The 72,089-nt window shown below is 39.1% G+C and overlaps 1 protein-coding gene and 1 pseudogene across 2 annotated transcripts; one reads left to right on the top strand and one right to left on the bottom strand.

The window, feature by feature from the left end:
* Positions 1 to 36,702: 36,702 nt before the first annotated feature.
* Positions 36,703 to 54,839, top strand: LOC306902456 (annotated as a pseudogene). The gene is made up of 12 exons: positions 36,703 to 36,740; positions 48,270 to 48,289; positions 48,445 to 48,575; positions 48,725 to 48,851; positions 49,911 to 50,077; positions 52,117 to 52,269; positions 52,340 to 52,426; positions 52,689 to 52,859; positions 53,112 to 53,174; positions 53,367 to 53,429; positions 53,826 to 53,897; positions 54,658 to 54,839. The product of its transcript is annotated as an uncharacterized misc_RNA (transcript).
* A 2,592-nt stretch (positions 54,840 to 57,431) lies between these two features.
* On the bottom strand, positions 57,432 to 63,101 carry LOC306903140 (uncharacterized protein). The gene is made up of 14 exons (XM_079472090.1): positions 63,073 to 63,101; positions 62,542 to 62,759; positions 62,158 to 62,281; positions 61,801 to 61,968; positions 61,602 to 61,738; positions 61,146 to 61,257; positions 60,981 to 61,056; positions 59,851 to 60,031; positions 59,633 to 59,722; positions 59,407 to 59,484; positions 59,139 to 59,199; positions 58,799 to 58,837; positions 58,529 to 58,716; positions 57,432 to 58,417 (listed from the first exon to the last, which is right to left on the bottom strand). The coding sequence occupies exons 8-14, from the start codon at positions 59,924 to 59,926 to the stop codon at positions 58,215 to 58,217; spliced, it is 735 nt and encodes a 244-aa protein (XP_079328216.1). The 5' UTR covers positions 59,927 to 60,031; positions 60,981 to 61,056; positions 61,146 to 61,257; positions 61,602 to 61,738; positions 61,801 to 61,968; positions 62,158 to 62,281; positions 62,542 to 62,759; positions 63,073 to 63,101; the 3' UTR covers positions 57,432 to 58,214.
* Between the last annotated feature and the right edge of the window lie 8,988 nt (positions 63,102 to 72,089).

Raw genomic sequence — 72,089 nt, 5'->3', positions numbered from 1 at the left:
ATTTTCGTTTTTTAATTTTAGATGATTAATGAACATAGTATACCATAAGCATGGCTCTAAAGTGGCTGCCCTGTGCTTAGACGCAGAAAAAGCTTTTGATCAGGTGGAATGGCCTTATATGGTGAGAGTTATGGAAGAGTGTGGATTTGGTAGTAGTTTTGTATCATGGATCACAACATTATACGCTCACCCAACTTCTTCTGTACTCACAAATCAGGAAAAATCTAATTCATTTTTATTACATCGAGGGACACGTCAAGGATGCCCCCTCAGCCCCCTGCTTTTTGCAATTGCAATTGAACCCCTTATGATCAGTATTAGAACCCCTCCATCTAAAGAGCCTGTAAAACAGGGAAATGTTGATCATGACATGCAGATGATGTAGTTCTCTTTTGTCGAATCCTGAGCGGTCGGTCTAAAATCTTTTGGCACAGTCTCTGGATACGCGATTAATTGGCAGAAGTGTGAATTCATGTCTTTAAGTGCTGATCTTGGTGCTGAATTCCTGCATAATCTCCCTTTCAAAATCACGGACAGATTTAAGTATCTTGGAGTCGTTCTGCCCAAAAACCCTAAATTATTTTTTAAGTTGAATTTTCTTCACAAATTGGAGGATCTTAAGAGGGACATTAGCAAATGGAGGACTCTTCCTCTTTCTATGATAGGACGTATAAACGCTGTTAAAATGGTTTCTCTACCTAGATTCTTGTATCTCTTTCAGAATCTACCTTTTTTCTTGACAAAGGCATTTTTCAAAACATTAGACTCAATAATCCTACCCTTTATCTGGGGCTTTAAAGCCCACAGAATATCTAAAATACATTTGCAGAAGCGGAGGGAGGGGGTGGGTTGGGACTACCCTGCTTCTTGCATTACTACTGGGCAGCGAATGCGAGGTCCCTTGTTTATTGGCAGGAAGATTATAAAACAGAAATCTCGATTCAGACTCCCCCCTGGGTTGCTATTGAAAAACATGCTGTTGGTGGCAGCTCTCTCCCAGCACTTCTCTTCTCGGCTTCTGTATTATCTACATCTATTAAGGTGGATAATTTAGTTGTTTCAAACTGCTTGAAAATATGGTGTCAAATTAAGAAGGGATGCAGATTACCTGACACTGCTATTTTTGCCCCAGTATGTCGCAATCACACATTTCCCCCATCTCTCTCAGATGCAACATTCAACACTTGAAGGATTGTTGATATTGATCTAGATATTGTTACTTTGGAAGACCTGTACATTAACAAACATTTTGCTTCTTTTTCTCAATTAAAAGAAAAAATCTCTCTCCCCACAACACACTTTTTTCCACATTTACAGATTCGAAATTATGTGCGTCATGCGGTACCTAATTTTGAGTCACTGCTGGAGCGAAGAGGGATTTATAGGCTATTGTTGGGCTCGCCTGATTCCAAACATTTGATTTCAGATTTTGTAACTCTGTTTTCTGAGGAAATGAGTTATTCCACGCATTCATTAAAAGCGGCTTGGGAGGAAGAATTAGATATAAGGATAGGAAATGAAGTGTGGGAGGAGAGTCTTAGCAGGATTCGGTCTTGTTCTATTAATTCTAGGCATCAGTTAATTCAATATAAAGTGATGCATAGATTGCACTATTCAAAGTCTAAATTACACAGAATTTTTCCCACCATTTCTTCTACATGTGACAGGTGTAAATCTGCAGAGGGCTCTCTTACCCATCTCTTTTGGACATGCCCTAAACTTTATGATTTTTGCCGTCTGCTCTACCCCTAGAAAATGCTTGTTAGTTAGTGGTTTATCATTGTAACTGCATATACGCCCCTTGTTGTGCTTGGTTCCCTTTTTTTTATTATTATTATTTTTATTTTATATTTATATATATATATATTTTTTTTTTTTTACTACAATTATGTCATCATTAGTTGATTTGTGTCTTATACTATGTCTTTTCTTTATTTTTCTACTTTGTTTTTATTGTTTATAGTATTTTTATTAGGATTTTAACATTTTACAAAAATAAAATTACTTTTAGTACTATTATATAATTAATTCAGGCAATCATACATTAACAATTTTATATTTATAAAAAAGTTTAGATAGCCTACTACACTACACACAAATAATATACACTTAAATTATGCTTATTTTAAATGTATTGTGCAGCTTTTCAATGGGGCAACCAGATATGATAGATTTATAATATAGGCTTTTAATAATCTAATAATATATCATATTGGAGAGTTTTTCAGTGCCTCCTGCTGTAACCAGACGAGGCGCGCTCGCTGTTTGAATACTGAATGGAGAATGATTGACAGCCGCAGAGGGAAAACAAGTTTCCATAAGCTTTTATTTTACCATGTAAATATACTTCTGTCCCTCACATTAAGGTATGGAATGGCTTCAGATGACTTTGTGAAATTATAATCAGGAGCTTTAGCTAGCTGGCTAACGTTGCGTTCTCTCCTTCTGTGTTCAATGACTCAATTCATCAAGCTGTAGCTAAGCCTATGTCAACAGAGCTCCTGCTGGTAACTTAGATATACCAAAAAACATTACAATTATTAAAACCATCACTAATCAAATTCAGTCATGTTTATCCAGGCGTGCTTTCAGCTCCTGATGGTGGTCTGAGCCCCTTGGTGTGCACGCTCTGGTCAGCACGAGCGCAAAGTGCTTGTAAACCAATCAGGCAGGGCCGTGCACAGGGGGTGGCCCGGTGGCTAGAGCCACTGCCCCTCTGCCCTCATCGACTGAGGTGCCCCTTCTCCCGAGACAGCCTTGAGCAATGGGCGTGCCGAAAGGTAGGGGCGTGTCAAAAGGTTTCTGATTGGTGAAAGGAGTTTTACTGTATTGGCCAATCAGCGGCAAACTGGTTCCACTCTCCAGTCCAGCAGGCGGCGGTAAAGCACTTATCAGTTGGTTTGCAAACCGTGCCAAACTTTAAGAGGAAAAAAGCCAAATGGTAAGTAATTTCCTTTAGGCAAAGAAGATGGCGGCGGTAAGATATGGTTTAATTCATCATATGTTTATCTATGATTTATATAACGTAATTATGTAAATACGATAGCTTGTTCTAATGCAAATTACTTTGCGTTTTACCTTGCAACTTTTAGTAATCAGTTTAACGTTACTGTTGATGACAGACACATGTTACAGTGAGAAAAAACGATGACCGTATGTGTATCGAAGGCGAAGAATTCAGAGTTGGTAGTTCGTATCGGTGTCCTTTTTGTCCAACTTGTGTTTTTAAGCCACGGGAGAGACACAAAGTGTTTACTCATTTGCAAAGCCACAGACTTAGAACAATTCATCATGAACGTAAGTACAAGTTTCGTTTTCCTATGCATGTTACATGAAGGATAATTTGGGTAATTTCGTGTCAAATCAACAAAACTTTTTTCGGCTAAATATAATTGTTGCATATTTACAGTGAAATTCAGTATTTGTAGATGGGGTAAAAATAAAAATTTTAGCCATAAAGAGGGTAAATGACTTTAGAAAGATGACCGATTAATTTCGTTTTTTGGGGCAAAAAACGAAGAACTGCCACCATGGCATAAAATGCAACAAAGTTTGCTAAAGTAAATGGATTTAACTAATAGACCTACAAATCTGTGTTAAAATAAAATAATGATGCTGTCATCTTTCTAAAATAAGCCCACCCCTTTGTAATTTGGCTCAGAATCTCTGTTGAAAATCTACAAAACAGTGTATTACTGTGCATTGTAATATTTTGGCTTTCTTCATTTATTTATTTCTTTAACTAGAAAAAACCTATATATTACTGTTTGAATTTATGTCTGTTTCTTTCAGATTTTCTAATCTTTGACTGTCACTTGGAGTGCAGAAAATATAAGCATTATCACTGCTGCCACTGCCCCAAAACAATAATAAATAAGACAGATTTTATCAAGCACATAAATGTGTGTAAACATTCAGCTCCACAGGCCAGCCATACAGTGCCTTCTGCTGCTCAGGGCGTTCAGATGTCTAAAAACAGCTTAAAAAGTGTTCGTAGAAAGCAAGAACAAAGGATAAATTGTCCCCACTGTCATCAGTGTGTTTTAAAGAAAAATCTGAAAAAACATATACAAAGAGCACATACAGATATTGAGCATGACATCACTGCACAGTCCCACTTTCAAAGTCAATGCATTGGCCCAAAGAATGGAGTTTTTGCTGTTGCAAAGTCTTCTAAAGGCCCTTGTATTCCCATTCATGTTATCAAAAAAACATGGGGCAGTTCACATAACGTGACTTGTGAACTAGATGTCTGTAGTGCTATTGTGAATTTTAAAAGAAGAAGCGGCATGAGATCTTGTCAGTGTGCTCACTTAAAATCTGTAGATTATTGCAGATTGGATGCAGAAAATGTTGTCCTGGATGAAGAAGTTTTAAAAGAAATTGTACAGCACAAATGATTTTCAGAGGAACGCAAAAGACAGTGTTCAAATTTTCAGAAGAAAGCTGAAGGACAAGATGTGTGTTTTGCATCCTATGTGAGTCTTGGAGATCCATCCTATATGCACTATGTGTCCGTTTTTGAGCCAAATGTTTCGTTTTATAACCGATTGGGTAGGATCATGGTGGTTTATAATGCCAAACACAACACATGGCATTGCCCTTGTACGCCTGGTAAGCGTTCCTGCATACACAAGACAGTATGCAAATGGTACCTATTTCAAACAAACAGAAATCTATTCCAAAGAGTGAAGAGCACTGAGGAGGATTTGACCTGCAAGACTTCGTTGCCAGTGGACACTGGTCTTTCTTTAGAAAAAGATGATGCTGAGAACACTGTGTACCCTCCAACAAATGAGGATCTAAAGAAAATGGTGAAATATATCTTTATGAATAAAACATTATCATCTTCGCTACCGCTCTCAACAACTGATTTAAATGAAAGGGAACTACCAAAAGTTCCTGTTCCAAATGAGATGCACTGCTCTTCATGCTTGGAACATGCACCCCTTAGTGATCCTCTCCTTATCTCTAATAAAGCTAAAATTGTCACAACAGTTGGAATAATTGAAGGTTTGTATTTGTTTGATCTCATTTAAATTCTTATTTTAGAGTATTTACTTTAGAGTACAGATTAGAGTACTTTTGAAATTTTTGGTCCCACTTTACATTAGGTGGCCTATGTACTTGCATTTAAATTAATCATTTGGTACGATTTGTTTTTACATTGTACTTGTATATATATATTTTTTAATCTATATGTATTTACATTTTTATTAATTTCTGTAATTACCACTATTGACCCAGCCTTTACACCCTAACCCACCCTTACACCTACCCATACTGCCAAACCTTACCAATATCCCACCTTAATAGAAGCAAAAGTGTTGGCAATAGAATATGACCACATTAAGTACATTGTACTTTTTTTATGTTAGTACATAATAAAGGCCACTTATAGTGTGACCAAGTATTTAATTTAGTATTTACTTAGAGGATTAACTGCCTATTTTTGTTGCTTGTTTTAAGGTGTTGAAACCTATTGCAAAGACATGTCCAGTGTGTGGACTTGCATACCGCTATCAAGAATGGAGCACTGGTGTGCATAACTATGATGATCATGTTATACTCAGTTTGAAATGTTGTCTTCTGCATCGAAGTTTCCTGCAGGTACTGTGGATTGCTTTCTTCATTTTAGAGACATCCAAACTTAGTCTGGGAGGGCCACTGTCCTGTAGACTTTTGTTCCAATCTGCCTCAACACACTTTTCTACTAGAAGTTTCTACTAGTATGCCCAGTAAGACATTGATTATTGGGTTCAGATGTGTTTCTGTTTGGAATGAAGCTCTGCAGGACAACGGCCCTACAGGAGCGGGATTTGACAGCCTTGCTTTATCATGTTTAGTGACATTGTCACAATGTCTAATACCTCACTTTGTCTCTTTAGTTGCATACTGCTGTTGAAAGAGTCTGTAAAGCTCTTTCAGTATCCACTGGAATGGTTTACCCAAGGAGTAAAACAGTACTTTCTGCTTATCTGCACTTTGAAGCATTAACTGATCACGATTATCACTTCTCCTGCTTAAAGTGTGGACTCCATCCATCTGTTGTTGTCTTGGATGCTCATCGAAAGGGAGTTTTTAATATGCAAGGTGTGATACAGATCTAATCACTTTGAAAATCCTTGACCTGCATATATTTTATTAGAATTCAAGATCAATTGAAGTTTTCAGTTCAGAAACTCTAATCTATTCTTGAATGTATTTCAAACTGAGGTGCCGCAGCAAATTAGTCATAAGGTAATCTATGTTCAGTGTATATATTTGTAACTTTATTGTTTAGTAAGTGAAATTGAAGAACCCCCAGAAAACTTTGATGGACAGGTGGATGTAGAGGCTTTTTGGAATTCCCTGAGATTGGAAATCATTGCTAGAGGTCTTGTGCAGAGTACGTTTGTATTCATTCACTGAGCTCACTCATTCATTCACCTTATTTACCCAGAGAATTGCACAGAAAATAAATAATACATATCCCCAGAAACAACTGCTGTGACTGTCTCTCTTTTCTTCTCACCTTAGGACATCATCTATTATTGCTTTTTAATTCAATTCAGTTCTATGTCGTTCTTATTGCTGTTGGGTTTTTGTTATTGTTTTTTTGTAGCTGGAAACCATAACCCTTTTGCTGTCAAACCAAGTTACCATCTTTGGGCACCCTGGATTGGACAAAATACTAGGAAATCTGGCTCTGTCCTAAACACAGAATGGGAAAAAGTACATTCATCAAATCCAAATTCTGCATATGAAATTCCAGTAACCGAGGAAAGACTTATTGATGAGCTGATGACACTGAAGGTGTAGTGTTGTCTTGTTTACTTTCTTCTCACAGTATTTTTATTGTCAATATATTTTTCTAATGTATTCTAAGTGATTTATTTTTCCTTTTTTTTAAATGTAGGTGTCTGCTGTCCGTCGGTTATGTGGATCTTGCGGATTAAATACCAAGGGATCAAAGATGGACCTCATAATGAGACTGAGGAGTGAGATGATGAACAGGTCATCATATGACAACATTTTTCGGAAGGTTTGGGGTGCATCAGGTTTGTGTGGATTGATATATGTAATTTATGATTCACAATGTGCAGTAGATTTCCCATTTAATCTAAAAAAAACTGAAATCATTAATGTTAACATTTTGTTATTTGGCTTACTAGGTGGCTGGGCAGTTGTTATGTGTCCCTGCGGTGTTGTCTATAGCATAAAAGTCCTGGTGAGAGCGGAAAGTCCAAGAGACTTCACTGACCTATTGCTGTCCTGGAAACACCTACCGAATATAACTGTTTACGACTTTGCGAGAGGACTGGCGTCTCATGCCAATCTCCGTTTTCAGGAAGTAATTCCCTTCACCCCACATGAGGGTCGGCTTTTAGAGCCAAATGAAGACAATATTGCAGCAGCAGTAGAGGGAAGACTTGCAGTTTCCTTGGAATGGCTTAAAGAGAAAAAAATGTCTGCTGATGTTAATGGGTTAGGCATTCTATTCAGAGAAAGAGTTTGCTGGGTTCTGTTCAATGGACTGCTACTACAAAATGAGTGACTGAATGTTTCTGTTTACTTGAATTGGAAACAAAGCTGAATTTCTTTTGTAAATAAAGCTGTGTCTGTTTCCTAAATTGGTTGTCATTTAGCAGAAAGATATACTAAACACTTGACTAATTTTTCAATTCTGTGGTTTTTATTAACTAGTTTTCTCTATAAAGCAAAACATTGTTTTCAGGGTAAGGTATAACAATAGGTTTTGTTTGTTAAAATTAATGTATTAACGTTAACTATGAGCAATGGATTTGTTACAGTATTTGTTTTAAGCTTTGTTAGTATTAGTTATAAAAAATACAGCTGCTCATAGTTTGTTCACTTCAAAGTGCTTTAATGTTAACGAATACAACTTTTAAATAACTCCTATCTAAAAACAGATAGTGCGACTGTGTTAAGAGGCTTTTGTACCCTAAAAATAGTTGCTATTTGTTTTTGATTGCTATATTTAGTATTAAGTTTTGTAAACTTTTTTTTAATCGTAAAAGACTACAATATGTAAAAATGAGAATATACTATGAAATGTTGAAACAAAATAATAGTAATTAAAAAGCGAGAAAAAAAGATGAAAGGAAGTATATATAATTTATATTTACTGCTTACAGTTTTTGCAAACTTTAACCTAAACTTGCCGTGGTGATGACGTCAGTTACCCGCGCCATGCAGGTAGTTTTCGCAAAACCTTTTGGCACGCCCATACTGTTCGGCGAGACTAATGAGAAACCTTTTGGCACGCCCCATGCCGTTTGCCACACCCTCACCTTTCGGCACGCCCATTGCTCCAGGCTGCAGTTACCCCTACTTGCTTTTCCCATCCCGCTCCGTTCAAAGTATTCCGCTGATTCCACTACTCCGCTCCAGGTTTTCCCGCTCGCTCAGCAGCATCACTCACAGTGTCTGCGGCGCGCGCTCTGTCTCTTGAAACTGAGAGTGAACACGACAGTTAACGAAAGCTGTCGCATTAACAGGTAGATTAAGACAGTGGTTTAATCTGCAAAATTTTTAATTTGGTATTATTTTTTTTGTATGTCGGTAATGTTTTGCTCTTGGTCTTCTACTCGTGCTAACAACTTGTACAACATATCCACGTTTTTAGAATTAAAGTTAGCTGCTTGTCTAATCAAATGATTGTACTCAACGATCAGATTTAAATAATGTCCTGTTGTTGGCACACTTTGTACACAATCCCCCCCAAATGTACAACAATGCCCTCACAAAAAAGAAGACCGAGAGAGAATGAGCGAAGGGAGGCTGTTAAAGGCAGTTCAACACTGCAAACATGGATTCAAAGCTCCACTTTAATTCTTGTAAATATATTTCCCATTGTAATCACTGTAAACATCTTAGGCTCTAAATGAGTTGTATATTAGCATAGTAGGCTATATAGATTAATGCTGTATGCTAATATGAAATTAAATGTCTATTACTTATTACTCCATTGAAGATGAGACAGAGGCAGGCTCAGAGAGTGAGGGAGAGCTCATTGAGCATCAGTCAAATCAATTCAATTCAATTGAGTTCAATTTTATTTACATAGCGCTTTTCACAATCTGCACTGTTCCAAAGCTGCTTTACAGGGGGAAATAAGAAAAACACAAAAAAAGGTAAAACACACTACATGAATAGTTTAACTTGTTATATAAACACCTAGTAAATAATATCTAATGTCAGCATCTCCTGGTGGTTTATTTTGCATATTTGCTTTAATCGAATGCTTGGCTGAAAAGATGCGTTTTTAATCTAGATTTAAATTGGGCGAGTGTGTCTGATCCTGGAATAATATCAGGAAGGTTATTCCAGAGTTTAGGTGCTACGTATGAGAAAGCTCGACCCCCTTTGGTGGATTTAGTTATTCTAGGTATTATCAAAAGTCCTGAGTTGTGAGATCTTAGAGAGCGTGATGGGTTGTAGTGTGATAGAAGCTCTGTTAGGTAGGTAGGGGCTAAACCCTTTAAGGCTTTATAAGTGATTAAAAGAACTTTAAAGTCAATACGATACTTAATGGGTAGCCAGTGAAGGGTTGATAACATTGGGGTTATGTGATGGTATTTTCTGGACCTGGTTAGAACTCTGGCAGCTGCGTTCTGAACTAACTGTAGTTTGTTTATTGATGATGCAGGACAACCACTAAGTAGCACATTACAGTAGTCAAGTCTTGAGGTCATAAATGCATGAATAAGCTTCTCTGCGTCAGCAACACACAAAATATTTCGTAACTTGGCAACATTTCTTAGGTGGAAAAAGGCTGTTTTTATCCGAGCTGTCATTTCGAAATGACAGGTTGCTGTCTAATATAACGCCTAGATCTTTTACTGTATTTGTTGAAGTAACAGTACATCCTTCAACATGCAGTTTTTAATCAGAAATATTGATTTTTTGCGTGTCTTTGGTCCGATAAGTAATATTTCTGTTTTATTAGAATTTGGAAGACAGGAAGAAATGGAGAGTGAGGCAGCCACAGCCATGTACACAAGGGAGAAAAAGCCAGAAGACTGAGTTTTTGCTTCAGTTACAAAATCCATCAGATCCTGCGCATTTAAAAAAAAGACAATATAATGTACAATGAACAAGTACGTTCTTTTCAGGGACAGTGGTATGAAGAACACCCCTGGTTAGAGTATGTTCTATCAAAACATCTACAATAAAGTCTAAAATGTATTTGAACGTGTGCTGAGTTATTTTTTAATTGTATATTTTCTAATAACTGGATAATTTGTGTTAACAAGCAACCACCCCCTTGGTGCCCCTTTTTTTGGTTTAGGCCACTGCCCCTCAAAATGTCTGTGCACGGCCCTGCAATCAGGTAATGGTGTTCCCCTCCAGAGAAAGAAATTTGTGACGCAAGGCCCTTCGCGCTAATATTTCCATGCACTCATGCTCGCTTCTGGCACGCGCCCCCATCAAATTTTGATCTACACGATTCACGTAGATCACCATTTTTGTTTTCAAAATGGCGAATTTTGCCGAAAGGTGAGTGATTTTCATGCCTGACTGTTGTCAAAACCATGGTTTTATATTTGACCAATGCTATGGCTTTTACAAAGCACAATTTACACACAATAAATCCTTGAACAAATGTACCATTTATTTCATTAAAACAAATAAAATCGTTGTGTAATATTCATGTAATGTAATTCTGTAATGTAGTCCATAATAGAGATTCTTCTGAGGACGGCAGGATTATGAATTTGTCTGGCAAGCAATGTTCCCTCTAAACTGCATAATAATGTAATTATATATTTGACATATTTTGTTGTATGTCTTATTTATTATATCAGGAGCTTGCCTTCCAACATAGAAACATGCAAAGATGCCCGAGGTTCAGGGAGAAGTAGCAGAGTTTGTGAAGCATGACCCACAGAAACCAGGAAGAACCTCATGGTATTTATCATTGGGACAGTATGTGTGCGTCTTTGTGCATGTCACATTAAAAGCTCTGATTCAATACATTATAAAGTCATCATGAAATGTACTTTTGCACAATGACTTATGTTCCTTTATCAGACTCATGTGTCAGCTGATGATGAAGATGAGCTCATATATGATTTAATAGTGTTAGACCGGATCAGAAACATATTGCTTGTGAGCCAGAAACTTAAAAACAATCACCATTTTGTATTTTTACTGTTTGTTTGACATGTTTAATACTTATTCACAATGTATTTGTTTTATTAACTAACATTTCCATAAAGTTACACTTTGGATCATTTCTCAGCAAACAACAGAAACAAGATTAGGTCATATTTTAACTTTTCACTTTGTTTCATGAGAGATCAGAACATGAACACAAGTTTGCAGTAAACAGCGTCCTCTGCTGTTCAAAACATATATTGCGATTCTTCACATTTTATAATCGATTTTCAAGCGGCTCGCAGTGAATCATTCAATCCCTCCAAATACATTAAGCTTTTTACAATTTACCAAATGACGTTTTTAATCATTAAATTTAAAGAAAATAAGTTCTTACTACAGTTACTGGAGACTAAACAGAAATCAATTTGTTCATTATCAGTTGTTTTCAATGTTTTATGAATTTACCTCAAAGTATGTTGTGATATCAAGGGGATTCATAAGAAGGATGATTTTTGCCATAATGTTGAATGATCTAAATATAGCAAGCTATTCATTCATGAACCACTGAAATGAAATGCAGATATTTCCCTACATTCTTCAGATAGCGGTCTGGTGGGTCCTGGATTTAAAGTTCTTACAGGTGCTTTCACAGATGGGATGTGTTTTATGTTTGTTTTCTTATGACACCCCGGCATCACCCACAGATCTTCACCTGGAACGGTTTGGGGGGTGTCGACCTACGACCCATTAATGAACCTAATGAGAATCAGTAGACCTATAGGCCTGATGTGTTATGATGTACATGGCATAAACAATAGATAAAGCAAGAAACAACAGAATAAACTTTAACAAGACGCTTTGAGAAATGTCAGTGTGATCTGAGAAATGCGCCACAGCGACGGAGAAAAATGATAAATGTTGTGGATCTGCCGTCTACTGGCTCACTAGACAAAGTGTTTGCTCCTCAGTTTCTGAACACAAGTTCATCATTGAACAATGTGAACTATCCCACCCAGCACCAGACGTCATTTTGACGTCTTTTTTTTGGGCTAAATCAAGTCGGCCCGTCCAGGCCGTCTTTTAGCCCAAAAATCGACGTCAAAATGTGGTCTTTTTTGGTCCGTCTAAATTTGTTCTGGATTTAGACCAAATTTAGACCAAAAATAGACGCAGAATTGTTTTATCTTTTTAAAAGGTCGATTTGTTGCTTACAATGTTTTTACACATATTGTAACAGATAATGTTAAATAAATATTAAGATATATTTAAACAAAGCGTGCATTAATGATGGCAAGTTAATGTGCACTATATTACCAGCTAACTTATTTGCGTATCGTTGGATTGGTTTAATATTGGCTATAAGTACCGCAAATGTTATTTATCTTTAATATGTTCTCTGTATGGAACTTTACATCTGATCTTTGTAAGTCTCTTTGTTATTCTTATTGTGTACTACTATCTACGTAGAATTCATGGCGGAATCTTCCCAAAATGCAATGCGCAATGACGTAGTTTCCTGAACTCACGGAGCTGCAGCGCAGATAATTTTTTTTAATGCGCTTACTTTTTTGGTCATTTGGTAGTATATCACAATGAATAATCGTATAAATGTACAATAAAATATTCAAAAATAAAAAATATATAATATTAGAAACTTCTGTCAGAAGTTCTTGCTCGTAGACGGCGAAGCTGACCTGGGGTCTGTGACTGACCATCGCGCGCACACAGCCCTGACTGACTTCTGTTGACACCACGTACTGCCGTTTTTCTGAGGTAAAAATATTTTTACTTTAATTAAATTCATTCTAAAACATGAGCCCACAACTAAACAAATAACATATTATGTACAAAAGTAATAATAATAGTACAAATTCATTGATAAAAAAAGAGAATAGTTTTTTTCTTAGTGACGATTTTCATCCGATTTTTGTAAGTGGTGACTATCCTGCATTATTCTGTTTCGCAGAATGTTATATATATATGTGTGTGTGTACCCAGAGTTTGTATGTATGTGCGAGTGTTTTATAGATGTGTGTGTGTACCCAGAGTTTGTATGTATGTGCGAGTGTTTTATAGATGTGTGTGTGTACCCAGAGTTTGTATATATGTGCGAGTGTTTTATATATGTGTGTGTGTACCCAGAGTTTGTATGTATGTGCGAGTGTTTTATAGATGTGTGTGTGTGTACCCAGAGTTTGTATGTATGTGTGAGTGTTTTATAGATGTGTGTGTGTACCCAGAGTTTGTATGTATGTGCGAGTGTTTTATAGATGTGTGTGTGTACCCAGAGTTTGTATGTATGTGTGAGTGTTTTATAGATGTGTGTGTACCCAGAGTTTGTATGTATGTGCGAGTGTTTTATAGATGTGTGTGTGTACCCAGAGTTTGTATGTATGTGCGAGTGTTTTATAGATGTGTGTGTGTACCCAGAGTTTGTATATATGTGCGAGTGTTTTATATATGTGTGTGTGTACCCAGAGTTTGTATGTATGTGCGAGTGTTTTATAGATGTGTGTGTGTGCAGAGTTTGTATGTATGTGCGAGTGTTTTATAGATATGTGTGTCTGTGCAGAGTTTGTATGTATGTGCGAGTGTTTTATAGATGTGTGTGTGTACCCAGAGTTTGTATGTATGTGCGAGTGTTTTATAGATGTGTGTGTGTGCAGAGTTTGTATGTATGTGCGAGTGTTTTATAGATGTGTGTGTGTGTGCAGAGTTTGTATGTATGTGCGAGTGTTTTATAGATGTGTGTGTGTGTACCCAGAGTTTGTATGTATGTGCGAGTGTTTTATAGATGTGTGTGTGTACCCAGAGTTTGTATGTATGTGCGAGTGTTTTATAGATGTGTGTGTGTACCCAGAGTTTGTATGTATGTGTGAGTGTTTTATAGATGTGTGTGTACGCAGAGTTTGTATGTATGTGTGAGTGTTTTATAGATGTGTGTGTGTACCCAGAGTTTGTATGTATGTGCGAGTGTTTTATAGATGTGTGTGTGTGCAGAGTTTGTATGTATGTGCGAGTGTTTTATAGATGTGTGTGTGTGTGCAGAGTTTGTATGTATGTGCGAGTGTTTTATAGATGTGTGTGTGTGTACCCAGAGTTTGTATGTATGTGCGAGTGTTTTATAGATGTGTGTGTGTGCAGAGTTTGTATGTATGTGCGAGTGTTTTATAGATGTGTGTGTGTACCCAGAGTTTGTATGTATGTGCGAGTGTTTTATAGATGTGTGTGTGCAGAGTTTGTATGTATGTGCGAGTGTTTTATAGATGTGTGTGTGTGTACCCAGAGTTTGTATGTATGTGTGAGTGTTTTATAGATGTGTGTGTGTGCAGAGTTTGTATGTATGTGCGAGTGTTTTATAGATGTGTGTGTGTGTACCCAGAGTTTGTATGTATGTGCGAGTGTTTTATAGATGTGTGTGTGTGCAGAGTTTGTATATATGTGCGAGTGTTTTATAGATGTGTGTGTGTGTGCAGAGTTTGTATGTATGTGCGAGTGTTTTATAGATGTGTGTGTGTGTACCCAGAGTTTGTATGTATGTGCGAGTGTTTTATAGATGTGTGTGTGTACCCAGAGTTTGTATGTATGTGCGAGTGTTTTATAGATGTGTGTGTGTGCAGAGTTTGTATGTATGTGCGAGTGTTTTATAGATGTGTGTGTGTGTACCCAGAGTTTGTATGTATGTGTGAGTGTTTTATAGATGTGTGTGTGTACCCAGAGTTTGTATATATGTGCGAGTGTTTTATAGATGTGTGTGTGTGCAGAGTTTGTATGTATGTGCGAGTGTTTTATAGATGTGTGTGTGTGTACCCAGAGTTTGTATGTATGTGCGAGTGTTTTATAGATGTGTGTGTGTGCAGAGTTTGTATGTATGTGCGAGTGTTTTATAGATGTGTGTGTGTGTACCCAGAGTTTGTATGTATGTGCGAGTGTTTTATAGATGTGTGTGTGTGCAGAGTTTGTATGTATGTGCGAGTGTTTTATAGATGTGTGTGTGTGTACCCAGAGTTTGTATGTATGTGCGAGTGTTTTATAGATGTGTGTGTGTACCCAGAGTTTGTATGTATGTGCGAGTGTTTTATAGATGTGTGTGTGTGTACCCAGAGTTTGTATGTATGTGCGAGTGTTTTATAGATGTGTGTGTACCCAGAGTTTGTATGTATGTGCGAGTGTTTTATAGATGTGTGTGTGTACCCAGAGTTTGTATGTATGTGCGAGTGTTTTATAGATGTGTGTGTGTGTACCCAGAGTTTGTATGTATGTGCAAGTGTTTTATAGATGTGTGTGTGTACCCAGAGTTTGTATGTATGTGCGAGTGTTTTATAGATGTGTGTGTGTACCCAGAGTTTGTATGTATGTGCGAGTGTTTTATAGATGTGTGTGTGTACCCAGAGTTTGTATGTATGTGCGAGTGTTTTATAGATGTGTGTGTGTGCAGAGTTTGTATGTATGTGCGAGTGTTTTATAGATGTGTGTGTGTACCCAGAGTTTGTATGTATGTGCGAGTGTTTTATAGATGTGTGTGTGTACCCAGAGTTTGTATGTATGTGCGAGTGTTTTATAGATGTGTGTGTGTGTACCCAGAGTTTGTATGTATGTGCGAGTGTTTTATAGATGTGTGTGTGTGCAGAGTTTGTATGTATGTGCGAGTGTTTTATAGATGTGTGTGTGTGTACCCAGAGTTTGTATGTATGTGCGAGTGTTTTATAGATGTGTGTGTTTGCAGAGTTTGTATGTATGTGCGAGTGTTTTATAGATGTGTGTGTGTGTACCCAGAGTTTGTATGTATGTGCGAGTGTTTTATAGATGTGTGTGTGTGCAGAGTTTGTATGTATGTGCGAGTGTTTTATAGATGTGTGTGTGTGTACCCAGAGTTTGTATGTATGTGCGAGTGTTTTATAGATGTGTGTGTGTGCAGAGTTTGTATGTATGTGCGAGTGTTTTATAGATGTGTGTGTGTGTACCCAGAGTTTGTATGTATGTGCGAGTGTTTTATAGATGTGTGTGTGTACCCAGAGTTTGTATGTATGTGCAAGTGTTTTATAGATGTGTGTGTGTACCCAGAGTTTGTATGTATGTGCGAGTGTTTTATAGATGTGTGTGTGTACCCAGAGTTTGTATGTATGTGCGAGTGTTTTATAGATGTGTGTGTGTACCCAGAGTTTGTATGTATGTGCGAGTGTTTTATAGATGTGTGTGTGTGCAGAGTTTGTATGTATGTGCGAGTGTTTTATAGATGTGTGTGTGTACCCAGAGTTTGTATGTATGTGCGAGTGTTTTATAGATGTGTGTGTGTACCCAGAGTTTGTATGTATGTGCGAGTGTTTTATAGATGTGTGTGTGTGTACCCAGAGTTTGTATGTATGTGCGAGTGTTTTATAGATGTGTGTGTGTACCCAGAGTTTGTATGTATGTGCGAGTGTTTTATAGATGTGTGTGTGTACCCAGAGTTTGTATGTATGTGCGAGTGTTTTATAGATGTGTGTGTGTGTACCCAGAGTTTGTATGTATGTGCGAGTGTTTTATAGATGTGTGTGTGTACCCAGAGTTTGTATGTATGTGCGAGTGTTTTATAGATGTGTGTGTGTACCCAGAGTTTGTATGTATGTGCGAGTGTTTTATAGATGTGTGTGTGTACCCAGAGTTTGTATGTATGTGTGAGTGTTTTATAGATGTGTGTGTGTACGCAGAGTTTGTATGTATGTGCGAGTGTTTTATAGATGTGTGTGTGTGTACCCAGAGTTTGTATGTATGTGCGAGTGTTTTATAGATGTGTGTGTGTGCAGAGTTTGTATGTATGTGCGAGTGTTTTATAGATGTGTGTGTGTACCCAGAGTTTGTATGTATGTGCGAGTGTTTTATAGATGTGTGTGTACCCAGAGTTTGTATGTATGTGCGAGTGTTTTATAGATGTGTGTGTGTGCAGAGTTTGTATGTATGTGCGTGTGTTTTATAGATGTGTGTGTGTGCAGAGTTTGTATGTATGTGTGAGTGTTTTATAGATGTGTGTGTGTACCCAGAGTTTGTATGTATGTGCGAGTGTTTTATAGATGTGTGTGTGTGTACCCAGAGTTTGTATGTATGTGCGAGTGTTTTATAGATGTGTGTGTGTGTACCCAGAGTTTGTATGTATGTGCGAGTGTTTTATAGATGTGTGTGTACGCAGAGTTTGTATGTATGTGCGAGTGTTTTATAGATGTGTGTGTGTGTGCAGAGTTTGTATGTATGTGTGAGTGTTTTATAGATGTGTGTGTGTGCAGAGTTTGTATGTATGTGTGAGTGTTTTATAGATGTGTGTGTGTACCCAGAGTTTGTATGTATGCGCGAGTGTTTTATAGATGTGTGTGTGTACCCAGAGTTTGTATGTATGTGCGAGTGTTTTATAGATGTGTGTGTGTGCAGAGTTTGTATGTATGTGTGAGTGTTTTATAGATGTGTGTGTGTGTACCCAGAGTTTGTATGTATGTGCGAGTGTTTTATAGATGTGTGTGTGTACCCAGAGTTTGTATGTATGTGCGAGTGTTTTATAGATGTGTGTGTACGCAGAGTTTGTATGTATGTGCGAGTGTTTTATAGATGTGTGTGTGTGTACCCAGAGTTTGTATATATGTGCGAGTGTTTTATAGATGTGTGTGTGTACCCAGAGTTTGTATGTATGTGCGAGTGTTTTATAGATGTGTGTGTGTACCCAGAGTTTGTATGTATGTGCGAGTGTTTTATAGATGTGTGTGTGTACCCAGAGTTTGTATGTATGTGCGAGTGTTTTATAGATGTGTGTGTGTACCCAGAGTTTGTATGTATGTGCGAGTGTTTTATAGATGTGTGTGTGTACCCAGAGTTTGTATGTATGTGCGAGTGTTTTATAGATGTGTGTGTACGCAGAGTTTGTATGTATGTGCGAGTGTTTTATAGATGTGTGTGTGTGTGCAGAGTTTGTATGTATGTGCGAGTGTTTTATAGATGTGTGTGTGTACCCAGAGTTTGTATGTATGTGCGAGTGTTTTATAGATGTGTGTGTGCAGAGTTTGTATGTATGTGCGAGTGTTTTATAGATGTGTGTGTGTGTACCCAGAGTTTGTATGTATGTGCGAGTGTTTTATAGATGTGTGTGTGTACCCAGAGTTTGTATGTATGTGCGAGTGTTTTATAGATGTGTGTGTGTGCAGAGTTTGTATGTATGTGCGAGTGTTTTATAGATGTGTGTGTGTACCCAGAGTTTGTATGTATGTGCGAGTGTTTTATAGATGTGTGTGTGTGCAGAGTTTGTATGTATGTGCGAGTGTTTTATAGATGTGTGTGTGTACCCAGAGTTTGTATGTATGTGCGAGTGTTTTATAGATGTGTGTGTGTACCCAGAGTTTGTATGTATGTGCGAGTGTTTTATAGATGTGTGTGTGTGTACCCAGAGTTTGTATGTATGTGCGAGTGTTTTATAGATGTGTGTGTGTGCAGAGTTTGTATGTATGTGTGAGTGTTTTATAGATGTGTGTGTGTACCCAGAGTTTGTATGTATGTGTGAGTGTTTTATAGATGTGTGTGTACGCAGAGTTTGTATGTATGTGTGAGTGTTTTATAGATGTGTGTGTGTACCCAGAGTTTGTATGTATGTGCGAGTGTTTTATAGATGTGTGTGTGTGTACCCAGAGTTTGTATGTATGTGTGAGTGTTTTATAGATGTGTGTGTGTACCCAGAGTTTGTATGTATGTGCGAGTGTTTTATAGATGTGTGTGTGTGTACCCAGAGTTTGTATGTATGTGCGAGTGTTTTATAGATGTGTGTGTACGCAGAGTTTGTATGTATGTGCGAGTGTTTTATAGATGTGTGTGTGTGTACCCAGAGTTTGTATATATGTGCGAGTGTTTTATAGATGTGTGTGTGTGCAGAGTTTGTATGTATGTGCGAGTGTTTTATAGATGTGTGTGTGTGCAGAGTTTGTATGTATGCGCGAGTGTTTTATAGATGTGTGTGTGTGTGTACCCAGAGTTTGTATGTATGTGCGAGTGTTTTATAGATGTGTGTGTACCCAGAGTTTGTATGTATGTGCGAGTGTTTTATAGATGTGTGTGTGTACCCAGAGTTTGTATGTATGTGCGAGTGTTTTATAGATGTGTGTGTGTGCAGAGTTTGTATGTATGCGCGAGTGTTTTATAGATGTGTGTGTGTGTGTACCCAGAGTTTGTATGTATGTGCGAGTGTTTTATAGATGTGTGTGTACCCAGAGTTTGTATGTATGTGCGAGTGTTTTATAGATGTGTGTGTGTACCCAGAGTTTGTATGTATGTGCGAGTGTTTTATAGATGTGTGTGTGTACCCAGAGTTTGTATGTATGTGCGAGTGTTTTATAGATGTGTGTGTGTACCCAGAGTTTGTATGTATGTGCGAGTGTTTTATAGATGTGTGTGTGTACCCAGAGTTTGTATGTATGTGCGAGTGTTTTATAGATGTGTGTGTGTACCCAGAGTTTGTATGTATGTGCGAGTGTTTTATAGATGTGTGTGTGTACCCAGAGTTTGTATGTATGTGCGAGTGTTTTATAGATGTGTGTGTACGCAGAGTTTGTATGTATGTGCGAGTGTTTTATAGATGTGTGTGTGTGTGCAGAGTTTGTATGTATGTGCGAGTGTTTTATAGATGTGTGTGTGTACCCAGAGTTTGTATGTATGTGCGAGTGTTTTATAGATGTGTGTGTGCAGAGTTTGTATGTATGTGCGAGTGTTTTATAGATGTGTGTGTGTACCCAGAGTTTGTATGTATGTGCGAGTGTTTTATAGATGTGTGTGTGCAGAGTTTGTATGTATGTGCGAGTGTTTTATAGATGTGTGTGTGTGTACCCAGAGTTTGTATGTATGTGCGAGTGTTTTATAGATGTGTGTGTGTACCCAGAGTTTGTATGTATGTGCGAGTGTTTTATAGATGTGTGTGTGTGCAGAGTTTGTATGAATGTGCGAGTGTTTTATAGATGTGTGTGTGTACCCAGAGTTTGTATGTATGTGCGAGTGTTTTATAGATGTGTGTGTGTGCAGAGTTTGTATGTATGTGCGAGTGTTTTATAGATGTGTGTGTGTACCCAGAGTTTGTATGTATGTGCGAGTGTTTTATAGATGTGTGTGTGTACCCAGAGTTTGTATGTATGTGCGAGTGTTTTATAGATGTGTGTGTGTGTACCCAGAGTTTGTATGTATGTGCGAGTGTTTTATAGATGTGTGTGTGTGCAGAGTTTGTATGTATGTGTGAGTGTTTTATAGATGTGTGTGTGTACCCAGAGTTTGTATGTATGTGTGAGTGTTTTATAGATGTGTGTGTACGCAGAGTTTGTATGTATGTGTGAGTGTTTTATAGATGTGTGTGTGTACCCAGAGTTTGTATGTATGTGCGAGTGTTTTATAGATGTGTGTGTGTGCAGAGTTTGTATGTATGTGCGAGTGTTTTATAGATGTGTGTGTACCCAGAGTTTGTATGTATGTGCGAGTGTTTTATAGATGTGTGTGTGTACCCAGAGTTTGTATGTATGTGCGAGTGTTTTATAGATGTGTGTGTGTACCCAGAGTTTGTATGTATGTGCGAGTGTTTTATAGATGTGTGTGTACCCAGAGTTTGTATGTATGTGCGAGTGTTTTATAGATGTGTGTGTGTGCAGAGTTTGTATGTATGTGCAAGTGTTTTATAGATGTGTGTGTGTGTACCCAGAGTTTGTATGTATGTGCAAGTGTTTTATAGATGTGTGTGTGTACCCAGAGTTTGTATGTATGTGCGAGTGTTTTATAGATGTGTGTGTGTGTACCCAGAGTTTGTATGTATGTGTGAGTGTTTTATAGATGTGTGTGTGTGCAGAGTTTGTATGTATGTGCGAGTGTTTTATAGATGTGTGTGTGTGTACCCAGAGTTTGTATGTATGTGCGAGTGTTTTATAGATGTGTGTGTACGCAGAGTTTGTATGTATGTGCGAGTGTTTTATAGATGTGTGTGTGTGTACCCAGAGTTTGTATGTATGTGCGAGTGTTTTATAGATGTGTGTGTACCCAGAGTTTGTATGTATGTGCGAGTGTTTTATAGATGTGTGTGTGTGCAGAGTTTGTATGTATGTGCGAGTGTTTTATAGATGTGTGTGTGTGTGCAGAGTTTGTATGTATGTGCGAGTGTTTTATAGATGTGTGTGTGTGCAGAGTTTGTATGTATGTGCGAGTGTTTTATAGATGTGTGTGTGTGTACCCAGAGTTTGTATATATGTGCGAGTGTTTTATAGATGTGTGTGTGTACCCAGAGTTTGTATGTATGTGCGAGTGTTTTATAGATGTGTGTGTGTGTACCCAGAGTTTGTATGTATGTGCGAGTGTTTTATAGATGTGTGTGTACCCAGAGTTTGTATGTATGTGCGAGTGTTTTATAGATGTGTGTGTGCAGAGTTTGTATGTATGTGTGAGTGTTTTATAGATGTGTGTGTGTACCCAGAGTTTGTATGTATGTGCGAGTGTTTTATAGATGTGTGTGTGTACCCAGAGTTTGTATGTATGTGCGAGTGTTTTATAGATGTGTGTGTGTGCAGAGTTTGTATGTATGTGCGAGTGTTTTATAGATGTGTGTGTGTACCCAGAGTTTGTATGTATGTGCGAGTGTTTTATAGATGTGTGTGTGTGCAGAGTTTGTATGTATGTGCAAGTGTTTTATAGATGTGTGTGTGTGTACCCAGAGTTTGTATGTATGTGCGAGTGTTTTATAGATGTGTGTGTGTGCAGAGTTTGTATGTATCTGCAAGTGTTTTATAGATGTGTGTGTGTGTACCCAGAGTTTGTATGTATGTGCGAGTGTTTTATAGATGTGTGTGTGTGCAGAGTTTGTATGTATGTGCGAGTGTTTTATAGATGTGTGTGTACGCAGAGTTTGTATGTATGTGCGAGTGTTTTATAGATGTGTGTGTGTGTACCCAGAGTTTGTATATATGTGCGAGTGTTTTATAGATGTGTGTGTGTACCCAGAGTTTGTATGTATGTGCGAGTGTTTTATAGATGTGTGTGTGTACCCAGAGTTTGTATGTATGTGCGAGTGTTTTATAGATGTGTGTGTGTGCAGAGTTTGTATGTATGTGCGAGTGTTTTATAGATGTGTGTGTACCCAGAGTTTGTATGTATGTGCGAGTGTTTTATAGATGTGTGTGTGTGCAGAGTTTGTATATATGTGCGAGTGTTTTATAGATGTGTGTGTGTACCCAGAGTTTGTATGTATGTGCGAGTGTTTTATAGATGTGTGTGTGTGCAGAGTTTGTATGTATGTGCGAGTGTTTTATAGATGTGTGTGTACCCAGAGTTTGTATGTATGTGCGAGTGTTTTATAGATTTGTGTGTGTACCCAGAGTTTGTATGTATGTGCGAGTGTTTTATAGATGTGTGTGTGTACCCAGAGTTTGTATGTATGTGCGAGTGTTTTATAGATGTGTGTGTGTGTACCCAGAGTTTGTATGTATGTGCGAGTGTTTTATAGATGTGTGTGTGTGTACCCAGAGTTTGTATGTATGTGCGAGTGTTTTATAGATGTGTGTGTGTGCAGAGTTTGTATGTATGTGCAAGTGTTTTATAGATTTGTGTGTGTACCCAGAGTTTGTATGTATGTGCGAGTGTTTTATAGATGTGTGTGTGTACCCAGAGTTTGTATGTATGTGCGAGTGTTTTATAGATGTGTGTGTACCCAGAGTCTGTATGTATGTGCGAGTGTTTTATAGATGTGTGTGTGTGCAGAGTTTGTATATATGTGCGAGTGTTTTATAGATGTGTGTGTGTACCCAGAGTTTGTATGTATGTGCGAGTGTTTTATAGATGTGTGTGTGTGCAGAGTTTGTATGTATTTGCGAGTGTTTTATAGATGTGTGTGTGTACCCAGAGTTTGTATGTATGTGCGAGTGTTTTATAGATGTGTGTGTGTACCCAGAGTTTGTATGTGTGCGAGTGTTTTATAGATGTGTGTGTGTGCGGAGTTTGTATGTATGTGCGAGTGTTTTATAGATGTGTGTGTGTACCCAGAGTTTGTATGTATGTGCGAGTGTTTTATAGATGTGTGTGTGTGTACCCAGAGTTTGTATGTATGTGCGAGTGTTTTATAGATGTGTGTGTGTGTACCCAGAGTTTGTATGTATGTGCGAGTGTTTTATAGATGTGTGTGTGTGCAGAGTTTGTATGTATGTGCGAGTGTTTTATAGATGTGTGTGTGTGCAGAGTTTGTATGTATGTGCGAGTGTTTTATAGATGTGTGTGTGTGCAGAGTTTGTATGTATGTGCGAGTGTTTTATAGATGTGTGTGTGTGTTAGGAGAGTTTGTATGTGTGCGAGTGTTTTATAGATGTGTGTGTGTGCGGAGTTTGTATGTGTGCGAGTGTTTTATAGATGTGTGTGTGTGCGGTGTTTGTATGTATGTGCGAGTGTTTTATAGATGTGTTTACACGCATCGAGTTTATATGTATGCGTGAAAAAGTGTACATGCATGCTTTACTAACATAATATGTATTGGTATGGATTTTACATTAGTGCGCATATGTTTTTCATATGTGTTTGCTTGAACATCCAATACTATACATGTATATGTGAGCAATGTATATGTGTGTATGCGCGCTTTTATATATGTATTCATAAGCGCAGTTTGATTTACACCCTATACGGCGCCTCATATACCTATGTATAAATGTATAGGATAATGCAATGAAATCTATTGTAAGTCGCTTTGGATAGAAGCGTCTGCCAAATGCGTATATGTAAATATAAACAGGACCTGATACTGTGACTAGTGGTTTTTCAAAATGATAATTGCTCCGAGCCGATCTCAAACCAGAATCTGTCCGGAATGGAGATACAGTAAGTGCTGTTACGAAATGGTTATGCGTGTGTCGATAGAAAAATACTTGAAATTGGGGAGACAAGACTTGTACAGCTCTTCTGGTCTCTGTTAAACTGGCCACTCGAGATTTTCACTGTCCACATTTTGGGGGGAAATGATTTTATATGACAAAAGTTGACAATGGCATGCTGTGAGATCATGCGTCGCAAAACATGCTCAAAATAAAAACGTTAATGCCTGTACTATATGATATCTGAAAATGTAACAGTTAGTTTGACGAAAGGTGGATTCTAACCTAATTGATAGTGTCAAGACTAACATGTCAAACGTCTTACTGCGCCACTGAAGTAGTATCGTTTTTCCATTCATATTTTTGTGCTTTACGACCATGATCCTAATTATAGGCAGATATTTAAAAGGACAAATTTTCGGTACAAACATTCACCAAAAACTGACAGGACATTTGACAGTGAGGGGTATGTCGTTCGAACCCGAACCCCCACTGGCCTGATGTTTAAGTTTTGTTTTCGGCTCGGGCAATACGTACTTTACGTAATACCTTGTGGGATCTCACTTAAAGGCGTTAGAATTTCACGTAAGGCAAAAGCATTTCACGTACGATGCTACATGAAACATTAGCTGGGAAGATGTCGAAGAAAGTTGAAGGGTGAGTATGTCTTCATCTTTTGTACAATTTACCAGGTCGTTTGATTAAGAAAACGTTTTTTTCTTTACTTATTTGTGAATAACTCAAATGAAAGCATTACATTATGTTTTCTTGTCATTATTGTAACAATGTCTTGCATAAAGCGTCAACCTGGCCAAATTTATGACGCATTAAAAACGCAGAAAAGTTTTACTGAGGTTTTATCTGAGCAATTTAAAACAGACGTCCTGCTGTTTTATAATAATTTTGCAATGTTTTGTTCATCTTTGCTTCGATTACTTGTTTTTTTGTAAATGTGACTTTTTTGCGCAGTTACGTTACCTCTGTGCATTGTGTGTGTTTGATTCACAGAGAACAGACATAATATTAAAGATATTTATAGTTGGAATATTTTTAAGTAGATTTCGGTAAAGGCACGCTTAACGTCAAATGCGTATTTGTTATTTATTAAATTTGATGTAAACCACGGTCCTTCAAATTTTACCACCGAGGGCCAATGCCATGCAGAGTTTAACTACAACCCTGTCAAACAATAGTAAACGTTTATTTAGGTTTTAAATGTTCTGTGATATGGTATGAAAAGTGTGTTTTGGTAATATCTTCCCATTTATGATTTTGTACAGAATACTTTCAGAATACTTTTTTGTACTTTCAGGCTATTTGGGGTGAGTAAATCAATAGTTAATTATCCCTCAATTATATTTTACTTATTTGTAATATGGTGGTAACTTGATTGTTTCTTATGATTTTTTAATAGAACAAAACCAAAAAAAATTCAATTGTTGAGATTGTGGAGAAGGTAATATTGTGTAATTTCTGGGTTGTTTTGAGATGATTTGATGATGCTTTCACATGCAAAGCGCAGTATTATATACCACAGTTATAATCTACCTGTTTTAGTATTAAGAAGTATTCATAGGAATAATAGAAGGAATAATAGAAGTATTAGTTATTAGTGATATAATCAGAAACCACATTTAACCACATTTAATTCAAGATGATTGTGAGCAAATGACTAAATGTTACAATCAGTATACCTGTTTAATGATTATTTACATAAAAATACTTATATAGCATGTTTAAGAATACTTTTCAACGTTTTACAGCAATATAAAGTCCAGTGATGTCTGTGAGGCCTAGAGGCCTAAAGTTCAAATAAAGTTCAGAGGATGAGATACAGAAAACGTAGGTGCTTTCCTCTAACCAAGGCATTGACTACTTTTACATAGAACACCTGCACGGCCAAGGACGCCTTGTGAGTTCAATAAGTTGCTTCACCGGAAGAGAACCGGAAAAGTGTCCAAATATGGGCACATGAATTATTTGTCTATGCGCCAACCACGATTAAAAACGTATCCTGTTGCCTGGGATCTATTGGTGGCAGAAGCAGAGTTATTGGTCATTAAAAATAAGAGATAACAGGAATTTACCCGATTGGTGTAATGGAAGACATCAGTTGCATCATTTTCACTATAAATATGGGCTTGAAAACACTGTAACTTTGGATGCTTTGGGAAGATCTCACTTTGTTTGGCATGCGCAAATAAAGTTTACTCTTTGACACCTGGACCTTCTTTGTTTGAGCAATTTTTTGAAACTACAAGATCAATTTTCCACAACAGTAACAGACCTACAAAATGGAGGGGTCGAATTTGATGATAATCATTCAAACAAAGAAGGCTTCTGGGGTCAAGTGTGTACTGCTTTTGAGATTCCCAATCATATAAAAAACCGATGTAGACTACAAGATGCTTTCAATAAGGTGAGCAAGTTTGATTGAATGCTTGATCTTACATTTTAATACAATTAGTATTGCTATTTTATTACTATTTTCCTAACAAATTTCTATTAGTTTTCTTTAAACAGAAAGTGTCCAAATGTGTCAAATTCTCTGCTGGACCTAGGCAACAGTTGACAGAGCAGGTTGGCATTTTGTGTAATACAAACCAACTGAACCATATTAAACAAGATAAAATATCATTCACAATAAAATTTTCGGTTACCTTTAAGCACCCTACATTTGATTTTCTATATTATGAGAGGCATCTGTTAAAAAGGTTGGGAATATAAATATTGTATACATATTTATATATACACATATATATACAGTATGTACTGTATATGATATAAGATGTGTGGTTACTTTTTATGTTATCCATGGTGTTTTATATTGTGTTGATTCATATCGGTTTTATGTTTTGGGTCTGTAACATTGCGAACTAAATATTGCTTGTCTTTCTTTCATAGGTCCAAATAAGATGCGCACCATCTCCTCTTCAGACCAGCGAGGCTGAAAGTGTGGAAGAGCAACCTCTTCTAAGCTCTCCTGACCAAGTAAGTTACTACTTTGATATTTGCATGAAATTATGCTAAATACAATATGTATGACCAAAGATACGGTTTATGTTATTAATTGAAAGTTTCCAGATTCCTCCTAAATAGTTGTAAGCATTTGTATGTACCTCTTTTACAAAGGAATAACTAGATTTTTAGAATCTATAAGAATTTTTAGATTCCAGTATAGAAGGGCACATTGAGAAATTAATTAATAACATAGTTGTGTTAAATACAGCATGAAAATTGTTTCAAATGTGTGACTGAGCATCCACATTGAGATGCACATATAATATAAAAAACACACATGTTAAAAGTTTAACCTAACAAGTAAAATGGAAAATTATCACTGATTACATTTCTTTCAGGGGTATCTGAAAGACACATTTGACGAGGATGGATTTGTCAGAATAAAAGTCCCAGAGAAACCAGTCTACTTCTTTATTGATCGTAGTGAGTGGGAAAAAATTAAAAAACATAGAGGAGAAAGAGGATTCAAAGGATTGCAGTGGACAAACATAATTTCACAAGGATTGAGGATGGTACATCCCTACTGTTGCATTTAAAAGGCACAGACTGAAGGCTTTGGGATCTATACAAGCAAGCCCTGAATTCTGGTGTCTTAGTTATTGCCGGTTCGATGATTGTCCAGTCACTCTTACGGTAACTGTGGATAGTGTGGCCCTAAAGGCAACAGTGGAGTTTCAGGGCTGGGAGAGCATTCATAACCGCATGGAGTTAAAAAGAAACCCATCCGAGCACAAGACAGAGAACAATTTGGCAAAGACCTACAAAAGCAATTTCCCCGAACAATGTATCTGGAAAAACTAAGTAATGTGGATGAAGATGTACTGGCCTCTGGCTGTAGAGATGAGGCTCCAAGTCCCAATGTGTTGAAAAATAAATCCTGGGAAGTGCGGCGAAAAAGTCGTCAGCACAGTAATGAGATTGTCAGCCTACAAATAATGCTGGACAAAAAGAAGAACACTCCAGACGAGGTGCTACAGAAAGTAATGTTGCACCCCAAAGGTGTTCTACTCTGGTCCAGAAGGAGTATAGAGATTTATCAAGCGCGATGTCGAGAAGACATTGTTTATCTTGATGCCACAGGCAGCATTCTAAAAAAAGAGAAAGGTTCACCTCCTTTCTACGTGTATGAGCTGGTGGTCAGGAATCCCAAGAAAAACTCCTCCCCTTTTCCCGTTGCAACATATGTCACCTGTGATCACACCACAGCATCAGTTACCTACTTCCTTGAGGCATTTCAAACTGATGTTGCAAAGTGTTTCGGGCGGAAAGCCATGCGGTCACCCTTGATGATTATCTGTGATGGGTCAATAGTGCTAATGCAGGCAATATGTCTAACATTTGTCCGTAAAAATCTGCACGATACCATCAACCTTTATTACAGAATAGCCACAGGAAAAGGAACAAAGGAAGACTTGGAAGTTCCTGTTGTCCATCGTTGCCTCAGTCACATAATGAAAAATGGCAAAGCAATGTGCAAAAAATAGTAAGCATACTATTTTTTTCCTGCAATTGTTTTGACATACTGTGAGTGAAATCCCTCTTATTCGGGGGATTGCAATGCTTGATTGCATGTACATTTAAAATGACAGATTTATGACTTTGCATATTCCTAATACCTTAAGTTATGCAAAAAACAATTGTGGTTGTAATAGGTGACTACAGATACTGAATAAAGGTCACAGTGGTTATGAATACACTCCAATAATGTAATGTATTTACGATGAATTTACACATCTAAACATAACAACCAAATTGACTTTTTCCATTTCTCAGTGCACAGAACCACTACCATCTGGCCATGCACACTTTTGGTCTCCTCACAACTGCAAGTACTGTGGCAGAACTGGACGAAATGGTAGAAAGTGCTGCAGTAGTTTTTTCCAGTCCATCCAGTGGGGCCAGAGTTGAGAAACACTTCAAGAACCTGCAGTCGTGGATGCAGAAATCTGGAATGGAAGTGAATGTCAGTGCAAAGTCCAAAAGTTACACAGAGAACTTAAAGGTTAATGCCCATCCTACTTGTATCAGAACATTTACACTTATTTACATTAAATGTGAATTTTCATTTACATTTCTAAAGATGTGAAGTGCTAGAAGACGGTACTAAACTTAGTTGTATATAATTTTCATTTAAGAAAGTTATTTTGGAAAGTGCTTTTGTATTAAAGAAATAACATTCTTTGTGTCGAGTGCAACAAATGTTTTGTCAAAACAACACTACAATTCCTTGGTAAGTCATATTTAATTAAGCATCATAACCCTTCTTTAAAAAAAAGTGGCTATGCACATAACGCATACAATTATTTTGATATTAAGGTGATCTTGGACGCCATGGCACAGGTCAAGCATATGTGGAGATAACAAAACGTTATGATTTGCTGAGAAATCTTCAAAGACAAGTAAGTTTAATATTTATTATAGGTGAAAGTATTTCATATTGATATAATTGCAGTTAAATTCTAATTTGTTTTATTTAAATTTCTTTATTTCTCTCTCAGAACATAACAGAAGACAACAAGATACAGGGCATTATGGAGAAGAGCCAGTGGGATTTCCGTTTCCCCTCTCGCAGACTCACCCGACTGGATGATTTTGTTGCTCGATAGCAACATATTCACACTGCTCAGCTTAAAGAATATGAAGACTCGAAACGAGTGTTTCAAAGAAAGGTTGGCAGATTACTTTAGGAAGTATCATTAAAGATGTAATAGACCCATGGTCAAGTGGCTGTTGTTTGATTTTTGACACCTGATCCATGTTTCGCGTAAATGGCCCATCACACACATTTAAGGCCTTGCGTACACTCACAATAACACTCATACTTTGAGGTAATGAATTTGTGGATTTAATATTATGTACCAATTATGTATGTGCAAATAAGTTCTAAATCTATTTATTTTTACAGTCTTTCCGAGTGGAACTAGAAAAATGGAAAGAACGTCGGCAGAAGAAAAGAGGGAGATATGTAACACCTATTCGAAAGGCATTCACCTTCAAGAAACCAAAAAAAGTAGGCCTATAAATTAATGAATGTGTTCTTTTTGTTACAGTGTGTATTATACTGTATTAAAGTTTATATACTATTTTAAATTGTTAAATTACACAAAATGATACGTCCTAACATCTATATTTTCTAATAAGTATTAAACAAAGTTATGTTTAAAAAGTATTTTACCAGATTTTGTCCTGAACCACATCTTTGAGGAAATGTTTACAAAGATAAAAATGTGTGTATAAGATTAGAGCTAAAATTCAAATGGAAGAACTATTAAATCAGACTACATATGATATGCTCTATTTTTACCCACAATGTTGATAGGTTCATTCTTCAATTGTCAAGTGTCACACAAAACCAATGAAGGATGACACAGGACCAAAGAAGCATGACATGCAAGCAAAGGCAGGACCACAAAAGGACAAATCTGAAACAACTGATGTGCAATCAGAAAATTCAAGTTGCCTACATTATCAAGTAAGATGGGTTTTTGTTAAACTTCATGTCGAAATTCAGTTACAACTAAAATGAAACGCCTAAATTTTTTTATATTTTATGCAGAAAGAAACACAAGGGGGATAATATTTACTAACAAAATAGAGAGATAACACATAGCAATGTGTTATTTAATATATCTTATGTTAAGGAATGTGTCATGTTTTGTTTACATTTATGACCTACAGCGCTCTTCCTTGTGGAAATGTGGAGATACAGAGATTGTAGTTTCTGTAATTCCTACAAAAACAGAAGGACAATCTATGATAATCCACCACAGTGATTTCCGTACACTACGGCCACACCAATGGCTAGTAGGCGAGGTAAAGTTGGAATTTTATTTTCATACTTGTGTAGTTCCATAAAGGAATACATGCTAAAATTTTGTCAAATCATATCATAAATATTCTGTGAGCTCATAAAATAACAGTTAATAGTAAACATTTGGTTGGTTAGCCTATTTGTTAGTACATGTTATGTTGGTTTGGACATAATTGTATGCAGGGCCGGAGTGGGACTCATTTTCAGCCCTGGAGTTTCATGCCTTAGACCGGCCCACTTTAGTTTACAACTGACTATATTAAAATAATGATAATTAAAACCTCAGAATATAAGTCTGCAACAGCGCACTGTTCTCTACAGCCTTTTATTTCATTGTATTTTTCAAAAATATCATAATTTCCAATTCAGTGAAAATACAGTAGCCTAAGTTTTGCTTCACAGTGAAGATTTATTAGAACAGTAAATAGCCGGACAGTATCAGAATCTATTTTCTTTAAGCATTAGTGTTCATAAATATCCAAACATTGAAATGAGGAAAAAATCTAACAAAAACATAAAACAAAATAAATAAACAAATATTAAAATAAAATGTATTGGACTGTCTAATGACACCATAATTTATTTTTCAATGAAACGTCTGCTTTACAACTTATGTTTTTTACGTTTTTAACAACAAATATTTTTCACAAATATGAGAACATTAGTTAAATAATAAAACAGTCAACCCTAAAACATTAATAAACGCCTGAGCAGAGCACTGGTCTCTGCAACTTTATCTATTACAGTGTCATTATCCAAAGACATGAGAATTTCTTTCTCAGTGCACATGAGCAAGAATGCCTCAAGGTTCTTCTGGGTTAAAGTGCTCCTTAGCCTGTTTTTTATGAATTTCACTGTTGAGAAGCTTCTCTCACAGGCTACTTGTGTGATGGACAGTGTTAATAGCAACTTGTAGGCGAGTCCAATCACATGGTAGGCATCAGTTAGAAGATTGTACTGAGAGAGAATGAGATGAACACAAATGACACAGTTTTTACCGGAGGAACAAGTTTTGCTCTCTAGTTCGACATCCTGCTGTTACATGGAAGGATGCTCATCACCACCTTGTGGGATTTCACTAGCTGTCCTGACAATGTAACGCTCCAGAGGGGACATCTTTAGTCTGTCCCACTGACATGCAAGGCTGTACAGTTCACCACATAATGTGCCAACTGTAGCCCTGTCGTCAAACTTAAGCAGACATTTGCTTATTTCTTCCAGAGCTGAGCTGGGTAGTCCATTTTCCCTCACATGAGCAAAGTTTCTAGGGTCTAAACAGGCAAAATCTGAGCAAAGTTCTGCATTAGCAGAAAACTTCCTTTGGATACTCCTGTTACTGTATCTACAATGACATTGTGTACTTTTACCTCAAAGTCAGTATGAGCTGATGCTAGCTGCTCATCTTCTGCAAGCTCTCCTAGCATCCTTTTCTTTTTTCTGATCCTGCTCTCAGAAAAGGCAGCCTGCACTACAAGCTCACACTCTTCCTCCTCTTGCAACTTTCCATTAGCCCACTTCACAAACTCATCAGCTGCAGACTTTACTCCTTCAAAGTCCCTAGCACACTTCCTGAGACCCTCTTCTGTCCCCTCAACCAGACGTTGAGCTGTGATGATATCCATTCCCTTTGTCTGCAAGTATTTTGAAAGAGGGGATGTAAGCTCAAAAATGCAAAGGAAGAGTTGAGCAGTGACCACTGTCTCATACTTCAAAAAGCCTTCTATGAATCCCTTTGCCTTGGCCCTCACAGTTGGCTTTTGTGTACTGTCATCTTTAATGGTGTCTAAAGTCATAAGCACTTCAATAAACAAGCCTCCCTGAGGATTCCTGAAGCACCCAAACACTTTACTTAGTGCCTGATCCTTAGCCCACCACCTAGTTGCCCCTATTGGGCACAGTCGTCTGTGATGCTTGTCCTGACTCTTCTCCTCCCACTTCTGCATGCGCTTGTATGACTCTCTTAAAAAATCTGCTACATCGTTAAGCAGTGAAAACAGAGATGCACTTTCCACAACACTGCCTGTTGTCTCTGCCAGTACAAGATTCAAAAGACATGCATAACACCAAATATGAACCTGATTGGGGGAATGTTCAGAGAGGAGTGTAGAAAACCCCCTAAACTGACCCTGCATATTCGCTGCACCATCTGTTGAGTTGCCCACACATGTGCCAATGTCAAGGTTCAGTAGCACTTTTTTCAGAGGCTCTACAAAATTCTGGCCAGTAGATGTCTCACAGTCGACCACAGCAATCAGTCTTTCATGGATGACATCTGTTACATATCGAAGTATGATTGAACACTGGTCTTTGGAGCTGATGTCGTGGGTTGTGTCAATTTGAACTGAAAACATGCCAGCTTGTCTCACCTCTTCTGCTATAGTCATCTTTATCAGTTGGCTGATGACATCCACCACTTTATTTATTGTCTCTTTTGACAGCAGAGTAACAAGAGCACCTCTGCCTTTTGCACCAGTTTCATGCTGCTTTTTGCAGTTTTCAATGCAAGTGTTAACATGCTGTTGGAGGCAAATGTCATATCTACTCAAGAGTAGAATCAACTCCAGGACATTACCATGATTAACAGCAATGTTTTCTAAGCTATAACCTGCCTCTTCTTTATCTCCCCTGTAGCTAAGGCCACATTTGCCTATGACTTTAACAACGTCCACTATACGCTCCATCACCTGACGTTTCTTTTTCACTTGCTCAGCACGTAATGACATTTGGTTGCCAGTCAACAGGCTTTTCACATGTGCCTTTTGTATTTTCAGAAAGTAAGCATCTGCACTATCTCTGTGTGTCTTACTTTTTTCATGTTCCACTATCCTTTGGTGAATGTGTTTCCAGTCTTTCATGCCTCCCTTTATGAAAGGGCCATCACTTACCAAAGGTGCAAATGCCAAACAAACCGAAAAGTACAGAGATTGCGTTTTTTCACAGTAAGTTAGCCACTTGCGGTTTGTTCCATCTTTGCTATTGAAAACCTTTGGTATAGGAACATTTGGGATTTGTCGAGGATGATAAGAAAAAAAATGATTTATTTCCTGTGACTGAGGTCGAGCAAAGTAATCAAAACTATCTACAGAATCATCTTTATCTGCCTTGTTTCTAGCTTGTGGTTCTGGGTTCTGCTGCTGTGTTGTTGCCTCTGCTATCTGTCCCTGAGTAGGCTCTGGTCTCCCTTTCACACTTCCTTCTGTATCCCTAGACTCGAGTGCACCTGTATTTAATCACAATAAAAGCATTCTAAAATCTTTAACATATTTGACATGGAAAGAACGTTCAAATGAAATTAAATCAAATCAAAGCAAATTAAAATTTCCAAATGTCAAAATATGCAGGCTTAATTCATATGACTTTTATTCTATTCCCTTTCAATTGTGGGCTTTGTAACTATCGTTTGATTAAAAATATAATGGGTCACTAGTAACACTTGGGCATAGAGAGTTGTTATATTGTAAATAATGTGATCACTGCAAAAAAATGCTTTTTTTACTTCGTATTTTTGTCTCGTTTCCAGTCCAAATAACAAAAAATCTTAAATCAAGATACATTTACAAAACATGATTTTTTGCCTAAAACAAGCTAGCCTACACTATCTGCCAATGGGGAAGAAAAAGAATTGTGTTTCCGTTTGAATTAAGATTTAGCTTGTTTTAAGCAAAAACATTTTTAGGTGTTTTTTCAGAAAACAAGACATAATCTCTTATGCCATTTCACTTGTCTAGTAAATGTATCTTGAATTAAGAATATTTAGATATTTGAACTGGAAACAAGACAAAAATAATAAGTAAGAAAAGCATTTTTTCGCAGTGATCATGTTTGCTTATTCACACACACTGTGACTGTCCTACAACAACAGCTTACCTGCTGTGTCATTCACAGTGAGAGTCTCTGGCATGATACAACTGGGTCCTGGCTCTGTTTCTGACACTAAATACAATTTTAAACATTTATTTCTGTTACCACAAATATCATTAATTATCACAGGGCATTTTTCAGGGCTCTTCATTACTAGTTCTTCTGAATGACAATCCTACCTGCATATTCTGGTGTATTGGGCTCATGACTGGAGCTTGGTAATGTTACTGGGCCTGGCTCTTCATCACTGTTATCAGCAAACTGGACTAGAGGCGGCTGCTGCTGAAGAGCTACAAGAAAACATTTGATACATGAACGGTGGTTTGCAGACAACTTTGTTTTGCACGGCCGCTAGCATCTTGCAGTGCTCCTATTCCTAACTACCTTAACGTTAGCTTACCGGCCGTCTCGTCGTCTTCATTTGGTTTGTGAAAAAATTTGGTCAGCTTAGAACATTTGGCCGCTTCAGTTTCCAGAGCTTTCTTCTTTTTTATTCTGGCCTTTTCAGCGCCGCCTTTGCGCTTTCTGTCATCCATTTTTATGTCTGACCGTTTTTTATTTTGAGCAACTTGAAGTGCCGCTGTCGGGGGCGGGGCCAGGGAGTCAAAAAATAATCACGTCATCATTAACCTGCAGGCTGCGCTCTGAGCACCCTCTGAGTGGGGCTGCGGTAAAATAATAAATAAAAAGATTAGGGCTGCTGTGAGTGCAGGCAGCATAGGGAAAGCAGCATACACATTTCAACCGTGCCATGACAACACCGGCCCTCGCGGCAAAAAAACAGACCGGCCCACCGGGAATTCTCCCAGTGCTCCCGATTAGCCAATCCGGGGCTGCCATGTGTCCTAAAAACTTCAAGCTCTGCTTTCTGAATTGGCATTTAGACTCATTTAGCACCACCCCAGCCTCTTTGAGACATTGCAGCACCTTATCTAGAGCTTGATCATGCTCCTGTTGCGAGCGTCCCCACACTATGATGTCGTCTAGATAGTTTGCAACATTCGAGAGACCTTTTAGAAGGACAACCATCATCTTTTGGAATGCAGATGGAGCAGATGCCAGACCATAAGGTACCCTGCAGAACCTGAAGAGGCCCTCGTGTGTAATGAATGCAGTTAGGTCCCGGCTGTCATCATGACGAGGTACCTGATGGTATGCACTTTCTAAGTCTATAGTTGAAAATACAGTTGCACCTTGCAGTACGGTCATCATCTCCTCCATGTGTGGCAATGGGTAGCTGTCCACTATAACTGCTTTGTTCGGCCCTCGCAGATCCACACACATGCGGACCCCCCCCCCCGTTTTCTTTTGGACCACAACAATTGGAGAAACCCAAGGAGAGGAGTCTATTCTTTCAATTACACCAGCATGCAAGTCGTTCCAGTTCGGCGGAAACAGCATCTCTGACAGAAAAAGGTAAACGACGCAATTTGTATATGACAGGAGGTACAGAGTCAGAAACGTTGACCTTGTGTGTGAAATTGTTTACACAGCCCAATGCAGTGTGCTGTGATGGAGGAGTAGAGAGGGCACAAACTGAAGCGGATTGTGGTGGCGGCAGTACAGTGTTTCCATCGAATCGAAGCTGGAGTCCCTTAATCAGATCCATGCCTAACAGGGCTGTTCCATTGTCAACAATGAAGAAGTGTGCAGGACAGGTAAGGCCATATTTAGATACTGTCACAGGTAAAGATCCAAGCACTGAAATTGGCTCTTGCAAGTAAGTGACTAGGCGGGCAGATGGAGCTTGTAACAGCACAGTGCGAAAGTGCTGCTCATACAATTGTTTTGGCAGAATGGACACTGATGAACCAGAGTCGACTGTGAGCTGAAGAGACACAGGTGTAACAGCAGACAAAGCATTTATAGTCACATCACACATCAAACGAGCCGATGTTCCAGGTAGATAAAGAATACAGACCTCTGGTAGTTCAATTGAATGCACTGAACGAGTCGGAGCAGAACGGCAGACTCGTGCAAAATGTCCAGTCTTATTACAATTTTTACATTTAGCAGATGCAGCAGGGCAGTTTTGTGCGTTTGCAAGATGTCCAGTAGAGCCACAGCGGAAGCATGATCGAGCTGAAGAAGCAGAATGAGGTTTTGATGAGGTACGTGTTTTAAATTTGGCCTTTGAATGCTGTCGTCCAGCCGCAGGAGTGGCATGTACGGCTTGAACTGTTTGTAGTCATAGATTTTGCCTGTGCATCAGCGGCCTCTAGCTGTGTGGAAATTGTAATTGCAATCTCCAGTGTCAATATAGATTCCACTAATAATCTTTCACAAATGCGAGGGTTAGCAATATTTTCTACAAGCTGGTCACACAGCATATCATCAAGATTGTCCAAATCTCTCAATGCAGCAATATATTGTGAAGGATTTTTATTGTGATTTTTATTGTGGTTTAAACGTGCTTTTACAGTTTATATGCTTTATGATTTCATTATTGATCACTAACTGTGCATAATATGTTGAAAATATAACCAGTGTGTGAGTTGAGTTAAGGGCTGATTTTGAGTGAACTTTCTGTACCAGAATAATATGTGTGTGTGTGTAAAGATCAGATTACGCAGAGCTCGTCAGAATTTGGTGAGGTATGGGGTTTCGTGTGATGCTCCACAAATGGTCGGGAAAAGCAGTGAGAGCTGATTGGCTGATGCACCACAAAGAGAGAGCGGATTGGACGTGTGCCCAGGCTTCCCCAACCCCCAGCTAATAAAAGACACCAGAAGGATTATAAATACCATGTAAAATTGTTTTTCTGGGTGTTGGTCCTTTGTAAGATATCAGTTCTCTTGTAAGACTGAGTCTGAGGCAACTCACCCAGCTGTATTTTGAATCTTCTGATCAATAAACTTCATGATTTTACGTCAACTGGCCTCTCTCCAATTCTGAACGCGCAGAACATTGAAGAAATGTTCATCAATTGCAGTACCGTTTCATCTGTCCTCTGTACTCATTTCCTGAAGGCATGTCTTTCCACGACCACGTTTCGTTTTGGAATTAAATGCTCCTCCAAAGCTTTAACAGCATCTGCAAAATTGTCACCGGTGTTGGGCAATGTATAAAATAGCCTCTGACCTTCAGTTCCGAGACAGTGAAGAAGTAAAGCCCGTTTCCTGGCTTCCGACCAGGAATCTCCAGTAGCATTGATGACGAGCATGTAATTCTCAAACATTCTCCGCCATGTTATGAATGGTACAGCGGGCTCACCGGGACAAGGCAAAAATGGACTGGGAAACGGAGCACTTACTGATACCATCCTCAGAAAATCATGTGGAAAAAATCGTCCTCATCGCCAATTTTGTTATGTCTTCATGACAAGAAGCACAGGCTAGTAAATTGCTCTCATGACTCTTTTAATAACGTATAGTCAGCAGCACATGCTCATCTTTCTCTCACTCTATATCATTTTTAACATAAGGAACTTGAGTGCCATCTAGTGGAGCATTAATGTAACAACATCACAGCTTATAACACCAGTTTTCATGGAAGTATTCAAATGAGACCAGTGGATGTTAACAAAAACAACGAAGACGCTGTGTTTCAAAATCTTTACGGACATAGGGATGTGCGATGTGTTAAACCATTGTTTAAATACAAAATCGGCGACATTGTAAGAATATCCAAAGTGAGGGGTCCATTTGCCAAGGGTTATGAGAAAAATTAGCGTACAACGTGAAAAAAAAGTGTGTACAACGTGACCCACCCGTTTACAAACTTTGTGATTATGACATAAAGATATTATTGATGGTAGTTTTTACGAGCCAGAGTTAGAAATAATATCTGTGAGCAAAAACAATTCGTTTAAAGTAGAAAAAGAAAAAGCAGGGTAGAATGTCATTTAGAAAACAGACATCGCTAGCGACGGATTTTATATCGTATTACCCTGCAATGCGTCGTTGTCAGTGTATCCTGACAACACTATTTCTAATTATAGGAAATGCCTAGCCAACCCATTACATATGAGACCCCATCTTAAATCAGCTGCAAAAAACATACTTAGTGATGTTGTCAGTAACACAATGTCAAGCACTTTTACCCAAAACAAACACCCACAAGACGGTTTGGGGCTACTGGTAATGGCCTGTAAACAGTTGCTACGACCCCCAGGTGACAAGAGGAGGGGTCATTCTCAAAAGAAAGCAAGACGGTCAGCTAAGAAGGTCTCAGTTGTAAAACGCAAGCGCAGGGTGACTGTAAAACCCAAACACCATCTTCTAGACTAGGGCATTACTACACAGCATGTCAGAAGAGTTTGTTAAATCAGAATTGGATTTGTTCACGGTGCCACTAACTCAAACAGCTATTGAAAGAAACGCCTATATTGAGATGCCACCATTATCTGCAATATCAGACACAGCACCCCTGGAGTTTTTTATAGCGGGGAATGGAGAGGATTATAATAACACACTGTTGTTTTTGCTTCTCAAAATCACAAATCCAGACGGTACAGATATAGCAGATGGTGCACCTGTAGGTCTGATTAACTACGCAGGTGCTACCATATTTTCACAGGTTGATGTATCGCTTGGAGACTAATCTCACAGAGTTCCAGCACATATCCATACCGATGTGTTATAAAGTGTCTTAACTTCTTCAAACATCGTTTTCCGCTGGCTGAATGGGTGTGTGGAGTGACACTAACAGGGTGATGAGACACAGATGAATGTAATCAGTGATGATGAGTCCGGGAAATGAGTTAAGGGAGATGTAGTTTGGTGAGTGAATGATAAGTCTGATGTGGAGTGCCCTCTGGTGGTTCTCAAAGGAACTCCAGCTGGAGACCGTTACAGTATGACTAGGTGTAAAGACGAGTTTTGTCTGATGAGGGATGACAATATAAATTATAAAATAAATATTCAGTCTGTGTCCCTTTTTGTGAAAAAAGTTACTGTGTCACCAGCAGTACGTCTGGGTCATGCTCACGCACTGCTCTCTGCTAGGCCAAATACCCTATTGAGCGAGTAATATTAAAAAACCATTCGTTGCCAGCTGGTTCTCGCGTAGTGACCCAGGAAAATGTATTTCTAGGAACCCTCCACATGTCTTTGGTCATAGCCTGGGTTGATAACCGGGGCGTCAGACTGGGGGTAAAACTAGTACTGATTACCAAGGCCCCAAAGGAAGAGAGGGGCCTTGAAAAGTCTGGAATAAATATTATTTTACCTAGATATTTTCATTTCCTAATGCATTTCAGATGAAACGTAAATTTTGTGTATTGGCTGAATAACTTGGTTGATTGACTGACGGTCTCATGATCCCACCCCACTTGCTAATGTGCCAAATGGTTTAGTCCATCTGCACGCAGTTTGTTAATGTTAGTTGAGCATCTGGTGGAGCGCTGTAGAAATGTCTTTCTCAAAGAAAGCCAAATCAGGACACCGAAAAAGAAAGGAAAGACAGGAGAAGAAAAGAAAAGAAAAGAAAATGATGGGAAACATTTGCTTACTGAATTCTTTTCAAAGAAAGGTGAACACAAACTAGAACACGAAATTTAAAGTGTTAAGCTGCTTGAATATCCCCGCGGATCCGCAATCGCTCAAAATGAACCGAGACAACCCGTTGAAAGAGCAGAACACACACTTTCAGATGTAAATTCGGTTATACATGTAATCTCAGGTAAAGGCCACATAAATAAACTGTACACTAACAATGCTGTTTGCATACAACACACCATTTTAATAGCGTCATTTTGAAATAGGCTATAATATCTCAAATTAGCAATAGTAGGCTTATCAGTGTCATAGGTTGTTTGCTCATCGGTAGCTACAGGTGAAACTCAAACAATTAGAATATTGTGCAAAAGTTCATTTATTTCAGTAATTCTAATATATAATATAGTAAATGTTTTGGTATAACTAATATATTATATAGACTCAATACATGCAAAGTGAGGTATTTCAAGCCTTTATTTGTTTTAATGTTTATGATTATTTATGGATTATAGTTTATGAAAACCCCAAATTCAAAATATGAACATTATGAAAAGGTTTTCATAGCTGTATGCCATAAAATTACAACAAATAAAGGCTTGCAATATCTCACTTTGCATTATAATGAGTCTATGTAAGAACATATGTACATATTGATAATATTAGTATATTAATATTAGGCTACCTTCAGTGGCATTTACTGAGAAAACTCCAATCTGTTCCCTTTGTGTTGTTCAATCAGCAAATAAAATATGACTGAATCAAGTCTTGTTTGGTTATCATACAGTACGCAGTTTGTTCATGTAGGAATTAAAAAACTAAAATAGTATGGGGGGGGGGGAGCATGGGGGACCCTCAGGACTGCCTATGCATAGGGCCCGGGATCTTGTGCATCGCCCCTGGTTGATAATGATGCATTTACATCTAAAAACCAAGCATTGTTTATTGACCGCGAAGAATATTTGCACGGGTACACATTATATTCATTTAATTTGACTCCTGATGAGGAATGTTCTAGACATGTGTCTCTCATCAAATCTGCTAATATCAGAGACTAGAAGCACGGTTTCGACAACCGCTCCCCCGTACGATAAACCTTGTAATCTATGCTATTTATGACTCGATTCTTGAAATTACAAATCGCAGACAGGTCTTGATCGATTACTATTAACATGAATACAGTACAGCTCACAGTCTTGATGGATAAAATATCATGCAACTGTTGTGTGATTATTTAGCAGAAGAACGTCTAAGAACAGTGCCATCTATGGTCATAATTAATACACACCCCTCAGGACTCCCCGGGGAACACTGGTTAGCCATATACATAAACAGCGATGGGTTTGGGTGCTTTTTTGACAGTTTTGGAAATAAACCCGATCATCTCTGTTTTCAAACACAAATCATTGTGTGCAATACTCAAACAAGCAAGTGCAGAATTATTGGTCAGACACCGGTAGTCAACATTACTTATGATTATGAATATGTGATGAGTTTGTATACTGATGATTTAGATAAAAAAACGACACTATGGTGACAAAAAACTAAAAACCTACGACCATTATAATAAGAAAAATGTGTTTAGATGTATTCAATGTGTTCAGACTGGTAAAATCTATGCAGTAGCTGTTTTGTTGTTGGAAAGGACTGTATCATTTGACTGGTCTTTAAAGTTTATGGCCGCCAGGGAGCATCGATTAGAAAGCAGACAAGATGTTCGTTGAGGTGTTTATTGGAATAAAGATTTGACTATGAAGGTGTGTGTGGTTCTGAAACAAAGGTACAGGCATAAATCAGTAAATGTTAAATAGTTATTACAGATATATAATTAAACCAAAAACAATTAAAGATTAAATCCTCATTTTGTTATGTATGACTTAGATGCAGTGTTATAATAAATGCTTATTACTAAGCGAATACAACCTTAGAAATACAGTAATACAATATTTGTTCAAAGATTAATTTGCTGCGCAATAACTGCAACAATATGACACTACATTTGGCTGAACATAAAATAAGTATTAACTGCAGAGTTACTCCTTAAATCAAACAACGTTACACATTGTGCATGAACAACGGAGAAAATACATTATTTCAATTAAGACACGTAAAGCTTGCAGATTAAATCTTCATTAATCATCAGCGTTCACAAGAATTAAACCCTGGCGCAGTGCTAAATAAGCTCCGCCATTATACGATAATAATCAACATGCCACGACATCAATCTGAGGTGAAAATAACAACAAACTTCAGTATACTCACTGGTAGCTGCACGCACACAGTTCTAGAAACTCGTAAATGAATACCGTCAGTATTAAAACAAATATAAATATAAACTTCACAGTCTCTCAACACCAACGCTGTCTTCCAAACTTTCCCGAAAAACCGAAACTTAAGTGTCTCCTTCCGCACGCTGGTGCTGGGCACATTGACGCTCCTGATTGGCTGATTCTCAAGCAGCCAGTTTTACCGTTCTGAAAAGGGTCGTCCTTTTTCACAGTAGCGGTTTTAGGCACGGGCGAACCGGGCGGCATTTTTTCATGTCACATGGGGGGCGGCACCGGCACGAGCAGTAAAGAAAAAACAACAACTGGGCCATCGCAAAGCAGTTTTCTGTTATCTATCGTTACTATCTGTCACGGTGTGTGGACAGAACCCAAACGCAGGCAGCAGAGTTAAATAACAAAAACTTTATTTAAACAAAAGACCCTCGATGGGGAGAACACGATCTAAAACAAGACAAAAGTGTAAACTAAAACTTCCCACATGGGGAACAAAACAAACAAAGTCCTTTGAATAGGTAAAACTGGGGCTTGATAAAGGGAAACACTAACAAGGACTGATGACACAGGGAGAGTGGCCACAGGTGACAAGGATGAAACACTAAGGGAAAGCTAACAGGAGGATTGCACGAGGCAGGTGAGGGGACTGAAACACTAAGGGAAGGATGGATCAGGGCTGGAGACAAGACTAACACTAACGGACTGCAAACAGGGAAACAAGGGGGCGGGGCTAAAGGACGTGACACCGGAGAGAGAGCATGGCTTCTCAAACCAAAACAATGCTCTTTCTCCACACAAAACACATGGGACTGACATGATCCTGCCACAAGACTCGAAAACCAAGACAAGGAGAGGCAGGATCATGACAGAGCGCCCGCCTTAAAGAACTCCTCCAGGAGTTCTTCAAGATCACACTAAACATGACAAGACTGACAGACAGGAGGACAGACACCATAAACACAGAACAGAACACACTAGGGGCAGGGCTGACATGACTAGAAAGGGATTGGGGTTGGACAATAAAATAAACATCAATGGGAAGGGGGGAGGCGGAATTGGTGGGAAAAACTTGGGAACATTACTGGGTGGAGACTTAGGAGGGACAGGACCCTGCTTCCTAGAGCTGGGCGGAGGGGTGGGGTAGGAAGGTCTGGGCATGGAAGGGATACCTCTCTTGGAGTGGGAGGAACTAGAAGGGGTAGGGCATGACAGGACGGCCGTAGTAGGGAACGGCTGGGGCAAGGCTGACTGGTTTGTAGGTTGGAGGGCCGGCAGGGCAGGACTTGGGACCACCGGACTTGGGACCACCGGACTTGGGACCACCGGACTTGGGACCACCGGACTTGGGACCACCGGACTTGGGACCACCGGACTTGGGACCACCGGACTTGGGACCACCGGACTTGGGACCACCGGACTTGACGGGACCACCGGACTTGGGACCACCGGACTTGACGGGACCACCGGACTTGACGGGACCACCGGACTTGACGGGACCACCGGACTTGACGGGACCACCGGACTTGACGGGACCACCGGACTTGACGGGACCACCGGACTTGACGGGACCACCGGACTTGACGGGACCACCGGACTTGACGCCTGGGCAGGGCTGGATACCGGCTGCTGGGCAGGACAGGATGGTGCCACTCTCCTCTGCTTCTTCCTCTTTGACCGGCTCACAGGACGTGTGGCCGGCTGCAGAGTAGCGGTGGGGGACCCCACTATCTCCGTGCTGGAAGAGTCGGACGGGGAGTCCCACGACTCCCTCCGTCCACGCCTACCACGGAGGCTAGCTGGTGGTGGAGCAGAGGGTGAGGAGAGGCCCACGGCCCCGATTTGCAGGGTATGGCCCTCGGGGATGGCGGCCAGCGGGGTGGAAAAACTGGGCTGGACTGAGACACTGGGCTCCGGCCGATTCATGGCATACCTGATCAGGTCTGTGAAGCCCAGCGGTCTAAGCATCTGCATCTCCCACCCTGCTAGTGGTTGGTTGAGGCCGCCATTGAACAGGACCATCTGTTCCTGCTCACTGTGGACCATCTCCCCTGCCACCTCAAAGAAGCGGTCCGCGAACTCCAATACATCACAGTGCCCCTGGTGTAAACGGAGGAGGCGATGAGCCTGGGTCGCTCGTCTTGCCTCCATTTTGCCTGCTGGGTTCGAAGTTGGTCGGTTCATTCTGTCACGGTGTGTGGACAGAACCCAAACGCAGGCAGCAGAGTTAAATAACAAAAACTTTATTTAAACAAAAGACCCTCGATGGGGAGAACACGATCTAAAACAAGACAAAAGTGTAAACTAAAACTTCCCACATGGGGAACAAAACAAACAAAGTCCTTTGAATAGTAAATCAACAAAATCCACAAACTTAGAACAGGAACAAACACGATAATCCATAGACAGGAATAATCCAACAAGGTGACGTGAGGAGGTAGGATACTGACAAAATGACAATGAACCGACAAGGGACAGAGGGAAAACTGGGGCTTGATAAAGGGAAACACTAACAAGGACTGATGACACAGGGAGAGTGGCCACAGGTGACAGAATGAACCAGCCATAATCGGACCCAGCAGACAGAGGGATCGTTGTGGCAGCAGTTGAGGCTGCCGGATTCCCCTCCAGGGTTAGAGGTTGCCGGACTCCCTTCCAGGGTCGAGAACGCCGGACTCCCTCCTGAGTCGGGGCCGCCGGACTCCCTACCAGGGTTGAGACTGCCGGATTCCTGCTCAGGGCCGAGACCGCCGGACTGCCTTACAGGGTTGAGACTGCCGGTCTTCCCTCCAGGGTCGAAGCCGCTGGAATCCTGTGGCCACCAAAGATCCCCAGCCGGGCATTCCAGGTCGGTGCAGCTGGGCATTCCAGGTCGGTGCAACCGGGCATCCAGGTCGGTGCAGCCGGGCATTTCCACCCGGTGGAGCTGGGCACTTTCCTGCTTGGCGGAGCCGGGCATTCCAGCCCGGTGCATGCGGCCATTCCAGCCCGGTGTATGCGGCCATTCCAGCCCAGTGCATCCTGTTCATGTCTGCCGGCTCTCCTGTTCATGTCTGCCGGCTATCGTGTTTGTATCTGCCGGCCATCCTGTTCATGTCTGCCGGCTAGTGTTTTCGTGTCTGCCGGAGCTACCCAGTCCGTGTCTGCCCATGTTTGGACTTCCCTTTGGACTCTTGTGTGCCCCTTCCCTTGGACTCTTGTGCTTGCCCGTTCTGATTTATTGTATTATCATTTTGCCACTGTCACCGTCTGTCTTGTCTTGTTTGTGCCTTGAGGAGCATCAGGTTGCTGCTCCTTAAGGAGAGGCTTCTGTCATGATTCTGCTCCATCATGTCATGTTTTCTTAGTGTAGTGGCAGGATCATGACAGAACCTCATGTTAAATGTGGAGAGAGATAATTATTGTTCTTATGGCCTTCCATAATCTCTCTCCGGTCTCGTCTTTGTTCCCATCCTCTCGTTACCCTCTTTATTGATTAATGCCTTTCACCTGTTTCCCTCTTGATTTGCTCCCTTATTTAATGCCCTTGTGTCTTCTGTCTTGTGCTGGTTCATTGTGGTTTGTGTGGTGAGTTCCTGTGTTATGTTAGTTTAGTCATGTGTAGTTTATGTCAAAGAGTTAATTTAAGTTTTGTTTCAGTGTAGTTAGTCTTAGTCCTGTCATGTTATGTATCCATGTTTTGTTCTGTTACCCCCTCGTGGGTCTTTGTTTTATTTATTAAATTATTTGTTAACCCCTTACCCGCTGTCTGCACCTGGGTCCTCTCTCCGTGTCTCACCACGAGAACCATGACAACTATCATTCATTCATTCATTGTGTGGGGATATTGGTAAATTGGAGCCCCTGCATGCTGAGGTGCCGTGTGTGTGAAGGGGAAAGGGGCGCGCAGGGGATAGTTATTCACCTCTGGGTGACCGGGTCTCTACCTCTAATGAAATAAGTCACACACCACCTCGACTTTCTTGCAAATAATGTAATGAATACAGGCCTATAGTTCCTGCACATTTTTGTTTTTCTGAATTGTGTGAAATGGCTCATAACAAATAAGTAATACAAAACGATTATGTGTCACCTCACCGAGGTGAATTGGTTTAGTCTTTCTGGCCGTGACTCGTTTCGTGACCTGTTGATTGTCGAGTGTCAAATAAACAGAGATGGACAGGAAAAAGGTCAAAGTCATCAGGTGCACAATTAAGAAAAAAAAGAAAAGCAAAAGATAAAGGTTTGCAACTATAATGTTCTCTCTGTGGTATGATGACTGTATCCATGTTGTCATCTGAAGGGCTTATGTTAATTGTGGCCTTTTTGCAATGATGCTTGCTATGCTTATACAAAAAATTTGGTTTTAAGTCAACAAACAAGTCAATAATTTCACCATAATATTGTGCTTTGCAACAAAACTGTTACAAGTTCAGTTATTATTTTTACTGATTTCCATCAGTTAGGTTAACGTTAGGCCCTTTAATGAGCAAAAATCATTTTCAAATCTGTAGGTAGTTTCAAAGACAAACATAACCTTTGCTATTTATTTGCTTCATGACACATGTCATGAATATGAAGGAGGTTTTATGCATCGTTACGTCCTATGATGTTATTTGCCTGGTTTGATCCCATTATGAAAGACCACCTTAACCGTGCCGAAAGAGGAACAGCAAGTCACAACAGCTACCTAGGGCATCATGTGCAGAATGAGCTGATTGATTTGTTGAGCAGCAAAATCATATCTGCTATAGTGGATGACATTAAGCAGGCAAAGTTTTTTTCATTAATTCTGGACAGCACCCCAGATATAAGTCACACAGAACAGTTGTCAGTGGTCATTAGAGTGGTGTCACTGATGGAGAAGCCCCATATCAGGGAACATTTTACGGGATTTTTGGAGGCAGAGGAGTCCACAGGCACCCGCTTCAAATGTTATCACTCGATTGAATGGGCGTTATCAGTGGTTATCAGCTGATACATATGGGCCAGATGGGGGCTGCTGCGCCTACTGGTAGGCTCAGAAGGCTGTTATCACCCATCCAAATGCCTAATCATTGATTCAGACACAAGAAAGACTCCAGATCCAGTCCCAGAGGAATCCAGCTCACCGGTGATCGAACGTATACTGGATTACGTGATGACGTTGCGCTAATTCCCGCTTGATAGTTTCCCTCCCGCGTCATATTTTACGCACTTTCAGGTAAGACAATTTAAATGATGAAACTGTGCATTCAAACTATGAATAATTAGTCAATAAGATAAACAAATACAGAAAATCTGTTTTAGTTGGCGTGACATGAGTGTAGAAATGAGATAACGTTCTATATTACTTATTAGCCTGAAATATACGATATGCTTTACGTTAGCAATAACGTTAAATTACCTGACGGACGTTATATTATACCCGTACTGAGTGTAATATTTAAACATCAAACATTACGTTATAGCCTGAGTTATGTTAACGTTACATGCTGTACGTTAGCATTAACTTTACTAATAATCATGTTTTTTTACATGCGATGTTTAGTTATTACTTATTTAAACGCAACATTTGCCTGTAAACATGACCTGTTCCATACTGTAAAACAACTAAGGTTTATTGCATAAATTGGATCTATATCATACTCATATTAAATGAAATATTCAAAAACCCCATGTTTATTGCTGTTTGGTCAGTCTGTCTGTCTATCAGAGGCACCAAATACATAACCCTCAAAAACCGAAACATTTATTGCGGTTAACATATAATATCTCTAACTTTTTTGTCTCCCTATACAGCATTCATTTTAAGAAGGTTTCTGGCAAGGACTTTTGTGGTAAGTTTTTTTATTACACATGCTCCTTGTCTATGTTGAAAGATCAAAAATTAGGTTTTGGGCCAAGCTGTTTAGAAATATGGCCCATTCACAAATCAGTCTTGTGAAAATTTCTCTATCTTTTTTAGGTTGAAGATGGCCCAGAGAGGTAAATCCTTCTGTTTCTAATCTAGAAGCATCAAGCAAATGTCTGAAAACGATGGCATGACCTGCAAAATCCACACTTATACCCTCAACAGTGCATTTTTTTACTACTGATTTATTACTGACTAGTTTTTTGTTTCTTTGTTGTTATTCAACAAGAGAGAACTCACATTGATGCGGAACAAAGGGAAACCTTGAAATCCTTTTTTAAGGAGGGAATGGCAAGTGTTGGCTCAGCCTTAATACCAAGAGCTGCATCAGCTACTGGTTTGGACACCAGTGTAATAGAAGTAAGGTTTACTTAAGTGCCACACTAACAATCAACATGTCAAATAAATATACCATTCTGCTGCACTGGCTGGTATAAATTAAGTGTTTTAATAATGTTCACCTTAAGTTGTGTAATAATCTTTAGTTATTTTCTGTTTTTCTCTTTTAGAACTGGATCGGTAATTACAAAAGGGCGTTTAAAGTTTCGTCAGAGACCCGGCCATCAAAGGCTAAAGTTCACATTCGAGAGCTGTCACCATACAATCTTTTTTGTAGGGATATTCTCAGAAACAAAGGTGTGAGACAATTAAAGGATTCTATTATGATGTGTTCACATATGCCTGTTTGGTTCGATTAAAACAAACTCTGCAGCAATTGTTCAATTGGTGCAGTTAATTTGCGTAAGTGTGCCACCCTAACCCTGGTGCCCACCAAACAAGCAGACCCATACCACTGTAAAGGTGAGTCTCGTCCACTTCCAAACGAACCCTGCCGCCGTTCGATTGAAGTATGAACGCTACAGGGACCAAACGCACGTAAAGGAACCAAAAACAAAATGTGATGTCACGAGGTGTGACCCTAGTTGATGTTAAATGATTGTACAGGGAAAAGAGCGTTCACGTTGTATGCTAAACAAAATGAGCAGAGGGTAAACGTGAAGCATAGAGAACACATCTTCTAGCAGCGGATCTTTCTTTGTACACGCACAAAAGGATTCATGACACTGTTTTGATTCATTTATGCATATTTTGAGGTCATCGTAAACTCTGTGTATGTATAAATAACACAATATGACGACTGGAAAAACTAGCGCGTTTACAATAGAACACATCATTGTGTTGGATGTTCTTTCGCATAATATACGTCACAAAAGCCACGACCAATCAGGTTGTGACCTGACCTCTATGCCTTTAGGTTCGGTATCTTCGAATCATTTTAAAATGACAGTGTGAACGCTTAGCAAACCAGGAATATTTTTATTTATTTTTTGGTCCCGAGCAAACGAACCGAACTACATACAGTATGTGAACACACCCTTAATTGTTATACTAAATGTTTTGTTGTTGTTCAACCCCTGTTTACATCAGGGGTTTACAAGGGTCATGAAACAGATGTTCAAGATAGTATTTGGCAACTAATTCAGTTGCATTCATCAGTGTAAGACTCCTGTGTGTATTGAAAAGAGTCATCAGGTTATCTACTTGACACTTTATCTTGTTTTTACAAAGTTGTTACAGAAAAATTGATTTAATAACCCAAGGGAACCAGTGTGTTGGACAGATTGTCTCTTTTTTTAATTTACTTTTAAAAAGAAAAGAGATGGTGACTAAAGTGTTACATATTTGTTCCCTCAGGCACAATGAACGATATTAAGGGCAGGTGGTCCACGTTAGGGAAAGAGGAGAAGCAGAAATACTGTCAAGAGGCAGCAGCACTGAGAGCACATGGGCAGGCACAGGACCTTAGCCCTGAGATGAGAGATCTCAGAATTAAAATGCATCTGAAGAAGCTGAAGTTAGAGGTTTGGAAAGAAGCTTCATTTGCTAGGCATTATTGGTATTATTATAGTGTTGGATACAAGGATGATTGACAGCAATTGTGATGTAAGCAGAACATCATGACAGACAACCGGATTGTTTTTTCATAATTTTAAATGAATTCATCCTAAATGCTGAGTTTATTTTACAAGGCTATCAGCATCAAATATTCTGACATTGTAGAGTTTGTCATAGACACATACCACCCCAATTCCTACTGGTTGGGCTAGTCATTTCGGATTAAGGGGAGACACTGCAGGTGAATAGGGAATTTGTATTTATTTAAACACATTAACTTGAAACTTTACCAATAAATTAAATACATTATTATAAAAAGAATTTGCATTGCAAGCTCTCTGGCAAAACATTTTTTGATATGCAAATGAGCTGATATCTCATTAAATATGCGCTTATTTACAGATATGTAAAAACCAAAAATCTAGACATTGGAAACAGCTACACTTGTAATCTTTACTTTATTTTAAAAACATATTAGTGTTACACATTTTTACAGAACAGATTTTGGATATCTCTTTGTTTTCAATTAAAAAATATCAAAATACTATGAACATGTCTTAAAATGTGATTATCGCCATATTTATAACCCACAAATGGCATGTAAATGAGCTGAAAACATTGTATTGATAAATCCTTCTGTAATAACCTTCAGAATAGAACTAAGAATGAACATGAAAAGTTTGGCCAAGGTAAGTGCTACACAAGTTGATATTTTTGGTTTAGAATGTTGAAAAAAACTCATTTTGAGAAAACGGCTGCTAAAGATATTGATTGCCTAAATCATATTTATAGATTGAAAAGTACAATTTTATGTAACAGTAACTCATTTTAGTTTTCCCAAAGCTATACCACACAAATTAATAAATATATAGACTGGGTTTGATATATTTATGTCATTTATATTATAGACAGAGACGCAATGTGAGGGATGCAAAAAGAGGAGTAGTTAGGAGGAGTAGAAAGAGGATAGCAGTAGTGTAGAGAGGAGAGGCCCAAACTTAGTCTGCCATGCCTGCCACATATTGATATATGCCTCATATTCATATTGACATACTGTTATCAACTCGTTCAAACGCGACGAATACATTATTAGCCCCTGCTGTGTAACAAGGCTGTCATCCACCGGGACATTCCCATCGCCATTCATTACATGTATCTTATGCTTGGATGCATTACAGGTGTTTATTTTCTCATCCTCGCAAACTAAGACATTTTTGGAATGCACTTTCCTTACATGATCGAGCTAAAGATAATTGCTTGCGTCTTTTTTATGCTTTAGCGCGGAGTTTATGTGTTTTCCCCATCTTTTCGCTGATTTTCGTGTTTCTTTGAGTCAGCGGAGCATGTCACGTGACGCATTTTGACGAATCAGGTCACGGTAAATTGACTTCAGCCAATGAAATTTCGTCTCCTAGTTTAGATCAGCCTTTATTTTTTCCCTATTGGTGTGTTCTACATAGGAAATGACCAAATATAGACATGCTCACATTACTCTAAAGAAAACAAGCTTTCCAATGATACCACACACTCGATGTTTTCTAATGCGGCCACAGAGATATATCAGCTTGAAAAGTGCTAATTTCAGACAAAGTTAAGGAAAAATTACAGCGGTAAGAGAAACAAATTCCTAAAAATAAACTTTTTTTGTGAACTTTTGTCATTTCTAAAATATCACTGTTAAAGAAGACATGTTATAGAAGCGAAATATACCAAAATCTGAAAATCGACCAGTATGCCCAAAAATGACTTTTTTGCCTGCCGTGTCTCGCCTTAAGGAGGTCAATAGAAGCATTAGTCAAATCATTAGTTAAATATTATACATATGTAAACACAGCTAATGTCCCTGACCATTTATTTGCCACTTCTGTTAACACTTTTTACATATATCGCCTAGCCCTGTTAAGAGTTGTTTCTTCAGTGTTCCTTGAATTCTTTTACTTAAGTTTTGTCTATTTTGTGTATAATCATAATTTGGGGTTGTCTTGTTTATCTAAATCTTGTAAAGGTGTCCAAGCTTGAGGATTTGGGTGTGGAAACAGCCATTTTGGGATTTGACTGCCAAAAGTCCAGCCTAGAGGTGTATGACTGAGCAGCAAAGGAGCCGCAAATTTCCTTGACTCGACGGACACAGTGAACAACTTTGCACTGCATTTTAAAGGTAATATTGGTTATATGAAAATCCACAGAAGTTTTATGAAATTTATTGTTGTCTGTTGTTACATCTGTAGCCAGCTCCTCAGCCGCAACACCCAGTACCAACGATCAAATCAATGTGCTGTTGAGAAAAGTGCAAGATCTGTTCAACCAAAAATATAGTAAGCATATATTCAAACACTTTTTAAGACTGATGTTTATAAACTGCTTATCTTGATAACTTAATATACTTTCATGAATCCACGACATTATTATCAAATTAATAAATTATTTATGTAATGTAACCATCAACCAAAAGATTAAGAGTCCTTAGCAGCATGTACACTGGTTATCACCAGGAGAGGAGAGGAGAGTCACAGTTCTCCAACTGTGTAACATTGTCTAAAGTGTGCATGCATGCATGTGTTTGCCCATGGCTTTCAGAAGAGGCCGGAGGTACTGGAAGGCTCCCCTACCAGTCCCTGGTGAATCAGGGCATGACCATGAACGTTGCTGGACTGCCCAACGGCCTTACCATTAAGAAGCCATCCTTTTATGGAAGGAACCAACTGGAAGCCATTTTAAAAGCTGCTGAAGAGATTTCATTTGAAATAAGTAAGTGACATTAACAGTGGTTGTGTGTCGGCAGACCATTTGGCTCTGTGCAAAGTGGGGGAAAAACCTCTAGAATATCCTATAGCTGTTTAGTTGAATGTAATTAGTGACTGTGATGGCCCTTGGGAGTGGTTTACTATCTTACTATCATTCATGCTCATTACACTATTTTTCTCCAGTAATGCAGGAAGATTGTTATTTGTTATGCTTATGCTACACAAGTGTCTCTTTTTTCCTAAATATATCAATCAGATGCAGCAAAATGCAACCCCACTATCTCGGCAGAGGAAATGTCAGAGCACATGGACGCAGAAGGTATGCTGAGTTGTTTTAATTACATTTTTAAATAAATATTCAACATTTAACTTACGAAGCATAGTTTACTAGTTTTGTAACTGTGGTCATTACACAGCATATTTGACCTCTGTACACATTGAAATAATACAATTAAATCAAAAGATAAAATCTTCACCTTTTTGTGATGGTTTAATGTCTTCAAACCAACAGACACAGCAGATGGCATCCAGACGAAGTCGGTGGAAGAAATATTAGAGGGCATGTGTGACAATGGTATTTATTGTAATCGTATTACATTTTGAATGCCAAATGCTACACGTCAGTTTTTGGTATTGCTTAAATTCAAGCTTAATTCAAACTGGTGTTCTGAGAAATCTGCCGTTGACATTTGACACAAAGAGAAAAGCTCGCTTCTTTGAAAATTACAATTTATACATACAATATTTATCCAGGAGAAATTAAAAAGCTTTTATAAAGTTGGCATTGCAATCATTGTACACTGTGAATTGGCTGTTGGGATTTAGATGCAAATAATGGTAATGTGTCTATTTCTAATAAATTATTTACTAAATAAACAATTGGCAGTATAAATGCTGACTAATTGCATTATGACTGTAGTTAAGATTCAAAATTTGTATTAAGACAGTTGTTTTGTTTTATGTACTTTAGGTGCACAGCAGATGGAAGAAGAGTCCTCAGAAACAACCACCACTGTAGCCATCGTGATGACTGCAGATGAAGGTATCTTTTCAAGTTGTGCTTATTTTATTTGAGCAGAAAGTCTCACTGAGACTAATGAGCTCTTCCTACAATAAGAACAAATATGGGAACAGATGCATAGGCTACAACATTTTAGAAGTAAAAAAAATCCAATAGACAGTGACAAAGGGACGATTATAGGCAGAACGTGCAGAATACATAATCGGCCTCTTTTCAAGCCCTGCATATACATTTGGGACCTAAAAGTATAAAAAAAACTTAAGAGTGCAAACGTTTTTATACTTTTAGGTCCAGTACATTTCTTTAAAATCCAAACACAGAGATTGGAGGTGAGCATACCAACAATTGATTTCTGAAATTAAAATTGAGTTACTTGTAGTGTTTAAGTTATGCAGTATGAGGTTTACGACAGTGATGTTTTACGTTATGAGAAGTGTGGAAGTTCGCCTGCCGTATTACGTGGTACAACAACGGAGCGCTAGCATTTAAGCCCATGAGTGATGACGGCTGTCTCTATAATAACTGTCTGATATCACAGTAACGTATACTGAATGCACAGTAAAATGGAACTCTTCTTTGTTGATTTGCTTGTATCTTTTGATTATGTGTCAGCAAGATCTGAGATGGTGGGTGTCAGTTCTGGTGAATTGATGTGCAATGCCCACATTTTCATTTGGCAATGCTTACAAGTAAATGAGCCATTTAGAGATGTTGCTTTGAATATGATGATGAGTAAAATTTTAACTAACTGATCTTCCCAAATATTTGTGTTTGTCCTTAGATGGAGGGAATTTGTGCTGTGTCTGCCGCATCCATTTTGATGACAGCGAGAAGAATGCCAAAAAAAAATGGCGTTCATGGTCACAGTGCATAGTGTGTCAATCATGGTCACACACTGCATGTGGTTTTAAAAAAAACATGTGCCTTCACTGCCAGTGTCAAAATCCCATGGAAAAACCCTAAAGCACTGCATCAATGTTTGGAAACGTGCTATTTACTGCATTGCAGGATGTAACTTGTTTGAGGTTTTTTTGTACTGTGTTGACAACCCCCTTTCCGCCCCCACACAAATGTATTAAGTGTATTTAAATGTATTCAAATGTATCAAGTGCCTTTTAATCTTTTTCAATAAAATATAAAAAAATTTAACCTTGCCGCAAATTTATTGTAATGATTACATTTCACTTGTAAGAAGAAAACGTCTTTTTTTTATATTTTCACAATAATGTGCGGTCAACACAAAATGAACAGATCACTTTCTGAGACAGTTTCAGCATCTGCTCTCAGTATCCTGATCTCTCAGCATGATCAGTCCTGACGTGTCGGGAGATGAAATATTCAAGTTATTCTGCTGTGCCTTTTGCATAAATGTTCAGAGGAATCTTTCTTATTAACTCTATTTTACTTATAATCAGAATGTTTATAAACACACACCCATTGCACGGTATAGTTTGCACACAGCCTGTCTGTGTGGTTTAGCCTTAACAAGAGGAAACATGAAATAATACATATGTTACATAGGCCTATGCTGGATTTGGAACACATCGCTGAAGCGTTCAGTTTCTCACAGTGACACATGTTGATTTAACGGAAATGTTAATGAAGACAATAGGCCTGTTCGCCATTTTTATTAGAGCTCAACCTGAAATCTTTAAACAGAGATCAGACGATTCAACATAGTTTACATTATGCATAACCCTGACCTTAACCATACTCTTGGTTTTGACTACCCATAGGACTGATAATAGGCCACTACATGAAGCCTACCATACAAGAGGACACGACATCCTACAATGTAGATGATGATCTTATTCATTATTGGTATTTTAAAACCATCACAGCTTATTATATAAAGTATATAAATATATAGCCTATGCCCATAAGCCATGTGTGCGCCTCATCTTTGACCAATCAGATTTTAGTAATGATATCACATTATTTTTGTAGCCAATTCTTCTCTCGTCTGTTTCCCCTCTCTCAGTGGCAAACTTGTGGCCTTGCTCACTGCTGTATCAGCATACAAATACTGGCCTTTGAAACACCACCTTGGTGCATGTTTGAAGGCTTTTTATTAAGCAACAAAAGGGGCTATAGACGGGACCAATTGTTATTAAGAGATCTCTATATTAAAATTTTAACCATACTTGAGAGTGTCCCAAGATGTAAAGTAAATATTTTGGTTTATTTAAGACATTTTAGCTGAAACAGGAGTAAATCCCACAAACCCCACCACCTACACAATGCACTTCCATAACCTTCTGCGACCAAATACACATCACCATGAATCAAAGGAGAAATTTAAAGTCAAAACTTTAACATGAACATATTGTATTGTTGACTTATCTTTGGAGTTGTTGATTTTCTTTGGAGAAATGTTCAATCTATAATTTCATACTAATTTCATACGGAACTGAGGGCACTGCTAATGCATTACGGACAGCCCTCAGGTTGACATGTATGGTTGTGGTTGTGTTGCCACGAACTACCAGCAAGGTAAGTGTTGATGAAGCTGCAGCCATTAATCTGAATGAGCTAATTGATAGAGGAAGTGGGGATCACAGGACAGGTACAGCGGAGGATAATCACTGGACAATGTTGTTGAAAGAAGAAGCCTCTGGCAGTGGTTGAAGCAAATGGACACGTTGTGGGCTACCAAATGACCATATAACAATGTGACACACTCCCAGGCTGATCAGCCTGTTATGGGCCTTCCATGGCTGAAGGTATCTTGTGATAAAGACCAGAAACACCAAATGACGCTGAGATACACAATTGACGATATGTGGCATTGTTGGAAACCAAACAAAGGTTGTTACCTCTATCTATATCACGGACTGCTTCCAAGCCACAGATAAAATGTGGAAATGTCCTATTAAGCTGTGCTGAAATATTGGAATTATAACACTTTGTCCTACTTAGCGAATCTAAAAAGATGTCTGTGAAGAATACACTTCGGAACGGAAGTATGTCATGCAAGCCATGTGGTTTTAGCAGTCAATAGCAACCACTTAAGCACTAGAACTAAAGATAATATTAAATGTAATATACAGTTGAGACTTCTCAAGTGTGCTGTGAATAAGTGCTGTGACAATGGCCAAAAACATGGATATAACTAATTGGGGGAAAGTTGTATCGTAGAGTCAATATACCTTTACATGTTCCATGCAGCATAATTATGTCTGCTGGGCATTTACTCCTAGTTTCCTGTGCAAGGCTAAAAAACAGCCAGGACTGAGCCTTTACGGTGGTGGCCCAAAACAATGGAATAATTTGCCTTTGCATGTCAGGCAGGCTCAAACTCTTTTGGGTTTCAAACCCATCCAATTATTTTTATTGACTCACATTTAATACAGTATGCGAGGGGCTTTTTTATGTACGGTGAACATGTGTATTTGCTGCAAATGTAGTTTTGTATTTTTCATTCTACCCTTAAAATTTGTATTACTTTTATTGTCTGTACAGCACTTTGGTGAACATGTATGTTCTATAAAAGTGCTTCATAAATAATTAAACTAACATTTTATTTTTATAAAATAATAGTTGCGTCAGAGGATTCAAGATTCAATACTTTATTGTCATTTCAACATGCAACAGAGTGACTGACACTGACAGAAACATCTGCACCTTCAAAGGCTCATCAGTGGACATTTCTAGTACTTACAACAGTTATTTAAATTGTAACATCTGAATTCTGGTTCAGTCCTAAACATCGTCATTGGTTGTCTCTCTCACAAGCTGAAGACCTTAGTGAGGACTCCAATTATGCAGTTTGTGTTCAGGTCCTTAAAACAGAGTCGGGACGCTTCAATCTGGATCATACATGTTCATTAAAACCTATTTATCATCGTCTTCCTCATTGTCATCATTATCACCATCATCATTGTATAGCAGTGTCTGTATGCTTGACATGGGGAGGGCCTGACACAAGTAGGGGCTGTCTGCAGGAACAATGTCTGGTACATGTGGGTGAAATATCACAATGGCTTGATGTAGTTTTCTTTCCAGCTGTTGCAGACGTTGGATGAGAGAAGCTTTTGCACCAGGCTGCTCTGTGTCTTTGATGGCAGTGCACAGAACGGCATGCTGCTGATGGAGGTGTTCAGTTACATTTCTCATTTCCTGGTAAATCATGCACTTTTCCTCAGCTGCCCGAGTCTTCATATGTAAGGCATCAACCGCTTGTCTTTTTAGACTCCTAGAAACATCATCATCTTCAATCTGGAAGAAGACAAAAAATGATTGTTATCAGATGGTTTCTTAGATGATTGGCAGGTAGTTGTGGTTAAAAAGCGGTTGTTGGTTGAGGTTACTAGAGTGACTCCTGTGTGATTACTAGGGTTAGGTAACTGTACTTACATTATCATCAAAGCAGAAATAGACATGCCAAGAGGGATCACATGTTTCCTGAAAATCAATTGTTGCAGGGAAGACACTTATCTGCGGTGGCCACTGAATGCTGTTGTATTCTTTTATTGCTTGTCTCAGTCTCTTGTTGGAGCTGGCAACCTGCTTGGAAAGTCTAATGGCAATGCCCTGCCCATCTGATGCAAAGTTAGGAAATCGAAACAAGCAGAGAAATAAACTAATAAGTTTGTATTATGGTCCTTTTAAAAGTTGGATCTTAATGTATCTACTTATCCACAGCGTTTTACCTGGATATTTTCTTTTCAGATGGAGGAGGACTGCTCTCTCCCTTGATTCAGTTCTAGCCTTGCAGATCAGTTGGCCTCTGAGCTCACGGTCAACCTCTTTAAGAGTTGTTTGGAAGTCTGAATCAGATTCATGCCATCTTCTCCCAATGCGGTGTTTTTTCTCCATGTTCAACAGAGACTCCTCAATTCTACAATGGTCAGCAAATAATATGAAATGTTATTTACACACTTGATAAAAGAACAGTAACAGACAGGTTACTGCTTACTTACTCTGTTTCGACCAACGTGTATGACTCACGAGTCCCAGATCTATACATTACAAAAAGTACAGCACAAAAATTCAGTAACTATCAAGCAGAACATTGAATAAACATTGTATACATTATAAGGGAGGCCTTGGTTGTAATTGATTACTAATCACACCATATTAAATTACTGCATCATCATAGCAACTCTTATAACAACTTTATAACCATTGTTACAGTTTCCTTCAAAACCATGCAGTTACTGTAATCACAACTAGACTTCAATGTTGAAGGACATTAGCAGGTCATTTAAAGACGGCTGTAACTACCACATATAGTCTTATGTAAACATATTGAACTCTTACTTGAACTTGTAGAACTGAACCAGCTTGATGATGTCGTCCCTTTTCCATCTACAGACAGTGTCTGGAGAACAGATAGACATTACTACTTCCCTAATAAAATGCTCCACAGACCTTACAGGATTGCATTTCATCACGGTACACGGAAAGGTAAGTATAACATATATGTTATTATTATTAATATTATTTATTATTAACATTATTTATTAATAACATTCATGACATTCTAACAGTAATTCAAGACATTCAAGCTTTTACTTCAGTTGCTTACTTATTGTTTTTGGTTTTTGTTGGGCTAGCTCCATCTCCCTTATTTTCCATCTCTCCATGTCTCCCTCAGAAACCAACACTAGACATAATAAGAATAACAGGAAACAAGAATATTAATAATATAAACTGTCAATTCTACATACTCTGTGCAAAATGCGCTTGTAAATTGAATCCAAAATTCATCCATTTACTACTATTCTAACCTGCTTATTACGTGCATTGTTTACCTGGTGCCTCTCTGATGACAGATGAGATGTCTTCTTGAGCGAGAATCAATAATTTCTCTGCTTTGTCTAGTCTTTGGAGGAGCTGCACCTCTGTAAAGGCAGTTTAATTTACTTATGCTGACCAAATTGTGTGCAAGCTTTACTCCAGAAAATATAAAATGTATAAACAGTGAATCACCAGCACAGAATTTTGACAGGTCATATAGCGGTGGACAAACCTAGGTCAGTTGATTTCCTCCGTCCATAATGCAAAAGGACATCAGTCAGCAGATCAAGGCGGTGAGATGGAGTCATCTCCTTTGTGACTCTGGCAAATCTTCAGAGGAAAGACCACAGCCTTTCCATTCCTTCCCCGTCTGTGAGCCCAAACCCATTGAGCCTTCTGGTGCTGTACTTGATCTGTGATTAAAGCAATTGATAGAATATTACATACACTGACACGGAGCATGATCCTACTACAGTGAAATCACGGTTACAGTGATCAATCACTTATATGAATCAAAATAATTATTGGGACAGAATCATTCGTACAAAAATGGTGTGTAAACAATTAGTTTATAGCAATCAAGTAGTCCTTTTACTGTGTTCATATTCAGTGTGTTTGTATATACACGTGCTGTATGGAGTTGTGCGTCATGTGATGTTCTGTGACTTTTCATGTGATGTTTTGGGACTTTTATGGTGCATAAATTAGTGAAGCTGTTCATTTTATTACTTCCTAATCATTTAATAATTGTACAAATTAGACAATAATAAATCAATAAAACAAATTGGTTATAGCAAGCTTATAGTGATTAGTTTGGCCAGACTGATAGGAGGTAAGCGGTTTCCACTGTATTGTCCTAAACTGTACTTCTCTGAATCAAGTTAAGACGAGCACTAGGTGGGAAAATGTCTAGTCAAGTCGACTTTATTTATATAGCCCTTTTCACAGTTTTCATTGTTTCAAAGCAGCTGTACATGAAACATTTAAGGAAAACATTTAAGATAGAGGAGAGAGAGAAACAGGAAAAATATTAAACAGACTATAAATTACTATATGCAACGTTAATGAAGTAAAAAGTATAATTCTAAAGCAGCCCCCCCCGGCCAGGCAAACAGTGCAAAACAGTATGCGCACGGTGGCGAGGAACCCAAAACTCCATTGAAGACAAAAAAAAACCTCAAAACCCAGGCCCAGCCAGGGGATTCCAGTTCTTCTCTGGCAAAAGCTGTCACATTAAAGATTTTTTTAGGCATTTCTACTTAATTTCAGCTGTGCAGTGGATAGACAGGAAAATGGAGGCCAAACAGAGAGTGAATGATGTGTGACACAGGTGCTGATCTCTCTATAAAATCAATGAATTACCTGGCAGGGCAATTTGTGTCCATAAACATGAAATGCTGGTAGAGCCAATGAGATGTTGTGTGGTATTCCCTGTTTTCTGATTGAACACAGTATGGCATGGTTTTGAGTTAACGCGTCAAAGTCTCAAAATAAACATTCAGTTTTACACAGAAAAAATTTACTTACATGCATATGTGAGGCAACAACACAGGCAATGTCATAGACTACTCGCAGGTGTATGTTCTTGTCCTCACATCTTCGAAGTAGCTCATCGATGACATAGAGGGGATAGGCTAATCTATTTCATGACAAAAATATGAATGATGACATTTTCTACTGAGGAAAATTTAAAAATAATTATACACAACCTCCAGCATCAAATCAAATACCTACATACTCAATAGGGGCAGTCAAAATGATCCAATCACTTTTCATGTTTTCTTAGATTAGAGAAGATTATAGATAGGTGGTAAAGTTCAAATTTTTTCATATTTTGAAATAGCCCATATACATTCCATGAGGTTCATATTTGGTGACAGATAAAAAATAAAATATGGCTATTGTTAGCGTCATGCAATTCTAAGCATTTTTTTTATTGGTGGAATAAGACAGGGCATTATCACTACTGTGACATAGACTTGCCGTTCTCCTTGGCTCATGTTGACAAACATTAGGGGCATTTCATGACGACAGGAGGCTCCAAACACTCCTGTAACATCAAGTTTCTTTGCTTGTTGTGGTGACCTCGGTACATTGCCAGCCTTGAAGTTACTGCAATCCTAAAGATTAAAGAAAAAGGTCTTTTTTTAGTCTTTAAGAGTATTCTGCAACTATGTTTAACCTCGTGAGGCTTTGAGCTGTCAAGATGTAATAGCAGGTATTCCTCTACATCCTTTTCACCAACAAACATGCGGGTTCCATGTAATGGCTCAACCGCACTTGTCCCTGAGCTTTGCTTCCTCACAAGGCCAAAGTTGGCATCCAATGTCACGATCATATCTCCATCTGCCTGAAAAACAAACACTTAATGTAATCCTGCAACAGGTTGATGCACTTATACTATTACTACTCTATTATAATACTTTATACAAAAATTAACTAATTATGCAGATATTAATTCAATGCCATGTGGTCATGGAAAATGCAATTATGGTTAATCAAACAAGGACCACGCTGGAACTAGAACCAACCTTTGGACATGCTGGACATGTGGTGCCATCATCTATCTGTGGGCAAACATCTACCAAACTTCTTTTTCGGAAATGGTGATGCCTAAAATGAGATATGGATTCTTCCACCAGGGCTCTGTAGAGTGCGTTAACCTACGGTATAAGCAGAAGTCAGTGAAACTGTTGATGGTGGTTCACTAAGAATTTGTTATTTTATAGAAAAATCTCAATAATACTTTGTAATGTTACAACTGTAAATCCTAGATGGTTTCATAAATGTTTACTTTTAGTTGTGATAATTATTGATAGTACAATCAAGAAAGGTGGTAACATTTATATGGACTGGTCAATCTTCCATGAAAGTAACTGAAATGTTCACTTCACTTCAAACTGACCTCTGCAAACTGGCTTACCTCTGCAAGTCTAAGGTTATTTTTCCAGCGCAGGGTGTTGCAAAAACCCTCAACAGAAACCTGACACTCCAATGACAGACAAACAAAAAGCTCTAGCAGGGGGATGGAGAAGGCTGTCTGGGGCTTGTCGGCTGTTGCTGGCCATAGCCCATACCTTAGCAGAGTTATGGGTTCTGGTTCACACGCACACATATTGGCTGTGACGGTGCAGAGCCGTCCTGCAAAATAAAAAAGGAAAATAAAAACATTACAAAGTACTACTATAGAGACTTCATTATCAGTATAGACTTAATCACTTGACTGTGTCGCCTATAACTTAATAAAGCAATAAGCCCCAGGAAGCAGTGGGTTGCAGTGCATTTTATAACAGCTAAGGGTGTTGTGGCATGACGCGAAGTGGAGACTCTAAGCTTATGGCTTTTATAAAACGGTTATTCCATATCTTTAGAAAGGTTTCATAAAATAAAGTAAATGAAGTGATATTTAGGCTATGTAATGCGGTCAGTCATTATATTTAAGGGTATTTTATACCTTTATACCCGAACTCGGTTCAGTCAATCAGAATCAAGGACCAGAACTGACCGTTTTATAATGTGAGTTATTTAATTTATTGTAATTTTCAATTTTCTTTTACAAATTTTGATGAATTCTTTATAGGAAACCATCTAAAAGGATTGGATCCCTTAACTTGTCAAGAAAATTAAATGTCAATGTAAAATGACAAACCTGTGCTGACAATGATCTTCATGTCCTTTGTGTACACAGCATGGGTAGCATGGCCTTCAGGTAAATATAGGACTAACCCCAGGGTGGATGGCTCATAGTAAACATTCTGTAAGATTGAATATAGCCCAAAAAAGTTTTTAAAACACTAACAGTTATTACTACATAGTTCATAAAAAAAATTCAAGAATCTAATGAATTACTACGAATTTGCTTTCGTTGTGTATGATTGCATGCTATTATTCTTACATTCCACTTATCAGGAAGGTGCAGTGAATTTCTGTGAGTCCTTTTGAGACAAGCCTCACAAAACACTGCAGTGGCGCTGCACTCCACGCACCTATAATCAGCATGTTCTTGGCAGACAACACACTTGGTAGTGATCGGTGCTGAACATTCAAACGACACCTTAAGCATGTCATCCTTGACTGCATCCCAGGCATGAAGCTCTCTCTTCTTTGCCTTACTGTAAGACGTCTCAGAACATGAGCTGCAGCTCGGTGCCACATCATCAGGTTCAGCCTGTTGAGGTGTAATAGACGTGGAGGGGTCTGTGGTGGGGTCTGAAGGGGGGGTCAGTTGGCAGTTGGGCTCAGGGAGACCTTGACGTAGGTAAGAAACCTTTGCAGGGCCAGTGACAGATCTCCGTAGCACCTTAATCTTAACGCTCCTGAAGCGTGTGCCCTTAACTGCTTTTCCCATAACTGAAATCAAAATATTTGGCAATTATTGGATAAGGCAAACTACAACCCATACTTATTATCACAGCCTATAAGATATAAACACATCAGTGGACATGGGATGCAGATGAGGGATATGTATTAAGTGATCTATTAGATAGACAGACAGGCAGACAGATTTTAACCCATAGAACTTTATTTGCCATAAAATTACGTCTTGGAATTTAATATTTCAGTCAATGCGAGTATAATATAACGTTAGCTTCAGTGAGCAGGAAAGCATATCGTATATTTCAGGCTAATAAGTAATATATAACGTTATCTCATTTCTACACTCATGTCACGCCAACTAAAACAGATTTTCTGTATTTGTTTATCTTATTGACTAATTATTCATAGTTTGAATGCACAGTTTCATCATTTAAATTGTCTTACCTGAAAGTGCGTAAAATATGACGCGGGAGGGAAACTATCAAGCGGAAATTAGCGCAACGTCATCACGTAATCCAAACGGGAATTAGCGCAACGTCATCACGTAATCCAGTATACGTTCGATCACCGGTGAGCTGGATTCCTCTGGGACTGGATCTGGAGTCTTTCTTGTGTCTGAATCAATGATTAGGCATTTGGATGGGTGATAACAGCCTTCTGAGCCTACCAGTAGGCGCAGCAGCCCCCATCTGGCCCATATGTATCAGCTGATAACCACTGATAACGCCCATTCAATCGAGTGATAACATTCGAAGCGGGTGCCACAGGCCAGCACTTGGAATCCATGATCCTGACGAAACTTGAGGAGTTGGGAATTCCTTTTGAAGACTGCAGAGGACAGTCATATGACAACGGGGCAAACATGAAAGGTAAAAATAAGGGAGTTCAAGCCAGGCTCTTAGAAAAGAATCCCCGAGCTCTGTTTGTGCCATGTGGGGCGCATACATTGAATTTAGTTGTGTGTGATGCTGCTAAGGGATCTGTTGATGCTATAAGTTACTTTGTTGTCCTGCAAAAGCTATACACATTATTTTCAGCCTCCACCCAAAGATGGGCCATACTGAAGAACCATGTAAGGATCACCTTAAAGATGTGGGCCGAAACAAGGTGGGAGAGCAAGGTAAAGAGCGTCGAGCCCATGAGGTACCAGGGAGCTACCGTGAGAGAGGCTTTAATTGAGGTGAGAGACCACACCAAAGACCCTGCTATAAAGGCTGAGGCCCAGTCTTTGTCTGAGGAGGTGGGGTCATACCGCTTCAGCATCTTCACGGTTGTTTGGTATGACATGCTAACTGCAATACAGCATGCCAGCAAACTCATGCAGTCTCCAAATATGCATCTGGCTGTGAGTCTTTTGAAGAAGACTGAGCGATATCTCCAGAGCTACAGGGCAAGTGGTTTTGTTACTGCACAGATGGTGGCCAAAGACATGTGTGAAGAGATGAATGTGGAGGCTGTTTTAAAACAAAAAGGCTGAGGTCCACAAAGCGCCACTTCTCATATGAATCACATGATGAGCCTTTCACTGATGCACTTAGAAAGTTGGAGGTTGGATTCTTTAACGTTGTCGTTGATGCAGCCACGTCAGCCATCAACGAAAGATTTTCCACATTGGAAAATGTGGGAACAAAATTCAGGGGGTTGACAAAGTTCTCAAGTCTTGCAGATGAGGAGCTGGCAGAGCAATGCGAGGCACTAGGCACCACACTGCACTTTAAGGGGCACTCTGATTTGGACAGTAGAGAGCTTGTGCAGGAAATTAAGAACTTCCCTAACATGCCATCAAAGACCATGAGCCTCCTTGAGCTTATCACTTTTATGGATGATAAGGATCTTTCGGAGATCTACCCCAACTTTTGGACTGCTCTCAGGATTGCACTTACTCTGCCAGTAACTGTGGCTCAAGCAGAGAGGAGCTTTTCCAAACTAAAGTTGATCAAGTCATATCTGAGATCAACCATGTCCCAGGAACGGCTCACTGGGCTTGGCGTCATCAGTATAAATCACTCAATAGGGGAGCAGATTTCATACGATGACATCATTGATGATTTTGCATCAAGGAAGGCCAGAAAGGTCAAGTTTTAGTTTGTGTTTTCTGTTCTTAATTCAGTACTGTAATAATTTGATTCTCTTTAGTGTGTGTTCATATTTGTGTGATAAAGTATTTGTGCTATAAAATATTTATTCTATATTTTATTATTATATTATTCTTAATGTTTTATATTATTATTGCTCTCTGCTCTTGTTAAATTTTTTATATATCTGATTGTATATATTTTGGCACATTTATGTATAAAGTGTATATTTAAGTTCTGATAATGTACACTGTCATAGTTTGTGCAGAATTGTGTCCATCGAGTTTTGGCAACAAAAGGATTGTGCAATTGAGAAATTTAATGTTATCTTTCACTTACGATGTTGTAATAAATTTGAAATGTTTGTTATAGTTTTTTGTGTGTGTTTTTTTATTTTTATTGGCGGGGGGGTGGCGCTCAATGGTGGTCTCGCCCGGGGTGCAATTCAATGTAGAACCGCCACTGGTGTGGGGGATGTTTTCTTAGCACTTTCGGCCCCTTAGTGCCAATTGGGCATCGTTTAAATGCCACGGCCTAACTGAGCATTGTTTCTGACCATGTCCATCCCTTTATGACCAGCATGTACCCATCCTCTGATGGCTACTTTCAGCAGGATAATGCACCATGTCACAAAGCTTGAATCATTTCAAATTGTTTTCCTGAACATGACAATGAGATCACTGTACTAAAATGGCCTCCACAGTCACCAGATCTCAACCCAATAGAGCATCTTTGGGAAGTGGTGGAACGGGAGCTTCATGCCCTGGATGTGCATCCCACAAATCTCCATCAACTGCAAGATGCTATCCAATCAATATGGGCCAACATTTCTAAAGAATGCTTTCAGCACCTTGTTGAATCAATCCCATGTCGAATTAAGGCAGTTCTGAAGGGGAAAGGGGGTCAAAAACAGTATTAGTATGGTGTTCTTAATAATCCTATAGGTGAGTGTAAAAGTGCAGTCAAGATATAGACATTAGTATTGCAGCACGAAGCAAAAATGGCGGACTCCCCGTCCCTTCTAATCACCAATATAAGGTGTCATTTACATAAAACAAGGGAAAAAACACAAAAATATCCACCAAACATATATTTGCTGGTTTAGTGTACCACCCGTGTTACAATGCCATTAAATGAATTAGAAAACTGAATCGCGATCACTGTTGTGAAACTGCAGAGTCATTTAACAATAGTTGTAAATTTATAAAAACGCAAAAACTTGGCTGTTAGCACTCATGAATATTATAACACTTCAAACTTGGATTAATATTGATAGTTTCTTCGTCATTGAAACAACACTGCACAAGAATTCAATAATTACAAGGACAGTTATCCTCACAATAATTTTGTGTGTACTAACATCGGACTGGACTGATACAATCCTTATCCGGTACATGAAGAGAAAACCTTGAAGGCCGTTAAGTGTAGCAATAGCGCCACCTTCTGGAAAGGTCACGCAAGAGAACTTTGTGCACTAATAATGACATGGTAAGACTTAATAACAAGGTTCAATTTGTTAACAATTGCTTAATGCATTAACTTACATGAACAACACTTGTACAACATTTATTAATCTAAGTCTTTGTTCAGTTACGCATATACTAATATATGTTTAAAATCCAAAGTTATATCTGTTAATAAGTTAATGCATCACAAACCTACATGAAAAGTTTTTTATTAACTATGAAACTTTTTTTTTTTCGTTTCAGACGGTCCTAACCAGCGTAATAGCTGTATAAGTGTGTGAGTCGCCACGCATGAAAGAACATTAAAGACAATTAAAACGTCATCTGTGTCGAATTCTTGTGTTAATAAATTACAAATAATCATTTTTATATTCAGTTAATCTCATCCACCAAAGATCTATTGACGTCATTCGAGGATGGATAAGACTTATTCATCCATGATTCATACATCCTTACAAACAGCATGGTTGGGATGAGGCTCCAAGCTGGCAGGGTGCGTGATGGGTGGATTCCTGGTAAGTGATGCATTTAAAGTTATGCTTTATCGAATTGTTTTATATATATATATACTTTTGGCATTTAATTATTGAATAACCCTTCAGGAGACCTCGGTTATCCATTAAAGATGTGGCTTTTAACCCCCCTCACCAACCCACAACCTGACCGAGAGCGCAGATAAAAGGATGCCCATTCTTGCACTCGGTCAGTTGTAGAGCGGGCGATTGGGCAGCTGAAATGTCGATGGCGCTGCCTTGGCAGGACTGGGGGAATGCTGTTATACCGCCCTGACAAGGTGTGCCGCATTGTGCTGGCCTGTGGTGTGCTGCACAATGACACACACAGGCATGGCATATCACTTAGTGAGGTGGCAGCACCGCCAGATGACCCTGACCCAGGACCAATGTATGTGCAGCCCAAACAACAAGCCATTCAGGCCCGTCAACATGTGATTGCAACAATATAAATGGTAATCAGAGACTAAATAATTTTTTGACCAATTCCTTTAATGAGTGGCTTATGTCTGTGAGTGATATTTTTCATGTGACTGTTAATTTCTCTGATGGCCATAACGATTTGCTGTTGTGACAGCATGCATCAAGACGCGGCCAGACGGACGGGCATCAGCACTGGTGGGAGCACTGGAAACGCTGGGCACAGTGGGTGCTGGCTGCTCAGGCGGATTCCGAGTGCGTGCCATTGGATGTTTTGGCTGTTACACCATTTGAGTCCAAATAAACACTGGCACATGTTAACTTTGATTTGAGTCCGTTCCATTTTTAAGGGGCACACGCATTTGCCATAAATGCAATGGATATGTAAAATCTCTGGTGTACTTTTGGTCAACTTGCATGCATTTGACAATGAAATAGGTACGCTATATGTACCAAAGTACAAACAAATGAGAAATTGTTACCTTCGTGGCAGTCCTGTGGTAAATCGGAGTCTCCCACAGCAGCAGATACCACTCCAGAGAGTAAAGTGTCACCCATAATTGAGACAACTCTTTGCTCAAAGGGTGTAAGTCCATCGACCCCTTTACCACTGCCTGTTCTGCCCACACTTTGTCGGTGTGCAGCAGTTCTCTGTTTAACATCCACCTTTATATCAGACCATTTCTTTTTAAGGTCATTTACAGTGCGACTTTCAGATCCCACCGCATTTACGGCTTCAGCCAAACTCTCCCACAGAATATTTTTTCCTTTTGTTATTAATTACGGAGGACAAAGTTCCAGATAAAATAATTTCTACCTCCAATAGTAGCACCTCCAATTCACTTTGCGTAAAGTTTCGTTTCTTGCCGCCAGCTTTAGCCATTTTTCTTACTGCTATCTTTTGCCAAAGTGGACTCATTACCATATTTAAATAGATTTAATTAGGGGAGGAGACTGAGTGGGGCGTTGTGTTCATGCATGTGCGCTCAATTTTACGTTAATTGGGATGTACAAAGAGAATATGCGTGGGATCCTTACTACGCAGAGATTCATACATCTGGTTTTTTTTGTCCGTACGCAATGTTTTCTTAAAAAATAATTTGTGGGGTCCTGCAGACACGGGTTGGCCGGCTGGCGCCCAGGCGAAGCGAACGGGGAGGGGTCAGTTTTTCACCCAAAGTAATGCCCGTTCTTGCAGTTTAGCCATTATACACCAGGGGGACATTGCACGTACCACTGCAGGCTTAATTGAATGGTCCCGACGCCAGACGTTTCGATGGCTGGGTATCTCGTGTTTTGACCCGGCCCCCAATTACGAAAGAGGATCTGGAGTCCACGAAACCACTATTTTGCCCACAATCAGTTTATGCCAAGGGCAGTTGACCATAAGCCCACTTTTAAGCCCAGCCTCAGTTAAAAGCAAAGGCACTTGACCATAAGCCCACTATTCTGTCCAGCATCAGTTTAGAGTAAAGGGAGTTGACCGACAGCCCATAATTCTGCTCATTTGCCACTACCAGTTGCCAATACGTAGCAAAGTGTCCACGAAACCACTATTCTGCCCAGTTGCCAATTAGTAGCAAAGTGTCCACAAAACCACTATTCTGCCCAGTTGCCAATTAGTAGTAAAGTGTTTACGAAACCACTATTCTGCCCATTTGCCAATTAGTAGCAAAGTGTCCACAAAACCACTATTCTGCCCAGTTGCCAATTAGTAGTAAAGTGTCCACAAAACCACTATTCTGCCCAGTTGCCAATTAGTAGCAAAGTGTCCACAAAACCACTATTCTGCCCAGTTGCCAATTAGTAGTAAAGTGTTTACGAAACCACTATTCTGCCCAGTTGCCAATTAGTAGTAAAGTGTCCACAAAACCACTATTCTGCCCAGTTGCCAATTAGTAGCAAAGTGTCCACGAAACCACTATTCTGCCCAGTTGCCAATTCATAGCAAAGTGTCAACGAAACCACTATTCTGCCCAGTTGCCAATTCATAGCAAAGTGTCAACGAAACCACTATTCTGCCCAGTTGCCAATTAGTAGCAAAGTGTCAACGAAACCACTATTCTGCCCAGTTGCCAATTAGTAGCAAAGTGTTTACGAAACCACTATTCTGCCCAGTTGCCAATTAGTAGCAAAGTGTCCACGAAACCACTATTCTGCCCAGTTGCCAATTAGTAGCAAAGTGTCCACGAAACCACTATTCTGCCCAGTTGCCAATTAGTAGCAAAGTGTCCACGAAACTACTATTCTGCCCAGTTGCCAATTAGTAGCAAAGTGTCCACGAAACCACTATTCTGCCCAGTTGCCAATTAGTAGCAAAGTGTCCACGAAACCACTATTCTGCCCAGTTGCCAATTAGTAGCAAAGTGTCCACGAAACTACTATTCTGCCCAGTTGCCAATTAGTAGCAAAGTGTCCACGAAACCACTATTCTGCCCAGTTGCCAATTAGTAGCAAAGTGTCCACGAAACCACTATTCTGCCCAGTTGCCAATTAGTAGCAAAGTGTCCACGAAACCACTATTCTGCCCATTTGCCAATTAGTAGCAAAGTGTTTACGAAACCACTATTCTGCCCAGTTGCCAATTCATAGCAAAGTGTCAACGAAACCACTATTCTGCCCAGTTGCCAATTAGTAGCAAAGTGTCAACGAAACCACTATTCTGCCCAGTTGCCAATTAGTAGCAAAGTGTTTACGAAACCACTATTCTGCCCAGTTGCCAATTAGTAGCAAAGTGTCCACGAAACCACTATTCTGCCCAGTTGCCAATTAGTAGCAAAGTGTCCACGAAACCACTATTCTGCCCAGTTGCCAATTAGTAGCAAAGTGTCCACGAAACCACTATTCTGCCCAGTTGCCAATTAGTAGCAAAGTGTCCACGAAACTACTATTCTGCCCAGTTGCCAATTAGTAGCAAAGTGTCCACGAAACCACTATTCTGCCCAGTTGCCAATTAGTAGCAAAGTGTCCACGAAACCACTATTCTGCCCAGTTGCCAATTAGTAGCAAAGTGTCCACGAAACCACTATTCTGCCCATTTGCCAATTAGTAGCAAAGTGTTTACGAAACCACTATTCTGCCCAGTTGCCAATTCATAGCAAAGTGTCAACGAAACCACTATTCTGCCCAGTTGCCAATTAGTAGCAAAGTGTCAACGAAACCACTATTCTGCCCAGTTGCCAATTAGTAGCAAAGTGTCCACGAAACCACTATTCTGCCCATTTGCCAATTCATAGCAAAGTGTCCACGAAACCACTATTCTGCCCAGTTGCCAATTAGTAGCAAAGTGTCCACGAAACCACTATTCTGCCCATTTGCCAATTAGTAGCAAAGTGTTTACGAAACCACTATTCTGCCCAGTTGCCAATTCATAGCAAAGTGTCAACGAAACCACTATTCTGCCCAGTTGCCAATTAGTAGCAAAGTGTCCACGAAACCACTATTCTGCCCAGTTGCCAATTAGTAGCAAAGTGTCCACGAAACCACTATTCTGCCCAGTTGCCAATTAGTAGCAAAGTATCCACGAAACCACTATTCTGCCCATTTGCCAATTAGTAGCAAGTGTTTACGAAACCACTATTCTGCCCAGTTGCCAATTCATAGCAAAGTGTCAACGAAACCACTATTCTGCCCAGTTGCCAATTAGTAGCAAAGTGTCAACGAAACCACTATTCTGCCCAG

The sequence above is a fragment of the Barbatula barbatula genome (genome assembly GCF_947034865.1).
Source record: "Barbatula barbatula genome assembly, chromosome: 13".
Classification (NCBI taxonomy): domain Eukaryota; kingdom Metazoa; phylum Chordata; class Actinopteri; order Cypriniformes; family Nemacheilidae; genus Barbatula; species Barbatula barbatula.
Note: the sequence above shows the minus strand (reverse complement) of the source record. Positions and strands in the feature narration are given on the sequence as shown.

What these genes read in the sequence shown, in the direction of transcription:
- LOC306903140 (XM_079472090.1), bottom strand. Translation starts at nt 59,926, where the DNA reads ATGACTCCATCTCACCGCCTTGATCTGCTGACTGATGTCCTTTTGCAT. An exon ending in GTTCAGTTCTACAAGTTCAA is followed by an intron (nt 58,838 to 59,138) that starts GTAAGAGTTCAA and finishes TGTAATGTATAG; the next exon opens with ATCTGGGACTCGTGAGTCAT. An exon ending in TACACGTTGGTCGAAACAGA is followed by an intron (nt 58,717 to 58,798) that starts GTAAGTAAGCAG and finishes TGACCATTGTAG; the next exon opens with AATTGAGGAGTCTCTGTTGA.